This window comes from Antechinus flavipes, chromosome 2 (assembly GCF_016432865.1).
Source record: "Antechinus flavipes isolate AdamAnt ecotype Samford, QLD, Australia chromosome 2, AdamAnt_v2, whole genome shotgun sequence".
Lineage (NCBI taxonomy): Eukaryota > Metazoa > Chordata > Mammalia > Dasyuromorphia > Dasyuridae > Antechinus > Antechinus flavipes.
In genome coordinates this window covers 326350799-326422887 of record NC_067399.1, presented here as the reverse complement: position 1 = coordinate 326422887, position 72089 = coordinate 326350799, and positions in this window count along the sequence as shown.

Sequence of the window (72089 nt, the reverse complement as noted above, 5' to 3'; positions counted from 1 at the left end):
AATTTGTTGTGACTTGTGGTTTTTGACGAAAGTATTTGCATAATTATTTAATAGCTAATAAACCATTATTTTTTAAGGGTTTGCGACATCAAAAACCACAAGTTCTACTAAACTACACATCAATTTCATCAAGAAAAATCAAAATATGAAACCATAAAACTGTCAAACTCGATGCATTTAGTAACTAGTTGGGGAGGAATTACTGATACATAATGAAATAGTATGCTATGCATTAATGTAGTCTATAGTGAAGAACATAAAAATAAAATTCAATTTTTTTTCATTATTCACCTCCATTCTGAGAGAGAATGTATTTCCTATATGGTTATTCTGCCATTTGAATCATGTTCATCAATGAGCATATAGCAACTTTAGGAATTCATTTAGTTAGAGATATATTCAAGCCTATGGAGATTTAATTACTTGCTAATTGCCTGGTGTCCAAGCTAATATAAAGTCATAAATATAAATGCTATAATACTAATCTATCTAAAAAACTATGATGTGGCTTAATCAGGGATCCAGAGATGTCTGCAGGATGATGTCTATATAAATGCACGTATCAAGTCTTTCATCTAATTTGCTAAGTGTGATGTGGATTATCACATGAACAAAATGATTAAAAAAGAAATAAAAGAGAAAATAAAGTCATAAAAAAGGGTAAAATAGCTGAGATTAGTGTTGGCAGATGTTTTTGTTAACTGAATGGGTATTTCTAAGTGAGTAGCATGTAGCAGATTGAATTTGGAATCAGAAGGTTTGAATTCAAATTCTAACTGTTTATGTAGTTTTTTGGCAAATCACTTTATCTTTCTAAGTCTTTATTTCTATAGCTATAAAATGAAAGAACTGGACTAAGTGATATCTGTTGTAATAATAAATGATTTCTATCTTCCTTCCTTCCTTCCTTCATCCCTTTTCTTGTTCTTCCTTTCCTTGCTTCCTTCTTCTTTTCTTTCCTTCCTTCCTCCCTCTTTCCCTGTCTTCCTTCCTTAATTCTTTCTTCCCTCTCTCCTTCCCCACATCATTCCTTATCTTCCTCTCCCTTCCTTCCCTTCTTTCCCCCTCCTTTCCTCTTTTCCTATGTCCCTCCCTCCTCTTCCTTCCTTCCTTTTTTCCTCCTCCCTCTCAGTTCAGCTACTTGATATCTACCTAAAATAGATTTCTCCACTTCCTTTCTTGCATTTGATTTTAAATTCACTACAATCTGGCTTCAAACTTTATTGTTCAACTGAAACTATTCTTTCCAAAGTTAATAATGGTTTTTAAACTCAAAAATGTCATGGCCTCTTCTCAATTCTAATTGTCCTTGACCAGTTTACACTTTTGATACTGTAAATCACTCTCTTCTGCTGAATGCTCTTTTTTCTCCAAGTTTTTAACAGACTACTGTCTCCTATTTCTTTTCTGATCTGTCTGACCATTTCTTTTCAGTCTCCTTTGCTGGATCCTCATTTTTGTCAAACTCACTGTTAGTGTGTTGGAGCTAACTTGAACTAACTCTCAACATCCTGTGATTAAATTTTTCAGTGTGAATATTTACACCAGAAATAGGCAAACACTACAAATGGGTTTATTGTTTTGCTAATTTTCTAGACTTAAAAAAAAATAGTGTTGGGGGAAGTTGTGTAATGGAGATTCAATTTAAAAATGTGCTCTGATTGCAATTGTTTTTGTTTTGTTTTGTTTTGCTTTGTTTTGTTTTGTTTTTGCCAGAGAGCCAGTGGTTAAACACAATCACACCTTTGCCAAAATCCACAGCCCAGGAATATAGGTCAGTAAAGTTCAAGCCATAGCAGGAGATAGTGCCAGATCAAAGATAAGGTATAGGTGCTAGACGAGTTTATCAGAGTTCTGAGATCAGCATGATCTCAGACAACAACTGCATTCAGTCACCAGAAGAGGAGGCAAAAGCCAGATTTTGTAGCAAAGGGATGTGCCTCATCCTAGCCATCTCATAAAGAGCTACATATCTTGTGCATGAATGTTTGTGGCAGTCCTCTTTGTAGTGGTCAGAAACTGGAAACTGAGTAGATGCCCATCAATTGGAGAATGGCTGGATAAATTGTGGTATATGAATATTATGGAATATTATTTTTCAGTAAGAAATGACCAACAGGATGATTTCAGAAAGGCCTGGAGAGACTTACACGAACTGATGCTGAGTGAAATGAGCAGGGCCAGGAGATCGTTATATACTTCAACAACAATACTATATGATGATCAATTCTGATGGACCTGGCCATCCTCAGCAATGAGATGAACCAAATCAGTTCCAATGGAGCAGTAATGAACTGAACCAGCTACACCCAGGGAAAGAACTCTGGGAGATGACTAAGAACTATTACATTGAATTCCCAATCCCTATATTTTCGCCTGCCTGCATTTTGGATTTCCTTCACTGGCTAATTGTACAATATTTCAGAATCCGATTCTTTTTGTACAGCAAAATAACGGTTTGGTCATGTATACTTATTGTATATCTAATTTATACTTTAATATATTTAACATCTACTGGTCATCCTGCCATCTAGGGAAGAGGGTGAGGGGAAGGAGGGGAAAAATTAGAATAAAAGGTTTGGCAATTGTCAATGCTGTAAAATTACCCACACATATAATTTGCAAATAAAAAGCTATTTTAAAAAATTAAAAATTAAAATAAAAGAGCTACATATCTAAACTAGGTCAGGATAGGATAGGATTGGGTTTGCCCATTCCATCCAAGAGTGAAGAGATGCTGTAGACTTATCCTAATAGAAGGTTCCAATCCACAAGCTGAGACTGCCAACATGAGCAAATAGAAAAACAAAACAAAACAAAACAAAAATAAACATAAAGACTAAATACTATGCATAAAGAGAAATTCAAACTATTAACCCAGAAAAAAGAGTAATTCCACAATGTATATGAATAGAACTTTAAAGAAAAGAAGGGTTTGCTACAAGGATTTGAAGAGTGATGAGAAGAAATAAAGCAAGAAAATAAAATTTAAATTAGAATAGAAATCATATTTTTTTGAGGAGGTAAATGGATGCAAGAAATGAAATAGGGAGGAAAAAAAACAAGAAATTGGAAAATCTGTTCCAAGTAGCAGATTCTCTAAGAAATAGAATCAGACAAAGAGACGTAAATAATGTTCCGAGACAACAAGAAATATTAAAACAAAGACAAAAGACTGAAAAAAAATAAAAGAACATATAAAATATCTTCTGTCACAAATTTATCTGGCTTGCTCAGGTCAAGAAGAGATAATTCAGATTCCAAAAAAAAAACTATGATCAAAAAGAAAATTTTATGTTACACTTCAATCATAAAAGAAAGCTGCCCAGAGATGTAACAGGCAAAGGCCAAAATGAAGATAGAAATAATATATTACTCACCTTCTCAAATAATTTCCATATTAGAAACATATAGAAATGTTATAGACAAGATCTGGAAATTCTTGCTTAAATAAAATATATTGCATATGGCAAGAAAGAAAGAGTTTAAGTACTAAGGAACCAAAGTTAGAATAGTGCAGGCCTATGTTGAAAATACAATAAAGAAAAGAAAATTTTGGAATATGTTATACCAAAAAGCAAAAGACAGAGGCTTACATCCAAGAATAGCTTATTCTGTAAAACTGAGTTTAATATTAATGGAGGAATGAATGGAATTTTAATGAAATGCAGTACTTTGAAGTCCTGACTTAAAGACCAGAAATTGTTTAATCTTGGAAATGCAAACACAGGGAATAAAAGAAATTTAGAGAGATAAATATATTTCAACAATTGAAAAGGTACTAATATGATCTCTACTCTTCCACTTATTTTCAAAATCTTCCTGTTTACTGGCTCTTTTTCTGCTGCCTACAAATATGCCCATATTTCTTTCATCTAGGGGAAAAGCTTTTATTTGATCCTTCTCCACTTTCATTCTATATCTCTTCTGCCCTTTGAGGCTAAACCTCTTGAAAAGCACATCCACCACAGATGCCTCCACTTTCTCTCTTTCCATTCTCTTCTGAGCACCATGTAATCAGGCTTCTGATGTTATCATTCCATCAAAATTGCTCTTTCCAAAGTTATTAATAATCTCTTAGAAGCCAAATACAATGGATGTTTCTCTCTTTCTTTCTGTTTGACCTCTCTAGCCTTGGCATTATAGATCAGGGTTTCTTAAATTTGTTTCCCTTTTTGCTCCTTTTTGCCCCAGAAATTTTTACATGACCTCAGATATATAGGTATATAAAATAGGCATAACAAATCAAACATTTACTGATGATAAATCATAATTTCATGATCCCTACATTTAGTTACAAGATCCCATATGGGATCAGAACCCATAGTTGAAAAAGTTTTGCTGTAGATCATTCTTTTCTTGATACTCTCTTTTCTCTAGGTTTTCAGGAACCACTTTCACCTGATTTTCCTTCTACCTGATTGCTTGCTCTTTTTTGCTGGTTCCTCTGACAGATCATGCCTTCTAAACTAGAGGTAAACTTTAGTGTTCTATATTGTTCTTCTCCCTCTATTCTACTTCATTTGGTGATCTTACAGATTTAATTTCATCTCTGTTCTGATGATTGCCAAGTCTACTTATCCTGCCCCGAACTCTTTACAGACCTCCAAACTTGCATTTCAAAATGACTCTCAGACATTTTAAACTGGATGTCCAATAGACATCATAAACTTAACATGTCCCAAACTGAACTCATTATCTTTCCCTCTTTTATACCTTCTCAATTACTGTACTGTAATATATAGAGAGTAACACCATCCTTCCAGTCCTTCAGGACTTGAACTTAGGTGTCATCCTCAGCTACTCACTATGTCTAATCCTCCATATCCAATATTTTACCAATGTTGTTGATTTCCTCTTTGTCACATCTTTCAAATATAGTCCATTCTCTTCTCTATCACTGGCATCATTCTAGTACAGGTCTCATCATCTTATGTCTGAACTATTGTAATAGCTTCCTTGTTGCTCTGCCGCAATTTTCTCCCCACTCACTATATTACATCCTCCATTCAAGTATCAAAATCACTTTTCTAGACTTAAATGAACTGATGCTAAGTGAAATGAGTAGAACCAAGAGAACACTGTATACAGTAACAAGATTATGTGATGACCAAATTGATGGACTTGGATCTTTTCAACAATACGGTAATTCAAGGCAATTCCAATAGACTTGTAATGGAAAGTGCCATCTGAAGAGAGAGAACTATGGAGACTAAATGTGGAACAAAGCATAATGTTTCCACCTTGTTGTTGTTATTGTTTGTTAGCTTAAGTTTTTTTTTTCTTTCTTATGTTTTTCCATTTTCATCTAACTTTTCTTGTACTGCATGATTAGAAGAATTATACTTGTTTAATCTATATTGGATTCTTGCTGTCTTGGGGAGGAGAAAGGGGAGAGAAAGAGAGAAAAATTTGGAACACAGTGTTTTGCAAAGGTAATGTTGAAAATCAATTTTGAATGTATTTGGAAAAATAAAATACTATTAACAATTTAAAAATTACTTTTCTAAAGCACAGGTCCAATCATGTCACACTCCTTACTCAATTAATCCCAGTGGCTTCCTATTGCCTCCAGGATCAAATATAAAATGTGCTACTGGACATTCAAAGCCCTTTATAACCTAGTTCCCATCTGCCTTTCTGGTGTTCTTACATCTTATTTCTCAGTACATATTCTTCAATGAAATGACACATAAAGACATTTCTCCTAGTCATTCCACAATGACCACAAGCAAGGCATCTCAGCTCCAGGCATTTTTCTCTTTCTCATGCCTGGAAAACTATCACTCCTCCATCCACCTATTGACTTTTATGGCCTGCTTTTACTGGAAACATTCCCCAATCCCAATAGAGTGAGCACCTTCTCTCTATTAATTACCTCCTATTTATCCTACATATGGGCAGGTTTGTGGTACAATGGAGAGAGTACCAGGCCTAGAGTCGGGAAGAGTCATCATCTTGAGTTCAAATATAGCCTCAGACATTTAGTAGTTGTGTGATCCTAGGCAAGTCACTTCACCTAGTTTGCTTCAGTTTCAATATCAAATGAGCTTGAGAAGGAAATGGAAAATCACTGTAGTACTTTTGCCAAACAACAACAATAAAATCTCAAATAGGGTCACAAAGAATCACAGATGACTGAAAAAATGACTGAACAACAATAAATTTATCCTATGTATATTTGTTTGCTTATTGTCTCACCCAAGCAGGGATTGACAGGCAAAGATTATCTTTTGCCTCTATTTATATCCCTTGTATTTAGCAAAGTACCTGACACATACCTATACATAACAAATATTTATTGATTGATAAATTGATAAATAGGGATAAAGGATCAGTATTTTTTAGAATTTTACTGTCTTTAATTGTCATTAATGGAAGTAATAAAAGTTCATTCTAATATGACACATTTAAAAAATTATGTAAAGAAAAGATGCTACTGCATGCCTTTGAGATAAATGTAATCCTGATACCTAAACAAGGGGAAAATAAAGTTGAAGGGATGGGGGGAAATAACTATAGTCTATTAAGTCTAATGAATATCAATGTGAAATATAATGAAAAAAATATCAGTAAAGGAGCTACAATAATAATGAAAACCTATGCACTAAGACCAGGTTAAATTTATGCCAGGAATGCAGGGATGGTTCCATAGACCATATTAATAAGAAAAACAATGAAATCATGTGGTTATCATATGGTTAGATACAGAAAAAAAGCCCTTATAAAATACAATCTTAATAAAGCCAGTTGAATAAATCTAACTACTTAAAAGAAAATTAACTGACTTACAGGGAGAATTTGAAAGCAAAACTATCATAATTGAGGGACTCAATTTATTTGTTTCAGATCTGGATAAATTTAACAAAAATATTTTTAAAAAGGAGGCTAAAATGGTTTAATATTATAGAACCCTAGGAATTCCTGAAAAAAGAATAAAGAAGAATATATATTTTTATAGGTCTTCAAGACATCCTTACAAAAATTTACTGTGGCTTGGTACATAAAAATCTCATAAATTGATGCAAAAAAAGTTAAATACATGTTTTATGGACCACAATACAATAAAATTGTAATAAACAAAAAGAATTTGAATAAATTATTTTAAGTTAAATAGATATAGAATAGTTAGGTTCTGAAGTATATGTGTCAAATAAAAATCATAGAAACAATAAATGATTTCATCAAAGTAAATGACAACAATCATACAAAATACCAAAACTTTTGGGAAGCCACCAACAATTTTTAGTAGCAAGAATGAAAGAGGAAATCAGTGAATTGAGCATATAATGGAGAAAAAAAGAAAATTAACAAAGCAGAAAATCCAACCAAATAAAAAAAGAGAAAATCTGATAAACAGTGATAATATAGAAAACAAAGAAATTTATTGAATTAATAAACAAAACTGGCAGCTTATTTTTCCAAAAAACTAATAAAATAGACAATTAGCTAATTTATTAGAAGCAAAATCAAAAGAAAAAACAAATTCATAATATCAACAGAGAAAAGAGAAAATTCATTAATTTATGAATTAATTAAATGAAGATGAAATGATGAGCATTGTTATAAGCTATTTAACCAAATTATAAACTAAAAATACCACCTGATATATAAAAGAGATTAATATTTACAACAATATAAAATACACATATTGACCAAAAAAGAAATAGAAAATTTAAATAATTCTTAATCCTGGTAAAGAAATTGAATCAGCTATAAAAGAACTCTCAAAAGGTAAAAAGAATCAAATATATTTGTGGGTGAATTCTATCAAAAAGGTAAATGGTGATAAAGTACTGAACCAGGGTTATAGCTGCATGAGTAGAAATAAGTGTTCAGATGCAAGTGACACTGAGAATTTAAAAATGGCAAAATTCAACAACTGATTGGACAGCTGAGATGATGGTGAGATGTTAATATTTAGATTATAAAGCTAAAAGACTATAAAAGTGGTGGGGCCTTCAAGAGAAATAGGGAAGTTTAGAAGAAGAAAGGGATTGGGTTATGGAAAGATAATGAGTTCAGTTTTTGACATATTAAATTTAAGACATCTTTAGTAAATTAGTTTGAAATAGTCAATATAAAACTGGTAACATAGGGCTGAAGCTCAGTTAGCGGACTGAGTTATCTGTACAGAGATAATACTTAAAACCTTGGAAGTCAATAAGGTTAATGAAAAAGTTAGAGCAGAAGGGAAGAAGGGAAGAAGGGAACAAAGCCTTTCGAGGAACACCCAGAGTTAGAAAGCATGATGTAGATGATGAATCAGCAAAGGAGATTGAGAAGAAGCAAGCAGATGGATAGAAGAAATAGGAAAGAATAGTATCACAAAAACCCTTAAAGAAGAAGTATCCTTGAAGAAAAGTATCAAATACAAGAGATATGCCTATTAGGTTGAAAACTATAATATTTGATAACTAAGAGATCATTGGTAATTGAAGAGAGCAGTTTTAATTGAGTGATGAAGTCCAAAACTTGAGTGCAGAGTTGAGAAGTGAGGGGAGATGAATTGAAAGCATGTAGAATACTTTTTCAAAGAGTTTGGCTGAAAACATGGTGTTACATATAATTTAAGGGATAATGGAGTCTAGTGCAGTTTTTGAAAGATGTGGGAAACTTGGGTTGTTTGACCAAAATAGGGAGAAAAAACAGTGCATAGTGTGAGGGATGTAGAAGACCCACACCCAAAATGACAACTCAGAGATCACTTAGTAGAAAGCAGAAAAGTTATTTATTAATAAATTCTCATGAGAATGAGCAATTCCACTGCAAGGAGGGAAAGAGAGAAAGCTCGCAGTGGAAGGGTTAAAGATTTAGGAAAGATATACAGTTTGTATAGGTTTGGTTACAAAGGATTACATCATAGGTTGGGGAGCATTGAGAAATAGGGGCCTTCTCCCCTAATTGAATGTTAAACATTGGTACCAAAGGCAGCTTAGAATGGAATGCTTTGCTTCCCTGATTCCCAGAGTCAGTCAGAATTTCAAACTTCAGATTGCATTTAATAATCTAAATATTGATAACATTGAACAAGGATAAATGTCATCATTTCTAGTTAAGTAAATATATCTAGTTTTAAGTAAATATTGGCTTGCACACATTGTACTTATGCAGGTCATAGAGATATAGAAATAATAAAAAATATAGAAAAAGAATTTAAACATTCCTGTAAATTCTTCACTTTATCTCTCCATTCCACACAATAGGGAACTGGTTGAGAGATTGGGGGTTTCAAATGAGATATGAGGTTTTTTGTTTGTTTGTTTTTTCCTAAGGCAATTGGGATTAAGTGATTTGCCCAGGGTCTCACAGCCAGGAAGGCTGAGGTAAGATTTGAACTCAGGTCTTCCTGACCTCAGGGCTGGTGCTCTATCTACTACACCAACTAGCTGCCCTGTGAGAAGAGTTATGGACAACAGAATGTGCTGGAGAAGACAAGAAGGAATGAGATTCAGTGAAAATGTAGAAGGGATAGACTTGATAAAAGTAAAAGCCCCCTCTTTGCTAAAGATGTAGAAGAGATTAGGCATGAAGGAAGAAAGAGTGGGAAAGGTAGCAAGGAATTTTGATATGAAAATAATTAGAGGAAACTCAACTCAGTTTTTTCATCAGCATTGTCAAATGAGGAAAAGAGAAGATGAGGTGATATAGGAAACTCAAGGTAGAAATAAAGGTTTGGGATAACTTCTGTGTAGAGGAGATAAGGGTCTAATTAAGGAAAAATAAATGAACTGCTTTGTTACAGTGAAGGCTCAGTTGAGGTTGCTTATGAATTTTAATGCTACCAGTCAACATAGTCGTAAGAGTTTTTCATTCAGTTGCTTATGATGAGGATTGGAGGAAGTTTATGGTGAGAATATGGGATTGAGATTTGGTAAAAACAGAGTGACAACAGAGCAAGACATTCAGCATTTCAGAGAAAGTACACTGTAGAATTAAAATGACAGAGGGAAGAAAAAAAAAATTAGAGCTGAGTAATGGTCTGAGAAAAAAGTACAAAGGGATAGAGGGACTTGAGATCTTAATGAGCATAAAGAAGCAAGGTGGTAGAAAGTAGACAGGACATTGCCTGAGCTTTCCCTGGCTTCCCTCAGAATCAACATTAGATCAAACCCCTGAATGGATTTTGGAGTGACAGAACCCATAAATATTCTGAATGTAATACTTTTCCAACTTAAGAAATCTTGGGAAAACTTCAGGAAAGGTCTGTGTGAATTGGGCTGTGCTAGACCATTGTAGTGCAGACAGGCCCAGTGCTGAGAATCTAGCAGGAGACTCTTAGCCAAAATACAGCTTCATTTTCTACTCTGTCCTGGTTCAGAAGGCCAGTGGATCAGCATATCACTGTGAGACCTCCAATACAACTACAGGAGACAAATTGTGACCTCCTGAATCAAAACTGGCAGGACTTTGCCGTGTGCACCCAGCATAGTGAGGAAGCCTGCGGTGCCTTCATCTTGCAGAAGAAGCTCAGGACAATCTCCTCTGTACCCTAAGAGCTGGCCTTAACTTTTAAAAATGAGCAAAAAAGCAAAAAGAGCTCTGACCATATGGAGACTGGGAAGATCAGAACACATACCCAGAAGAAGACAGCAAAGACAAAATGCTTTCAGGTGAAGCTTCAAAGAGGGATATGAATGGTATCCAACTCAAAAGACTCTCTTGGAAGTGATCAAAAAAGATCTTTTAACAGAGATAGAAGAAAAATGGTGGGAGGGTGAGAACTATGAAAGTTTAAGAGGGAAAGCCAACAGCTTAGAAAAGAAAGCAGAGAAATTGACTGAAGAAAGCAACTCCTTAAAAATTTAGGGGGGAGATTCTGGGAAGATGGCAGAGTAGGTTGGTAAATTTCAAGCTCTCCTGATTTCTATTTCCCACCTCCCTCCCGCTCAGATTTCATGGACTGGTGAAAAATCAAGAAGACTTGAGGCAAAACAGGGATCCTCTTGGTACAACACAGGAAGAGCTAAAGAAAGACTGCAGGCTGGGGATTAACTTGTCTCAAGTGCAAACAGGTTAGGGCCACAAAAACATTAAGTGGGGACCCTTTGGTCCAGGTAGATGTTGCTAGAACTTCAGCAGGAACCACAGAGACTTTCAATTCCCAGACTGTTTGTGGAGTCAGGAAAAACTGAGGAAACCTTTGCTGATTAGGAATGCCAGGCCCAGATGTATCCTGACTGAGAAGTAACTAGCAACTGGTGAATGCAGAAACAGAGGAGTAGGGATGCTGTTGACTGTGAGCACTGCAGGAGAGTGGAGCTCTTGGTTTGAGGTTTCTGATCAGAGTGGAGAGCTGAAGGAAGTTTGAGATACCATCCCCCCCGCCAAGATTAGAAGTGTTTACACTAATACCTCTTATTAAAAAAAAAGAAAAAGAAAAAGAATCAACAAAGAAGAAAAAATTCCACCATTGAAACATATTATGGGGAAAAAGGAAGACCAGAGTTCATCTTCAGAGCAGGACACTGAAGCAAAAAAAAGTTTCTGCCCCAAAGAGCAATATGAAATGGCTCCCCTCCCAGAAAGAATTTATAGAAGAACTCAAAAAAGAATTTAGAAATCAAATGAGATACATTGAGAACAAATTATAATAATAATAATCGTAATAAAAATTATCCAAGAAAAACAATAAGATTATGAAAAAAAAGTTAGCCAACTAGAAAAGGAAGTACACAGTCTCAAAGATGAAAATAATTCTTTGAAAATTATAATTGGGCAAGAGGAAGCCAGTGAAGCTATGAGAGACCAAGAAATAGCAAAACATTATAAAGGATGAGAATATAGAACAGAATGTGAAATATCTTATAAGATGTTTCATAAAATCTTATTGACAGATCTGGAAAACAGATCAAGAAAAGAATATATAAGAATAATTGGACTAACAGAAAGTTGTGATCAAAAAGAAAACCTTGACACAATAATGCAGGAAATAGTCCAAGAAAATTGTCCTGGAGTGGACAATTCCTATCTGGAGTGATAGAATATGAGAGGAAAGTAGAAATAGCAAAAATTCATCAATCACTACCTCAATGAGATCCTTTGTGGAAAACACACATGAATATTATTGCCAAAATTTGAAAGTCCCAGGTCAAAGAGAAAATTTTGTAAGAAACAAGAAAACAGCTACAATAAAAGACTATAGGTCCTGGAATCATATTTATCAACAGTCAAAAGAACTAGGCCTATGGCCAAATATATCAAATTCAACAAAGTTTTCTATAATTTTGAATGAGAAAAAATGGACATTCAATAAACTTGAAGATTTTCTATCAACCAAACCCAAATGTAATAGAAAATTTAATATATAAGAGCCAATATAAAAGATCAATTTTAAGGAACTTAATATGGACAAACTATTTAAACATGTACAAATTATTTATGATTTTTTTACATGGGAAATCTGTACTATATATTTAAGATTCATATCAATAATAGGGTAGCTCAAAAGAAAGATGGACAGTGTTAAGGTAAAAACAGTAGTCATGTTATAGAAATGAGGTGCAGAGGAAAAATAGAAACAGAGACATTAGAGGGAGGAGGAGGCTCATAATTCTGAAAACATACTCATATCGGGAATGGGTTAAATAGGCAACACTACATTTATGCCATAAAGAGCATAGCATGCTCTAAAGTCTATAAAGAAATAAGTGGGAAGGGATGGGCATATATGGAAGCAAAGGGTGAGGGAAGAAGACAAGGGAGAATCTTTGGGCAGGGGGAGGTTAATAGTAAGACATGTTTTGGAGCAGAATTTAATTAGAGTCAGCAGAGATTGGAAAGTGTGTGTGTGTGTGTGTGTGTGTGTGTGTGCGTGCTCATGTATGTGTTGGTATATATCTACATATGTATACATAAATATATTGTTTTCTTAACTGTAGCTTTGCTTAGGGTTGGTGAGAAAATGAAAAGGGGAAAAAAGAATAAAGTAAATAAGGTATGCAGCAGAGAATCAAAGAATAATTTATAAAGAAGTAAAGAAGGGGCAGCTAGGTGGTATAGTGGATAGAGCACCAGCTCTGAAGTCAGGAGGACCTGAGTTCATATTTAACCTCAGTCACTTAACACTTCCTGGCTGTGTGACCTCAGCAAAAAAAAAGTAAAGAAAAAATGGACATTCATGAATATAATTTCTTCTGCTAATATATATATATACTTTCTTGATCTGGTAATTTGTTGTTATATATTTCGAAGCCTCCCTGATGTGCTGCTGGGCACATGACAATGTTCTCTTTTATTTTTGGTTTATATTTTCTGTTTTTCTTTTTCTCTTACTTTGTTTTTTCAAATAAAATAAAAAATAGAAAAAGAAGTAAAAAATAAATTTGGCAAAATGTAAAAAAGAAACAACTTTAAAAAAATTAGAATTGGTGAGATGGGGGGGGGGGAATCCACTGAATGAAACAACTCCTTTAAAAGTACAATTGGCCAAATGCAAAAGAAGATTTTAAAAAACTAATTGAAGGATGAAGAAGAGGTATGGGGGAGGGAGGAATGAAACATAGGGGTGGGATAGAATGATAGGAGGTTATGGTCATATGAAGAATTTCAGAGGTTTTTAATTAGGGAAGGGAATATGTGGTAATGGGAAATCTAGTGTGGCTAAGGTGGAATGAAAAAAATAAGTCAGGAAATATAAGGGCAAGATTTGGGAAGGAGAGAAAGGTGGGGACTCAGGTGCTGAATTCATGAAAAAGAAGAGAAAATTACCTGGAGTCAACTGCATACCATAGTTACCATAATTTTGATTGTCTGGACTTCAAAGGAAGAAAAAGAGGTAACTCTCCCTTCAGGACTAGCATGTTGGAACTGAGAGAAGAGGCACAGTCAGTGGTGGAGAAGAGAGCTGAAGATACAATGTTGTCATAAGGAAGCCAGGCATGAATTCAAATCTCAGATACTTACTAGCTATATGCCTTGACATTTAAGCACTATCTGCATCAGTTTGCCTAGTGTTTAGGATAGTATGGGTCATAATTAGTTCTATATGAAGTTCATCTATTATTTATTTCTACCATCTATTGATCATTAAAAAATACAAACAAAAGAGGCACAGACTGAAGGAAAAATTCTTCACTATGTAATAGCAATTTCATAAATCACAATAGAAGGTATGAGCAAGGTTGGATTGAGATGTTGATTGAAATAAAATTGAGGGGAATGGGAATGAGATAATAAATCAAAACATTAATATGTTTAATTGGAAAATAATTAGCTATGTTATTTAGAAAAATTCAAACATGGTACTACAGCGTTTAATCCAAGAATTCCAATGAAAAACCTGTTGTGGCAATAAAATAGTAGTCTGGCAGAAGATGGGTTTTAAACCAACATCTCACACATAAATTCCAAATCTTAAATTTGTATGTGACCTTGAAATAAGAAGTCTTATCATAAATATATTAAAGGAAATGGGAAGAGGATAAATCTTAAAATTAAGGAGAGAGGGACAATTCTTAACCAAAGGATAGAGATGATCACAGAAGATTAAATACATAGACAATTTTGAGTATACAAAATTTAAAAGGTTTTGCAAAAACTAAATCAGTGTATCTAGAAATAGAATGGAAATTTTTGTAATAGGTATATGCAGAATAGAGTATATACACAGAGAAAGCTGGGAAGACATGTGAAGTGGGCAGAACTAGAAGAATTTATTCAATCACTATAATATTATGAAGGGAAACAACTTTGAAAACCTTAGGAATTCTAATCTTGTAAAAGCCAACCTCAGCTCCAGAAGACTGATGACAAATCATGTATTTCACTATGTTAAATTTAAAATATACTTAAAAAACAAGCTATGAATAACATATTCATCATTTTTATACATTCCCCTTTTTCTGTTTTTCTTTGTATAAAAAATGTTCGTTTTGTTGTTATTTGTAGCGTTTACAACTTTAAAAACTGAAAATTAAAAAAAAAACAGATGGAATAACTTTTGTGAGAGACACATCAGGTAAATAGTGGGAATAGAATAAAACAAAAGCACAGCATAAGAAGAATTGTCATTCCCATTGAGTCTTTTCAGTCATACCCACACATAATAGGAAAGAGCCCTGCACAGAGGGAGGTCAGTAATACCCTCTCTGACATATTTTGTCTGGAGGGATGAGCACATGGGAACTGGGAGTGCTTAGATTTTTATAGTTATCTTTTGACCATAGCATGGAGTAGCTGTATGACTTTCAAAACAATCACATTTACTGTTTTCTTTGAACAATGAGCTAGGTGACACTTATAAGTCTATGCCTGGTTTGAGCCTAATATTAATGGGGCCATTGTCGTGAGTTTGATGATCAATTTGGTCAATTAATTTAACTCTATTCTATAACCCTGACTGCCAGTTTAACTCTTGCTTCCTCTTGTCCTATTGAGTTGAATGTTGTTTGTTACAAGAGAAGCCCTGTGAGTAAATGAGGAGAACTCAGTTCCACTTATCTCTACCTCTAGAAAAGCAGCTTAAGACACATAGGAGATTAATCATATTATTTTAATTTGGGAGACAGTATCTCATCTTTATCATTGCTGTCATATAGAGTAGGCTAGAGGAAAAATAGTAAAGTGATCTCTCTTGAGCTCTCACTCTCTTTTTCACACCTCCGAGAGAGAGAGAGAGAGAGAGAGAGAGAGAGAGAGAGAGAGAGAGAGAGAGAGAGAAGAGTGGGAGATGAAAAAAAGAGAGGAAGAGAGGGACAGAAAGAGAGACAGAGGAATAGAGGGACAGAGAGAGGAAAAGAGTCTTTCCCTTTTTTAGCTTAGTCCCTCTCCATTTCAGGGCCTTTTATGCTACTCTTTTGTCTTAGAAAAGAATGTGAATTCAGTCATATATACCTTTGGTTAGGTTGAATGTTGCCTCTCGGAGGACATTCTGTTAAAACTTCACCTTTGAATTGTGGAAGAAAAGGCTTTTTTTTTTCCTTACTAAAAGAATGTAAACTATCAGTAGCAGATTAGAGTTTAAGAGAGCCTTACCAATGCCACAGCAACCATATCATAAGTACAACTTCTCAATCTGCAAATCAGGCCAACCCTACCACCATTATTCATAAAGTTCTTTGCTTTATTGTTATTATCCCATAATAGTGATAATAATAATAATTAGCATTTGCATAGTGCTTTAATGTTGGAATTTTTACAAATATTTGCAAAGCACTTTATAAATATTATCTCATTTGAACTCTTAAGAACCTGGAGAGTAGGTGCTATTATTATTCCCACTTTATAGAGGAGGAAACTGAGACACATAGGGATTAAATAACTTGCCCAAAATCACTCAACTAATAAATGTCTGAAGCTAGTATGAACTTCCTGATTCCAAGCTCAACTCTCTATTGTACCACTTAGTTTCTTCATACCATCTTTACTCACATTCTGGCTCAGATGATTTTATATACTAAATCAGTTGCAAATATGGGAATAAATAGGATCTTGATTCCACATTGGATGTTCTAGTCTCTTGGATACGCTCTTGCTTTGTTACAAGGGAATGACAATAATAGCTCCCATAAATATAAGCTAGTTATAATGTACTTCACAAATATTACATCATTCTGTTTTCACAACAACCTGGGAGATAGGTGCCATTATCATCCCCATTCAACAGATGAGGAAACTGAGGCAGAAAAAAGTTAAATGATTTATCCAGATTCATATAGCCATTAAATACCTGAAGGCTAGATTTAAAGTTAAAATTTTCAGACTTCAGAATCAATATTCTATTCACTGAATCTCTTAGCTGTTTGAAATATTGGAATACCTGGGAAAGTTGTCTTCATAGATGGGAACAGTTACTCCTTTCTTCTTCTCCCTCTGTATTGAAGATTGATATACTGAAAGATTGTGTTTTCTAGAAGAAAACTAGAAGAATCTAGAAGATGGGAGGTATATGATAGGAAGCTTGGAGAGTGATGATGACTGTCATAGGCCATTAGATCTGGCTATTCAGAGATCATTGGTAACTTTGGAAGGGAAGTTTCTGTTGAATAATCAGACTAGAAATCAGACTACAAAAATTTGGGGAGTAAGAGAAGATGAAGTGGGCACAGTGAATGTAGAGAGCTTTCTGGGGGAGCTGGCCTATGAAAGAGAGGTGAGCTACTATGGTAGCTTGAGAAGATAATATGGTCTAGTGAAGGCTTTTTATAATGAGAATTGGGCATATTTGAAGGAGCAAAGGAAGGAACTTGTAGATAGAAAGAGATTGATGGAAGAGATTTAGAGGAAAAAAGAGACAGAGGTGATGTTTGAGGTAACAACCTTCTGAAGAAGGTAGAGAATGGGATCTATGGAACATGGAGAGGGATTGATTTTAGTGAGGAAAGGGGCCAACTCTTCATCAGAGTCTGGAGATAAAAGAGAAAAGAATGGAGGATTTTGAGATATAGAGAAGAGTTTTTTCCCTTCCAATACAAGGAAAAACTTTTTTGAAAATTAAAATTATTCCGAAGTGGAATGACTGCCTCAAGATGTAATAATTCCATCCCTGAAGGTCTTCAAAGGGAGGCTAGATGAGTCTTTATTGCTGAATTTGTAGAGGAATTCTTGTTTGGATTTTATTTGGATTAGATCCCTTTAGATGTCTCTTCCAACTCAGAGATTCTTTTAAATTCTCTTTAGAAAGATACAATGGCTTTTATAGTGAAGTACTCTCTCGTGTTTAACTGTAGCCTGGAGGTGACTGTGTTCCAAAAGCTGTACTATTATAGGTCTTAATAAGCTGGAAAAGCCCTGAGTATAGTTCTATTGCTAGACTATTATCTGAGGACAAACCTACATAAGTCTATAAAGGCTTAATGACCACCACACATTGATTTTTTGGGGAGGGGGATCACAATTCATGAAGGATATATGGCATGTGGAGACTATAATCTATATCAGTGGAAGTAAAAGCCTACACTGATGAAACTGTGGATATTTTGAAATATTTAAGAAATTCAAGGTCTAAGAATTTATGCTTAGGATAATAAAGGCATATTTTCTTAATTAAATTTAGACCCAGTCTTCCTTCCTCAAATGCCATGGATTTGAGATCAATGAGGACCTTACTTCAACCTTAATTGATCTCTGTGTGCAAACAACTTATTCTCCTGGCAGAAGGGTTTTCAGGCTTTTTGAAGCCATGGAAACTTTTATTTAAAAACAAATTAATTTACTTGTAAAATTCATTTTAAAATGCTTAGTGGTTGCCTTGGTTGCTAGCAGGTGAAGTGACTCAAATATGTCAAAAGAGAGCCAAATTCAGAGGTTCCCAAAGAGACAGAGAGAGGTAATTTAGGTGAGGATAAAAACATGGGCCAGATGAGAGCATTAATTATCAATAAGCCTCTAAGATTGAATCTACATCTGTATAAACCCCTAGATTGCTTCCTGTGGTTCTGTATCATGAGTTGCATAAACCAAGCAGAGAAGTTTCACCTTATGCAGGTCATTGACTGCTTTTGATATTGTAAAGGAAAAGGGAACATTGTGTTTTTGTTTTTGTTTTTGGTGGTTTTGTTATCATAAGGAGACAGGGAATATCATGTTTTCTTCTATTTGTTATTTTGATACTCATGTCACAACTGAAAGTTTCATAGCTGTCTGTTTCTTGAAGTAGTTCAACTTTTCTCAATATAGTTATCCTACCCCAACTCTAACACACTAGTATTTTGAGAAGTGCTTTTAGGAGGCAGGCTTTGATGGGGAGAATTTAAAATAAGAGATTTAAAATGAGGAGTAAGAGGGAATTTGTATTTTTGGTAAAACAAAGACTATCTTATTGAGAACTGATATCTAAGGTAAAAAAATTATGTAAATGTATGACTTTTCCTAGAGGATAATATTTAGTAAAGTTTGTCCTGGATAAAATCTTAGTTGTAGAGTAAAAAAAAAAAAATAAGGAGGAGTAGGAGGGAGAGAGAAACATAGACAGACAGACACTACCTCTTATGCAACACTCCTACATCAAATCAGGTGTGCTAAAATTGTTGAATTCATTTTAACATCTGTTTTAAAATTTGAGATTTGAATTCTATTCCCCAGAGGAGCAAATCCAGGGCATTAACTCTCAACCCTTGCTGATTCCCTGTTCAATAATTATAATATCAACAAGTAATTCAGCTTTAGTGAAGGTTTTTTCATCAAACTTTTTAGGAGAAACTAGAGGCCTCAAATCCTTCTCAAAGGCAACAAGAGAGAACAAAATGCTGGAGAAACAAAAACCAAAAGCCAACAATTGGATTAAAATCTGAAAGTTTAACAAATATACCAGATTGGAATAAATCCCCATCAATAAAGAAAGACATCCTCTATCTCACCAAAGTTGAGAAACAATCTGGGACAAGAAAGAGAAGCATCAGGAAATGAGAGGCGTAGCTGAAGATAATGATCAGCTTCAGCCCCCAGTAATTGTTTGTGGGCCAAGGAGCACCATATGCACTGTACATTGATTTTGATAGTAAAGGGATTACAAATAATCTCGTGCATTTTGTATATTATTCAAATCCAACAGATGGAAAATTGGCAGGCCCTGTCAAATACAAAATTCAACATTAACTCAAGTGGGTTGATAAAATTATCATAAGCCATTTTTGAATATCCTTCAACCACGAAGCTTAATGATGAAATCACAGGCCACTCAATCCATCCTCCTTTTAAATGGTCAGTACAATATGCTTTAAGCCTGAAGCTTCCTATGTGTAAAAAGTTTGAAGGAGATGAATTCGATTTGCTCAGGATAAGAATCATGTAACTTTGGAGACTCAAAAATAGTAGGAAAAAATTTAACCAGGGACTATGTCATTATCAATTAATCATTTAATGGACATTTATTATTACATGTCAAGCACTATTCCAGATTCTAGAAGACAAAAATATATAAATGAAATAATCCCTGCCTCCAAGGAGTTTACATTTGATTGGGGAAACAACAGATATAAAAGTATATGCTGTAAATCCAAGGTCATTCTATGTGTGAGTCACAATAATACCTAGGGGACATCAAAAGAGACTTTTTAGAGAAAATATTGGACTTTGAAGGAAGCTTGAGATTCTAAAAGGCAGAGGTGTACATTTCAAGTATGGGGGAAGAGTCTATGCAAAGGCATGCAGACTGGAAAGAGAAGGTCCTGGGTGAGCAATAGCAAAGAAGGAAGTTTACTACATCCTAGAGTGGTAGAAGAGAGTAGTATATAAGAGTAGCAAGATAAAGTGAAACCAGTAGTTTTAAAAGGCAAATAGAGGCCTTTGTTTTTAAAAATCTAACAAGCAATAGGGGTTCTCAACTATGGCCCAGGAAGGACCTTTTAATTATTGACAGACTAATTAGTAGAATGATAAGGCTAATAACTACCAGGATTATTCACTCATTACCTCACAACTGGGTTAAGAAAAGGTGACAAAATCAGGATTTTGTTGTCCCAGAAGTGGGGGAAAGATTCAAACTGTTTGGAGTTTGAATATTATTTTTTCTCCACTGCCAACAGCTTGAGACCCCATCAGTTGTATTTTCCCAGTTTGCTAAGGGTTTGCGGCTAGCACCCTAGTTCTGTTTAACCACAACATTAATTAGCTTTTGCAAAAGGATATTTACTTCAAAGATATAATGAGAACAAATATACAAGCATTCCTTTCATCTGCAACACCTTAATGGTATATTGTCTCCTATATGAAATGGTACTGAGCCTAGAGTCAGGAAGACTCTTCCTGAGTTCAAATCTACCCTCAGACACTTACTAGCTGTGTGATCCTAGGCAAGTCACTTAAGTTTATCTCAGTTTCCTCATCTGTAAAATGAGCTGGAGAAGGAAAAAACAACCCACTGCAGTTTTTGAAAAGAAAATCCCAAATGGGAATCACAAAGAGTTGGACATGACCGAAAAACACCAACCTCTTCTATATGATCTTTGTCTTGGAGGTTAGGGGCTAGAGGAGGCTCAATTTAGCCCAGTTTCTAGATAGCACTTGGCAGCATAATTGTTGGGTGGGTCCCTCTACTTGTTGGGGTCACTAAAGTCACTGCCAAGGATCTTTATCCTTGGGGCATCAATGCTTTGTGCAAAGATTGCTAAAACCTAGCCTTAAATGACTCCTACATTCTTCTGAACCTCTAGAAGGAAAGGAAAAAACTAAAGACTGAGACCCAATTTTCAGGGGGCCATAGAATCTATGAAGGGAACCAAAGCCTTCCACCTTGACACATGTTCTCTCAGCATAGTTATGAGTAAAAGAGTCATTAAGATCTTTCAACAGCAACTGAGACAAATAGAGAAAGTAGCTAATGCTTATAGGCCTTACGGAAGTTTATATACTTATTTGTTTTTATTTTTGTCACATTTGAGTCTACTAATTGATTATGAATGGGAAACTTATCAATGGGAGCTTGTGAGCTGCAGTATTAGGGAGATAACCTATTACAAATTTACTCCTAGAGCCTGAAGTAGCAGCTACTCCTCCAGGTATACTTAGGTAAAGAGAAGATGTGTGAAGACCAAGTAAACTCAGGAATGCTAAAAATACTGACCTGGCTGCCAGGTCCTGTAGTCCCCTTATACACCAAAAATTGTGCCCCCTGCCCCCTTTTCAGAGCATTGTGACTTGGGCATATAGCTTCAACTACCTTCACAGTCCCATATCTAGGATGAACTGAGCCTTGACGAAGTCCTAATACAGAAACTTGAGTGGCTCAAGTGGGGTGGGTCCTGTAGAGGCTTCCTTCAGGTGGGGTCTGTAGAGGGGTTGGCTGAGGCAAAAAGGCATTTATTGAACCCAATCATGGATGTTGCAGAACAGTCTTACTAACACTCCTATATATTAATAATTTAGTATTTTTTGTGTCAACCATATTTTTCAGGAACCACACTAAAATTTCCCCTGAGACAATATATCACCACTCTTTACCCACTAGCAGGATATGCTCAACATACTTCTCACCATCCCCTGAATTTGTACCAATAGCTCTATTTTCTCAAATGGACACTATTCTTCTTATCTACTTGTAAAATTTTACTAATCTGCCCATACTTGTATGGAAGTGTGACAAAAGAAATCTATAGTTAAAATTGATGCCATTGTCACAGAAAATCATTAGAGCTGGGGGGAAGGAATGTAGAGAGAGAGACACACAGACACAGAGAAAAAACAGTATTTTATTTTTTTCAAATACATGCAAAGACGTTTTTTCAACATTCACATTGCAAAACTTTGTGTTGCAAATTTTCCTTCATCTCTTCTCACTCCCATCCTTAGAGAGTGAGCAATCTGATATAAGTTAAACATGTGCCATTCTTCTAAACATATTTCCATATCCATCATGCTGTGCAAGAAAAATCAGATAAAAAGGGGAGGGTGGAACATGAGAAAGAAAAAAGAAACAAAGAAACAACAATAACAAAAGGTGAAAATACTTTGGAGAGAGAATACTTATTTAATGATTTCTAGATTTCAGACACCATGCTAAGTGTTAAAGATATTGACACAACCAAGACATCTTTATCTTCAAGGAGTCTATATTCTAATGAATAAGACAGTAATGGAATAAAAAAGCTAGATAACAGTAGATAGAGCTCTGGGCCTGATGTCAGGAAGCCCCAAATTCAAATCTAGTCTCAGATTCCCATTAGCTGTGTAAGCCTGAGCAAGTTGCTTAAACTTTGCCTTGAACTATTTCAATCATTTCAGTATCTTTGCCAAGAAAATTCTCTATGGGATCATGAACAACTGGACATGACTGAACTCCAAGACAACACAAAAGGGGAAATGGGGATAATGGGACTTATAGAAATTTCATCCTCTCTTGTAGATCACTAGCAGGGAAGTAGCTACAAAGTAAATTCTTTGATTTAACTGGCTTTGTAAAAATAAGTCTTCCTTAAGTACTCTATCAGAGAGAGGATCTCTGAATTTCCTTTATTGAACCATTAATTCAACATCCATTGTTTTAAAGATTTAACATGTTCTTTGGACTTTTCCTGCAGTCTTTTGAATTCCTTGATTGTGAAAGTTTTTTCTAACTTCTTACCTCTCTTTCTAAAGGAAATCATGTTGGGTGTGGGGATGGAATGACTAGTTAGAGGGAGCATAATAGGCATAGTAATGATAATGGACAAAGGCTTTCTTATTAGCAGTGACATTTCCATCCCTGTTCTGTAGCACTCATTTTCTTCTCTTGTAGCCCTGATCTCAAAAAAATCCAAACCATAAAACAAAAAAACTTTAAAACTTCTAGAAGGGAAAATCTCTTCTTCTTCTTCTTCTTCTTCTTCTTCTTCTTCTTCTTCTTCTTCTTCTTCTTCTTCTTCTTCTTCTTCTTCTTCTTCTTCTTCTTCTTCTTCTTCTTCTTCTTCTTCTTCTTCTTTTCTCTCTCTCTCTGTCTTTCTGTCTCTCTCTGTCTCTCTGTCTCTGTCTCTGTCTCTCTGTGTGTCTCTCTGTCTCTGTCTCTCTCTCTTTCTGTCTCTCTGTCTTTGTCTCTCTGTCTCTCTCTCTGTCTCTGTGTCTCTCTGTGTGTGTCTCTGTGTATATGTGTGTGTGTCTCTCTGTCTCTGTCTCTCTGTGTGTGTGTCTCTGTCTCTGTCTCTCTTTCTGTCTGTCTATCTTTCTCTGTCTCTGTGTGTATGTGTGTGTGTGTGTGTGTCTGTCTGTCTCTGTCTTTCTTTCTTTCTCTCTTTCTCTCTCTCTCTGTGTCTCTCTCTGTGTGTCTCTGTCTCTCTCTGACAATTGAGCTTAAGTAACTAGGAAGTGTTAAGTGTCTTGTCTTAATCTGAACTCATGTCTTCCTGACTCTAGGCCTGGTGCTCTATCCACTGTGCCATCTATGTGCCCTGAGAATCTACCTTCTTCTGGATGGTCTACAGATCCTTTCATATTACCTTTATCATTTTAACTTGTGTCACTACTTTGCATCCATCATTGGCCCCTGCACTCAGGGTATGGAGTAGATGGACTTTGAAATTACTTTTTGCTTTTAAATTCTAGAATTCATTATGGAATAACACCTTTCTGAAACTTCCCAATATTGTTCTTACAGTCTGGCTTGCCGTAAGTCTTATATATTTATGCAGCAGTGATGTTATTCGGGTGCTTTTTTATGGGCTGGAACACTTTTTTTTCTAGTTTGGTGACCTTATTTCTGGCTACTTTTTAGGCCCCTCTCATTCTTGAGGAATAGTATCAAGCAATGATAGGTTTGTGAACCTATCAATAAATATTTATTAAGCATCCATTATGTTCCAGTCACTATGCTGAGTACTGGGGATACGAAGAGAGGCAAAATAGAGTCTTCCAAACTTAAGGAGTTCATATTTGCATGAAGTAATCAGCAAGCAAATAATTATGTACAAACAAGATATATTCGGATAAATAGGAGATGATCGATAGAAGGAAGACACTAGCATTAAGGGGAATTTTGGGGAAAAGTTTTTAGTAAAAGGTTGGTTGGATTTTAGCTGGAAATTAAAGGAAATGGAGGAAGCCAGAAGGGAGAGATGAAGAGGAGGAAGATTCCAGTTATGGAAGTAGCCAGTGGAAAGCTAGAGTTGGATGATAGAGTGAAAGGAACAGGAAGAATGCTAGTGTCATTGGATTGCAGAGTATGTAATCGGTGAGGGAGGATAAAGTGTAAGTAGAGGACAGACTGGATTGAGAGACCTGCCAGACTATTGCAATAATCCAGGTGTGAGCTGATGATAATCACTAGCATTTAAATAAAGTTTCCAAGTTTGCAAACAACTTTACAAATACTATCTCATTTGATTCTCACAGCGACCTTGGGAGATAGGTACTACTTTACAGATATGGAATACTAAGGTCCAGAGAAATTAGATTACATGTTGAAAATCACACACAACCAGTAAGGGTCTGAGACTAGCTTTAGATTGAGGTTTTCTTGCCTCCCGGTCCAATGCTTTATCCCTGTGCCAACTAGCTTCTTCTAGATATCTAGGTGATGGGGGCCAGAGGAGAAAAGGGATACAAGATACAAAAACTAATATGAAAATACAGTGAAAGTGAGGAGTCAAATGTGATACCTAAATTGTGATCTTGAGTGATTGGGAGAATATGAGATGGTATTCTCAACAACAATAGAAAAAAAGAAAAAAAAAAGGAAGGAAAGGGGGAGGGGGGAATGAGAAAAAAGAAAGAGAGAGAGAGAGAGAGAGAGAGAACAAAAAGAAAAGAGAAAAATGAAAGGAACTTTAAGAGGAGAAGGTCTTGGAAGAAAGATAATGAATTTAGTTTTGCACATGATAAATTTAAAGTATCTATAGAACATCCAGTTTGATATGTCTAATAGATTGGAGGTCAGGAGAGAAGTTAGGGCTGGATAAGTAGATTGACAGTCATTAGCATAGAGAAGATAATTGAATCCAAGAGAGCTGATGAGGTCACTAATTGAAATATTATACAAGAAAAAGATAAGAGGGCCGAGGGCAGAGCCTTTAGGGGCACCCACTTTTAAATTACACAGCCTGGATGAAGCAAACGAGACAGAAGAAAAGTGAGAAAAAAACTGAGAAGGCAGATACTTATCTGCATGCCTGTCATCAGCCCAGCCATTGCTACTGATTCATTTGCCTACAGAAATTCCAGTAAATGTAGTCAGACAGACTTAGGAAATTATAAAAATGCATCAATAACTTTCTTTAACTTAGTCTCCTGGCCACAAATCTTACTCTGGCAAAATAAAATAATTTAAAATCTATTTCTTTTCCTTTCCAGTCTTTCTCAATCGTTCCTCTCAATATTGAATTTTGCAACTGCACACAGTTTACCAATGAATTTAGTTAAGAAATTTATCAAGTTTCCCAGCTTAAGAAAACAAAGCAAACCTTTAGGAAATGAGGATAAACCTCCCAATTCCTGAGGAAAACCATCAAGTTCAGAAACATCCACCTGAAAGGGAAAAAAAAAAAACCAGAGGGGGAAATGAAAAATCAGTAGCTTTGATTTTCAGTCTACAGGCTTCAGCAAAGCAGCTGAACATGCCTCACATGTATGTATATGAGTCATCCACACCCCCATGGAGCCGGAGTCCCTCTGTCCATTCCTTCAGCAATGGCTTTAACATATCTTCTACTTCTGGCCCTTCGGGTTGTTCCTGCTTCTCTTCTTTTCAATAAATGGAGGTGAGATGGCAGGAAGCATAGGGGCAGGGGAATATTGTCAGTCAAAATCAGAGCAAAATTTCGTGGGAGGGTAATGGTGTGGAAGAAAAGACCCTGGGAGATTTCTGACATCTCTAGTGTCATCTCCAGTGATAACACCCTTGGAGCCATGACCAAGATGTACACAGAGAAAGAAGGAGGTGTCCCACAAGTCAGGTACCCTGTGTCACATACTCCCATCAGTGAAGCAGCAACATAATTCTTGCTCCCTCCCTCCCTCTTTGTGTGTGTGTGTGTGTGTGTGTGTGTGTGTGTGTGTGTATCTGTGCCTGTCTCTGTCTTTGTCTTTTTGTGTGTGTGTCTTTTTCTCTTTCTGTCCCTGTCTCTTTGTGTCTGTATCTGCTAGGTGACACAGTGGATAGAGCACTAGCCCTGAAGTCAGGAGGACCTGAGTTCAAATCTGGACTCAGACATTTAACACTTCCTAGTTATGTGACTCTGGGCAAGTCACTTAACCCCAGTTGGTTCAGGGGGAAAAAAAAAAGGTAGATCAGTTCTCTTAAAGAAGTCAGCAAGTCTAACCTGGAACTAGAGAAATTACAACCAAAAAAAGATGCATACTTCATATCAGTAGATTCAATAAAACAAAATGGACAGAAATGAAATGCAAAATGTGTAGACAAAAGAAAACCATGGAACAAAACTAAATTAATTTTAAAATTGGGGGAGGGAATATTTCTCTTTATTTTCCTTTTTTTTAAAAAAAAATCATATTTTATGGCTATTTTGTTTTTATCACTAAGAGGTATAGAAACACAGACAAATGGAGTTCAGGAAGGAGGGGGAACTTTTGGCAAAGATTTGAGAATGGGCTAGAAGATTCCTGAGATCTTTCTAGCTCTAAAAATCGGATCCTGTTATCTTTCATTCTAGTGTCGGGTCCAACATTTTGGGGAGGGAGAGGGGACTCTTTCATCTAGAATACCGAGACAAAGGACTTGCCTAGAGTCAGCATATACGTCAGAAACAGGACTTGAAGTAATAATAATGATAATAACTAACATTTATACAGCTCTTTTGGATTTTCAAAGCACTTGATGAATATTATGACATTTGATCCCTCTAGCAACTCTTCGAGGTGGGTGTTAATATATTTTTACATTTTGCATTTTATAGAGAGAGGTTGTGGCTTGCTACTAAGTGTCTGAGGCAGAATTTGAACTCTGGTCTTCCCTGCCTCCAAAGCCAGCTCTCTATTTACTATACCACATCAGCTCTTAAAATGCAAAAATAATTATGTGAAATGCATTCATGATATTGGGTAAAAGCCTAATGCCTTTCCTTAAGATACAAGATATTTCTCTATGCTTGAGGGAAGTAGCTGAGAAGACAGGGACCTTCCTTTAAAAATAAGGAAAGAGAGAAGGGAACAGACCTTTATTTATAGTGCTTCTATTATGTGGCAGGCACTGTGCTGAGTGCTTTAAAATATTATCATTAGACCTTTTGGTTATCCCAAAGTTTCCTATCTCAACTGACTCACTACTGGAAAAGTAAGGAATACTTTTGAAGAGTTGTGATTTGATTCCCAGATTTCCCAAGTATCCCAGATTTTTGAAGGCATGGCTGAGTTGATAATACTTTTGGGGAAAAAAAAAAAAGAAAAAAACATGTCATATTGACAGACCTCTTCTCAAACCATCCCAGGATATTATTCATCACTTGATGTTTACCAATGACTTTGAAGAGATCATTTTTATAGGTGAGTGGATTTTTGCACCCTAAAGGATCAGTGCCTCATTACCAGTACTGAGAGTCTGAGATGCTTCAGAAACAAAGGGGGGGGGGAATGAGGGGATGGAAGGAAAACACTGTACCATAATTGGTCACTGCTACAAAGCTTTACTCAAGAGACAAGAGAGCACAACCAGAGGTAACAGCTTACACATATATCCGTGAGCTGTGCAATAGATGGAAAAGGGTCCCAGATGGATTGGGCAGGGGCTTAGTTCCAGGATTATGATGAGACAGTGGGTAATTATTGAGTGGCAGTGTCTCAGCCCTGATTAGTATCTGAAAGCTTGTTCCTTTCCTTCAGAGTAAAACATTGATAAAGATAAACCATACTGCTCCAAGTCCTTCATGCAGTACAAAACAATACATTTCAATCTAACAGGATCAGGTCTCCCCCTTTGATCACAATCTGTTACCTAGATGCCTTTGAAAATTAATCAACCCTGCTTGTTTAGCTCTAGTCAGTTTGTACTGCTAAATTAATAAGTGTTCTAGGAGCAACAAAATACATAATTAAATTCTATGGTTTAATCTCCACATAATAATTTTGACCTTCATCTGAGCCTTTGGTTCTAGCCAGCCATAGAAGAGCAGGCACAAACTTCTCACAGAAGCATTGAATAACAGTCTGCCCTTCTTGATTCTTCATGGGATCCAGAAATAATAGCTCCTAAAAATCAGAAAAATCCTAAAAATTCCATGAGAAAAACTAAATTATGCCTAGACTTCAAAACTTAAGAAACTGAAACTTGATCATTTAGGACATATAACTGCTCTAAAACCAGAAAGATTTGTAAAGATATGGATTCGCAAAGTTCCTTGGTGAAAATGTGATTCCTAAGTGCAATATAGATACTAGCAGTAAACTGAATAATAAACCTAAATTAATCAGCATGCATGGAAGCCCTGGCTTTGGGTTGCCCAGGTTAGTTTGATGTGAAATATTTGTTTTGATGGTCATCTTGTTGCATTTTATCCTTCATATTTTATCACAAAGCCAGTTTTCTTTCCTCTACAGAAACTATTATTTTCTCCTGCCAGCCTTCAAATGAGAATAATTTTAATTGGGTAATTAGTGATGGCAACAGCATTTTTCTTTTGTTGATCAAAGTGGTCTGATATTCCTTTACAAGATATTTTATATTTTCTAAAGCACCATTTATGTTTTAGCACAATTTAGAAAATTGCTTTTAGAAAAATATTAGCCTTCCAGGCTCAAAGTTTTTGGTTTCTTGTAGAGTAACAGGTCTTGCTAAATAGGAAAGTCACCAGCACTTAAAATATATTTTTTTTATGTAAAGTCTACCTTCTTAAAGTTTTGAGCTATGTCAGAAATCTACTATAGTTGTCTTTAAGCTCTGGTGTTAATTACTTAGGCTTTTAGCCTTCTCTTCATTTATGAAATAAGAAGATTGGACAAGGATCTCTAAGAATTTCTGTAAAATTCAACAATTCTAGTTAACATCTAGTATGTAAAGTGGTTAGAGCACTACATCTGGAATCTGGAAGGCTTGAATTCAAATCTAATCTTAAACAATTACTACTTATGTTACTATAAACAAGTCATTTAGATCCTCTCAACTTTAATTCCTCATCTATAAATTAGAGATAATATGAGCCCTTTTCTCTTGTTGTAGAGATGAGATAATACTTATAAAGCACTTTGTAAACTTTAAAGTATTATATAAATTTTAGTATTGTTATTGTCAAAGTTAGGTCAGGAATTTATACACATATCTGGATGATTCAAAATAAAGAGTTATGCTTCTTTCAGTGATCTGAATATTTTAGAAATGTTTTAAAAATATTTTGTTTTTATTTTTTATTTTTTGAGGAGAAGAGCTGCTCCTGCTTTTCTTCTTTCCAATAAATGGAAATGAGATAGGAGGAGGTATAGGAATAGGGGAAAATTGTCTATCAAAATCAGAGCAAAATTTCCTGGGAGGGTAATGGTGTGAAGGAGAAGACCCCTGGGAGATAAACAAGATTTATTGGTAAGGGAGAGGGAGCCTGGGGTTACTTCTTCATCCAAGGGACTGTAGCTCTAAGATCATGAAAATTTAGTCATAGGGGATGGTCTAACTTCAAAAGTAAGGAGTCATTCTCTATATATAGTTCTCTCTAAAAATAATTCTCTCATTTTCTTTAATTCCATTCCTCACTCCTCTCACCCCCAAAAAGGACATTTTAATCTCTTTTAGACCATGTAAAAAGAAAGATTAGATTTAAGACAATGATTTCTTTTCATCATCATGAAAGAAATGCTTAACATATAACTTTTTCATAACTAGATATTGATAAAGATTTAAAATATTAAACAGTAACATATACTTCCTTGAGAACGGAATGTTCCCTGAATAGCCTAGATAGAATAATTCTTTCTCTTTCCTTTCATCTCTCTTCTCCTTTTCTCTCCTCTCCTCCTTATTTTTTCTTATTCCTTCTCAGCTCAGGTTCTGAGATAATTCAAGATATGTCCACATTAATTATTAAAAATTTAACATCTTTCTTAACAATTAAACAATTAGTTCTGAGTCCGTAATCTAGTTTATTAAATATTATTTATTGATTAAACCAGACAAATTTCTTTTTGTAATAATTTTTGGTTTTCTCTCTTCACATATTGTGTACACACACATACATACACCTACCAATTTATTAGGCTTGAGCCAATGTCAAGGTTATTATCTATGCTATTTGTTAATAGTATAATGAGAATTTCAAAATTTTGCTTCATTATCTAAATAAATCATTTATCATCTACTATAAATATTTAAACTAAGTCTATAGATGGAATATGAATGAGAAATTAGACAATTATTCATATAAATGTTATGGGAAGAGGGGAGATAATCAGATAGTATTATGATCTGCTCTGACTTAAGCACATCCCTATTCTGGAAAGCATGCCTAGAACTAGGTTCTATCCAGTGACATATTTACCCTGATTCTTTCTCATGGTTCCTCTGAGAAATGCCATCAAAATTCAAATAATAATAAACAATGTATATAAATACATTATGTAATATGTATATAATATAATATAAATAATTAATATAAAGAGAGAAATAAATATTTACAATACATCAGGTGTGAGAAAGATCACAAAGTTACTTTTAATAATCAGTACACAATTGATGGCTTTTCCTTAATTCTGGAAACTCTCAAGGTGTTTCTAATTTTTAATTTTTCTTTACAAAGTAAGAATTAAGTATAGTTCTCAGCCATAAAAATTTTTCTTAATTTTTTTCTTTGCCCTCTAAAGCCACCATAGTTAACCATCTCTTTAGAATGACAGTTAAACTCTGTCTTTTCATAGATTTCTCATATTACTCTGATTTAATTGCCTCAGTGAAAGTCCCAGTATCTACAGTCACTGTTGAAAATATTATTGAAGATGACATTATGCTCCTGTTTTGCTTTTCTTGGGACAGTGATATTTAAAATATGACATGAAACATTTTATGGAATTGATAAATACCCACTTCACTGTCACTTCAGTTCTGCCCTCTCTCAAGCAACTCCCTCATGATCCATGTCTTCTAGGAAGTCAGATCCTAGTTTGGATACATCAGCCTGTTGGATGGCATCTTTAAGAAGCATTTTGTTAGCTTCAGGGAGCATTTCCTGCTGTTAGTCATCCAGATCTCTCAAGTACATGAGGTAGCCACAAAGAATAGGGCTCTTCATTTTCAGATTATTATTCAGGTTACCGTGCTTAGATAAAGAAGCACATTGAACAGTTTGAGACCTTGAGACCCACACAGGTTCTTCCAGCTGATCACCTGTGCTTGTTGCTTTTTGTGAGCAGCCACCATTACCTAAAACCTTTCCCCTATCTCTCCCCAGGGAAAATCCAAGAGATAGTTGTCTGAATCCCAAACCACATATTGTTAAGAGAGGAACAAGAGGGCTACAGTAGGAATTAATCTGTCTCTTTAAAATCCATTAAATTGGGGTTTCTTGATGCTCAGTGGTCAATCTTCAAAGTCTTTCTCTCCTATGATCTAGGGATGGGAATGAGTGATATTATGAGCACAAACCAGAAGACTGATTTCAGATGGCATTTTTTCTTTCTTTTTTTTTTTTTTTAAATAAAATGATCTTATCTTTAATTGGTCAATGTGGGGCAAAAGTGACAATTATGAAAACAGATTGAGGGCGTAGGAGAGGAGTTGGAGAGGATGGGGAAAACCTGTTTTACATTCCTTTCACTAGTTCATTTTTAAAAAAAAAATTATAGCTTTTTATTGACAGAACATATCAGATGGCAATTTTTCAAAGGAACAATGAGAAAGAATTAGGGCAAATATATCACTGGATAGAACCCAATTTAGGCATGCTCCCTAGAATGGGGATGTGCTTAAACCAGAACGAATCATGATGCTCTCTGCTTATCTCCTCTCTTCCCATTAACTTTATTTGCATACTTGCCAAATTTCTCATTCATTTTCCACCTTTAGACTTAGCTTAAATATATAGTAGATGATAAATAATTTATTTAGATAATGAAACAAAATTTTGAGATTCTCATTCAACTCTTTAAGTAGGAAAATGATAGGGGGAAAATAACCTATTTCTGAAAAGTATGAAATCTTTCTTAAGAAACTGAAAACTGAAAAGAAATGATATTTTTAATAAAAGGGTTTTTTTAATCACAAAAAACTCAGAAATTGCCAATAACATAGGTAAAATGACATTTCAACAAAATGTTACAGTATAGATAATTTCTGGAAAAAAGAAAGGAAAACACTAAAATGTTCTCATCTGAGATTAATTATAAAATTATTTACTAACACGCTGAAATATATCTCATAAATTGTTAATGGATATTTGAATGTATATTAAATGAATGTGTATGCATTTGTGCTATAAATATCCAACTAAAAATCTCTGGTTCAGAGAAGCATTTTGCTAAATCTTTGGTTTTTCGTTGCAGAAAATGTTAAACATTCAAGGCAATAAAAATGAGCTTATTCTTACATATGAAATGAATCATGACTAATCATAAAAACAACCCACAAAACATATCCTGTGGGTTTTTGCTAGAACCTTTACCAAGAGGCATCTTCAATATCAGTTTGTATTTGGAATTCCCTAGGGAAATTATATTAAAGTGCCTGCATGTCACTTAAGTGAATACCAAATGAATTAATTATAACCAATGCAATTACAAGGAATATCTAATGAAGCCATAATGACCAGACTCTTGTGGTTAATTTCAAAGCACAGTAAGAGGTAAATGTGGTGCAAGGTCCCCAAAGGAAATAGCAAGCTTTGTGTACTCACCTTGGAGACTGTGTTTTTAAAATGTAGCCTGTGAAATAAAGGATTTAGAGACTGTATACTTCACTAAGGGATATCTTCCCAAGATATATGGCAAGGTCGCTTGTTTTGTTTGGTTTGGTTTGGGGTTTTTTCTCTCGTGGCACAGTAGGCTTTGCTGTAAGGAATCATGGAACATTGAATGTTTATGTTGGCAACAAAGAAGGATCCCAGGCCAGCTGGGCTCCCGGGAGACATTATCTGGGCCCTGAGATTCTTCCACCTCTCTTTCCCCTCCTCCAACCCTGCACCCTCATTTCTTTACTTCTTCGGGGGTGGCTTTGTGCCTCCATAATACCCCGTAGATAAAGGGCAATATTGTGACCTTGATGCTAAGATAAGAAATGAAAGCAACAAACTACATCTGGAATGGAAGATTGGTTATTTCATGACATATTTAATGAAATTAACAGCACACAACACATGGTACAATTTTTGAGAACCAAAAGACTACATTCCAACCCAGCAGTAGCTTAAGAAATACTGGAAGGAGCAGTGGAAATTTAACTAGTCAATCATTTGATTCCAGTTGGTCAGTTCTAAAGCCTTGAAACTAAAAGCTTTGGTAATCAAAAATAAGTTCACTGTTGCTACTGCTATTTATCTGTTGGAATCCTATTCTATTTACAAAATTAATATTAGACTAGGAAAGAAATATAGGTTGTCAACAATTCATTCACGTAAAATATAAATCTGACTGGTATTTGCCAAATGAACTGGACCCTGATAAAAGAGACCTATCTAATTTTAAAGTAAATTAAAAAAAAAAAAGATTTTAAGGTAAATGCTGGATAGGAATATTTGAGTCTCTGTGACAGCAGAAAAACTTACTGGATAGACTCTGCTTTAAGCAAATTAACCAGTGTGGATGTCATTGCCTTCCTCCCTGAAGCAATACAACTTTCTGATAGGAGGGGATTAAAAGAAGGTCAAGGAGTAATGAATAGGTAATAATAGTGAGTCTGTCACATGGAAATCCTAGAGGATCAAGTTCTAATACCACCACCACCCTTTTCCTCTATGAATGTATTTATTCACATTTGTGGATGTGAATTATCTAATACCTGTCAAAATAATACCACTTTGGGATCCAAAATATACAGAGGACTAAGAATTCACTACCAGGGGTATTTTGATATAGGTTTATCTCTAATACCTCCAGGTACCATTTTTTTTTTCAGGTTTTTAGAAATTCCCATTTTTCACATCTCAAAGAGAGTGTCGGGTTATGTTCCAGCTGTCCATCCCCAATTGGCTCCCTTAAGAAAAAAAAAATGTCAAAAAGCATTCAAAAAGAAAGCACGTTCCAAAGGTCACCATATAAGCTGATTTCAGTGTACTCTCTGTGTTCATTTGAAAATTCATTAGATGTAAGGAAGGACTAGCAAATCCTAGATAGAGCTCAGTTTTGTTTCAGATTTAGTGTCTGTTGGCTAGCTTGATTTTAATAACTCTAGAAAATAACTGGACCTGATTTTAGAGATATATTTTTAATAATAGCTAGCATTTATATAGTGATTTTAGGTTTGCAAAATGTTGTACAAATATTATCTTATTTGATCCTCACAACAACTTTGGGAGGTAGGTGCCATTATTATTCCATTTTACAGATGAGGAAACAAAGGCAGACAGAAGTTAACTGATTTGCCCAGGGTAACATAATGCAAGTGAGACAAGATTCCTACTCAGGTCTTTCTGGAATCAAATCTGATGTTGTATTCACTGTAGCAATAAGCTACTCAGTGAATTTTGAAGATCATGTTAAAATGTTTATGTTTTTATACTTCTTTTTCCTCAACAATCAAAAGTTGGAAAAAATACGAAAAACAAAGTTCTAAGTTGCTATATTAAAAAATAGAATTAAAACCCCACATTTAATAATGCTTCTGAAATCAATCAAGAAAGTTAATCCAGTTGTCATTTCTTCTAAGTATCAACATTACAAATAGAGGGCATTCCATCAGCAAGAATGAGAAAATGCTGGTAGGCAAGATTCTTAAATTCCTTCAGCACAAATGCACTAGATTGTAAGGTCCCTCAAACAGTCCTCTGAGCTTAGAAGGCTGTTAATAAATCTTTGATGAATTAATTACTTAAGCTTATTTTGTATAGTTTTATATACTTCCCTACCACTATGCACTTTCTTTTTTTTTTTCACTATGCACTTTCAATAAATATATGTTAAATGAAAGAACGACAAGTGGTACAACCAAGATCATATGCTGAACTCTAAAGACTAAATTTGCTGTTGTTGTTCAGTTATATCTTTGAGACCTCATTTAGGGTTTACTTTGCAAAATTGCTGGAATAGTTTGTCATTTCCATCCCCCTCATTTTGCTGATGAGGAAACTGAAGCAAATAGAATTAAGTGACTTGCCCACAGTTATACAAGTAGTGTCTGGTTCTGGATTTGAACCCAGGTCTTCTTTAGTTACCCTAGCCACTAAAATTAAAAGCAGAACCCAACCAAATTTTGTGTGTAATAGCAAAGGAGATGAAGATTTATTAGTATACTTTTGATCTAAAGAAAAAAATAAGCACACTTAGCACCTACCAAATGCCAAGTACTATGCTAAACACTTTACAAATATTATTTCATCTAATTCTTACAACAACTCTGGAAGGTAGACCCTATTATTATCCTATTATTATATTGAGGTATATAGATGTTAAATTGCCCAGTCACACATCTAGTAAGAATCTAGAGCTTGATTTGAACTCAGATTTTCCCAACTCCAGGTGCAACACTTTAATCCACTAAATCATTCAGCTTCCTCCAGCAGAATAATTTGAAAAGATGAAGATTTAATTTGTGTCATTTTCTTTATTTGGCATATATTTATTTCAGTATATAAAGAAATCCATTGTCTCCTTGTGGACTGATTTAATACTCATATATGTTGAAAATAAATGTATAATATGGTCAATATATTAAATATGTGCAAATACATGTACATATATATGACTTTAACATACTAAACCTTTTTTTTTAAAAATTGACATTTCCCCCACTTAGATATAAAACAATTTTTAACATGTTTTTAAAATTTTGAGTTCCAAATTCTCTCTCTACCTACCCATCCTTACCCCACTCTTTGAAAAAACACATGTGAAGTTATATAAAACATTTTCATAAAAATCAGTTGTAAAAGAAAACACATATCCCCCCAAAAAAGAAACCCTCAAGAAAGATAAAGTTTAAAAAAAAGTATGCTTCAATCTTTATTCAGATACAATCAGTTCTTTCTCTGAAGATGGATAGCATTTTTCATCATAAGTTCTTCAGAGTTATCTTGGATCATTGTATTGCTGAAAATAGCAAAATCATATTTTTATTTTATATTATCACTGTTACTTTGTACATAGTACATTTCACTTAGAGTGCTTAACCTTTAAAGTATCAGAAAATAAGCATAACCTCATATCTAGATGAGAAAGAATATGCCTTGGTATTATTTAAATTTGCCTTTGCATATTAGCACATGGGCAAAGGTCAGAAAATATTGATCATTCCACTGATTGTGTTACTATGAAAAAAGCTGCTTGACTTTTTTCAGTCTCCATTTTGCCCATCCATTAATTGGGATGATCCACAACCTCTAGAGCATGGGAGAATTCTGCCTTTTCTTTTACATAGTAACAACACATATGCTTAATCCACAAAATCTGAATGTCTTGTCATAGCCACCCTGAGTTCTCAAAAAGCATCTAGACCATGACAGACCAAAAGGAAAGGCTGAACAGTATTTTTACAGCTAAGAAGGTTATCCCTTAAAGTGACATGTAAATGAAACTCTAACCCTGAGATAACCAGGGGAACCAGACAAATACTCTGAGAGGGAACGACATTATCAGTTTGTTAAGTTGGGAGTTTGGCTGACCCAGACTCCCCCTACGGTCCTATTTTCCCAATGGGTGAAATTTTTTTTCACCGTTGTTGTGAGGTGATAATGTGTTAGAAATATGAAATTCAGATCATTTGTATTTGGCTGCCTATTGCCATTCTGAGGGTTGTGAGGGGCATCATTTTAAATTTAATTTACAGGGTGTACTATCTATCTATTGGGAACAGGAGGAAGCAGGCCTTGTCCGAGTATTTATCAGACACATGCCACCCATCTGCTAGAGCTAGGTTGAGGAGGATTTGCTGTTAATCCTTCAGACCCATCTGCAGGGGGTTCAAAATGCTGACCAGGAAGCTAGACAAGATGAGGTTTATTTAATTAAAAAAAAAAAAAAAACTGCTGCAGAGGTTACTGAAAATCATTCTGAAGAAGGAAGAGTTTGTTTTTGATCATGTCACTGCTATGGGAGAGAGGTGAGATAAAGGGAAATAGGGTCTCTGGATTTCAGGGAACATTTTATACATATATGTTTAAGCGAGTATTGTCAGGAAAGATCTAACTCTGGTAGATCATCGACTGGGTTTGTCACCAATATTGACTTGAATATTCAACACTAAGTTCTTAAGAGTACACAAAAAGGTCACAAGGTAGAACTTTGTTAAGGTCAACCATCTTGTTTGAAAACTTGAATACCTGGCTCAAAGTAAGTTTTCAAACAACTAAATGACTGATATTTATACTAACCTGTTATTGAGAAGGAAAGAGCTTCTGGGAAAATATATTACTAATATTTTAGTCCACTAAATTTCCTGGAAGATTTCTGTAACTGAGGTTTTTTTGTCATTTCCCTAATTGAAAAATCACGTCTGTTCAATTCAATAAACTCTGAAATTTGTTGAGTCTTTTTTTAGCTGTGCTCAATTCTTTGTGAACACATTTAGAGTTTTCTTTGCAAAAATACTGTAGGGAGTTGCCATTTTCCTCTCCAGCTCATTTTATAGATGAGAAATTAAGGTAAATGAGTTAGTTAAATGATTTGTCCAGGATCACACAATTAGTCTGAGGCTGGATTTGAACTCACAAAGAAGTATCTTCCTGACACCAGGCTTGACACTCTATCCACCGTATTATCTACCTGCCCCAAACACTCATTAAGCACTTACTAAGTTCCAGGCACTAATGCAAATAGTGCTCAAAACAACGGCACATTTCTTTTTTATTTTGAAAACATTGTTAGCTTAGTTGTTTTCTACATGGCTGCCATTTGGGAGATATAGAGGAAATCTTGCTTCTTCCCTAGCATTTGGATATTTCATTATAATACAAAAAACATACAAAAAGCCATTTTCATAGAGTAAATTATATTAGATATTTTATTTATTTCCTCTCTGTTTAGGGCTTTTTGAAATGACATCCCAATTACTAACCAAATTCAATCATGGATCATATTCTTCTTTTTTTTTTTTTTCTGGGATCCATCAGACAATCTTGATTCATTCTTGATCAGATTCATCCCTGATGAATCCTGGACTATCAAACAATCATAGAATTTGAAAACAGGAAGGCACCTCAGCCTCCATCCAATTTAACTCATACAGAAAAGAGATCCCCACATAGCCAACGTAGTCATCTTAGTTATATCTGAAGACCTTACTGGAGGATGGAACCCATCACTCCTCAATGAAGAGAATTTCACTTTTGAACAATTTTTTATGAAGTTTTTTTTTTTTTTTTTTTTTTTTTTTTTTTGCCCCATCTCAGTCCAAATTTGACTATTTGAAACTTTTTGTGCCTTTCTTCAATCCTGCCCTCTGGTGACAAACAGAATAAATTTTATCCCTTCTCTACAAGACAGTCTTCAAATACTGGAAGACAGCTGTCATGTCCCTCTGAGATCTCTTTTCTCTTGGCAAAACATTCTCTATTCCTTCCACTGATCCTCCTGTGATATGAGCTCACATGTCACTCACCACCTTGGTTTCTCCTCTCTGGATATTCCCTAGTTTTTCAACATCTGTTTTACTGTGGAGCTTGGAATTGAACAAAACAGTCCAAATGAGGATTGAGAAGGGCAGAATACAATGAATGACACTTCCACTGTTTTGTTTCACAAAACTATGAATCCCTTAATTTAGCCCAAAATTGCATTAGCTTTAGTGACAACTATATTACATTCTTATTCATCACTGAACTTGTGGCCCCACCAAAACTGTCAGATATTTTTCAGATAAAATGCTAATTAACTTTGACATGCATTTAATGCTTGCAAAATATATGTACTTGGGGTAGCTAACGATAGAGTATTAGGTCTGGAATAAAAAGTCCTGAGTTCAAATTCATTCTCAAATACTTGCTAAATGTTTGACTCTCAAGTCATTTAACCTTTTTGTACCTCCCCCATTTTTCATCTGTAAAATGTGGATAATAATATTATCTACCTATCAGAGTTGTTATAAAGATCAAATTAGATATTTGTAAAGCAGTGACAAAGTATCTGGCATATAATAAACCCTATATAAATGTTAGATAGTATTATTATTAAGTCTTTTATTTGAACCTAAGAATAAATATTTATTGCTATTGAATTTCACCTTTATTAAATTCAGTCCAGTGTTCTAGCCTAACGGTATCTTTATTTAAAAAAAAAAAACAATTCTAATTATGTTATCTGACATGTTATCTATCCCTCTAGAATTGGGTCATCTAAAAAATTTAATGAGTATGTTTTTTTAATGCCTTCATCTAAGCCATTGATAGAAATGTTAAATAACATAGAATTAGAGCTGTCTTCCTGAGAGAACTGATTGTTGTCCTTCATACTCAAAGAGGACCATGTATCTGACTGTGGCTGTTCAGAACAATGTGGGTACAGAAGGCTCTTCCACAGGTTGTGCACAAACACTCCATATGAACATTTGGAGTGGAGATGTTTCTAAACCATACTGTAGTAGAGATGCTGGAATGTGACCATTTCAATAGTGATAACAATTAATTTTTGCCCAGTTAAAGGATGTATTTCATCCATAGAAATAACTTGAATTCAACAAGGAGATTTAGGTGCTCTCTTACTTTTTGGAGGCATCAACTCTCTAGTTGTTTTTTCACTGTCCAATTGAAGCATCACTTTCTGAAGAGGATTCTGGGAAGATGATGGAGTAGGTTGGCAAATTTCAAGGTTTCTCGATTTCCTCCCAGAAATAGAACAAATTTGTGTTTCAGGACAAACTGATGAAAAATCAAGAAGACTTGATCAGAACAGGGGTCCTCCTGATATAACCCAAGAAGAACTGAAGAAAGACCAGAGAAGATCTGAAGAAAGACATAGGTGGCCTGAGATTAAACAGTGTGAAGTGCAAACACCTCCATAGAAACACCAAGTGGGAATGCCTAGGGCTAGCTGGGTATGGCTGGAGCATCAGCAGAAACCATAGAAACTTTTACCTCCAGAGGGTTTGTCCAGTCAGTCTAAGTCTGGGAAGATTGAGGGAACTTCAGCTGATTAGGAACACCAGGCCCATCTTTGCTACAGAGCCTCCACTCTGGTTGAGAAAGAACCAGCACAACTGGTAAGTGCAGAAGCTGTGGGTCAGGGACACTGATGGCACTTGCAGGAGGGGGGGAGTCTTAGAATTCTTGTTCAGAGGAAAAAGATGAAGTAAAGCCAGAGGCACCATCCCCCCACCACAGGATTAGAGGAGCTTACACTAATACTAATACCTCTTGTTTAAAAAAAAAAATTGAATTGACAAGGAAGAAAGAACCCCACCATAGAAACTATGGAAAAAGGGAAAACCAGGGTTTATCTTCAGAGAATACTGAAGTAAAAAAAACTTCTACCTCAAACAGTAATGTGAAATGAGTCCCTGCTTAGAGATAATTTATAGAAGAACTCAAAAAAGAATTTAAAAATCAAATGAAAGACATTGAAAAAAAACTAAAAAACAAAACCAAAAACCCAGGATTATGAAAAAAAAAAGTTAACCAACTAGAAAAGGAGATACAGAGTTTCAAAGACAAAAATAACTCTTTGAAAATTAGAATTGGGCAAAGGGAAACCATTGAATTATGAGAGACCTAGAAATGACAAAACAGATTGTAAAGAATGAAAAAATACAACAGAATGTGAAACATAAGAAAAAATGACAGATATGGAGATCAAATCAAGAAAAGAAAATATAAGAGTAATTGGACTGCCAGGAAGTTGTGACCAGAAAGAGAACCTTGACACAATAATGCAGGAAATAATCCAAGAAAATTGTTCCTGAGTGATAGAACATGAGGGGAAAGTAGAAATATATGTATATTAAAAATAATCTACTACTTACCACCTCAAAGAAATCCTTTGTGGAAAAAACATAGAAACATTATTGCCAAATTTTGAAACCCCCAGATCAATGAGATTTTGCAAGAAACAAGAAAAAACAATTCAAATATGCTGGAACTCTAATTGTAATTAGAATTGTACGGCATTTATCAGCAGCCACAATAAAATGTCCTGGAATCATACATATCAACAATCAAAAGAAGTAGACCTGTGGCCAAAAATATCATATCCAACAAAATGATCTATAATATTGAATTTAAAAATGTACATTAAATGAACTTGCAAATTTTCAGCACTTTTTATCAACCAAACCCAAATTTAATAGAAAATGTAACATAAAAGAGCCAATATCAAAGATCAATCTCAAAGAACTCAACATGGACAAATTATTTTTTTTAATATGAGATATGTAAAGTACATATTTAAGACTGACATCAATAATAGGATAATTCAAAAGAAAGACTTGGGAATAGTTAAGGTAAAAATAGTAATTATGTCATATAAATGAGAGACAGAAGAATAATAGTGACAAAGGCATTAGAGGGGGTTGGAGTGTTCATAGTTCTGAAATCTTAGTCACATTGGAAATGGGTTAAATTGGCAACATATATACTATGAAGAATATAGCACACTCCAAAATCTATAAAGAAATAAGTGGGGAGAAATAGGAGTTCGGGGAAGCAAAGGGGGAGAGAAGAAGACAAGGGAGGGATCCATAGGTGGGGGCAGGTTAAGTAACAGCAAGGCAAGTTAGGAGCAGAATTAAAGCAAAGTGTCAGCAGGTATAAGAATGATATGTGTATGTATACATCTGCACACACACATATATATATACACAACTATATCCATTCTTAACTATAGCCTTTTTGGAGATGATGGGAGGGATGAAAGGGAAGGAAAAAGAATAAAACAAAAAAGGTGCAGAGCAGAGAGCAAAATAATAATTTACAAGAAAGTAAAGTTGAACACTCATGAATATAATTTCTTCTGCAAATATATACACCTTTTTGAATTGACATTTGTTGTTATATATTTTGAAAGCTCCTTGATGTTCTGCTGGACACATGACAATGTTCTTTTTTGTTTTGTTTTATTTTGTTTTGTGTTCCTTTTATGTTTTTCTTTTTTTCTTATTCTGTTTCTTTAAATAAAATAAATTTGGAAAAAAAGAATTCTTAGAAGATATTAAAAGGCTGGTGAATGCAACAAAGAAATTAAGAAATATGAACAAAGAGTATATAAAACAATTGCAAACTATTGACAATTACATGGAATTATTTTTTAAAAAGAAATATCACTTTCGTTGACAGAATAAGGAAAAGTAAAAATTGAGTAACTCTGTGTTTCCTTTGTTATCATTCTCCAAACCTTTCCAAATATTTCTTCTTAGATCCTCATTTTCCTCCCCAAATACTTTCCAAAACCCATTTTTATTTCCCTTAGCTTTTCTCCCTGGTAAATTCAGTTTATTCTAAGCTTCAGTACTCCTGAAGTTAATTTTGCAATTACACTCATATTCGTCATCTGTGATGTAGCCTTGCTTCTATGTTCTATAAGTAGCTAGCAGATATTACTGTGGAGAGACCAGAAATAATAATATTAGCTACCTATCAGAATTGTTATGAGCATCAAATTAGATATTTATGAAGCAGTGACACAGTATCTGGCACATAATAGGCTGGTACTTCTTCCTTTCTATTCACTCCTTTCTGGAAATGGGGATAACAGTATCTTCCCAGGCCACAATTATTTCTTCGGGGGCATCTCTTTTTTGATCAGTGGTCTCTCCTGTCAGCTGCCTTCATTTTCTTCAGAGGCTAGAAGTGTAATTAGCCATAACTTGTTACAATGACCTGTTTGCATTTTGTCTGAGTGCAATCTACTGGACCTCAAATCCACATGGCTTTTTTTCTTCTTCTACTTTTAATGGAATTTATGTTAGATAATATTATCAATAAATAACAGCTAAGAGCTCCCAGTTAGCTCTAGTCCTAACATTTGGACAGGAGTTTAGATATCAGTTCTATTTACATTGTGTATATTTCCAGCTAACCTCTGGCTTTCTCCATTCTTCTTTGGTATGGATGAAATATCTAAACATATTAATAGAAATCAAGATAAAGTAAATAAATTAGATAAAAAGAAAAAATAATCTAATAGATAGCAATCCTTCTTATTTTGGGGGGAAAGCTGGGGAAAGAATAGACTTTTTAATGCCTCCTATAATCCTTGAAGAGGTGTTTACAAATAGAAGCTTCAAACTGAAATCTTCGTTGCAAGACAACTTCAAGAACTCCATATTCCATACTGATCTCCTTGCTCTGTCAAATCTTAGTCTGTTTATCTTTTTCTCTCTTTGTCTCTCATTCTCCTTTTGCCCCTCCCCTTCTTCTTCCTCTTTCTTCTCTTTTTGTTTCTATTTCTCCAATTTCCCATCATTTCCTTTCCTCTTTTCCTCCCTCAATTCCTTGCTCAATATTATTTTGATGAATAAAATTACTATTGGTTTAATCTCAAGTAACTATTTACTTGGATTCTCTTCTAAGAAAAAAAAAGTCAAACAACTTGAATATTCACAGTTGTGGAAAATTTGATATTAAGCTCTAGTTGTTGATGCTTTCTCCCTCTAGAAATTATTTTGCATAATATCTATATCTACCTATCTCTTTCTCTCTATCTTTAGATAGAGAGATAGAGATATACGCTTTGTATTTTAAAAGGCAATATGTCTTAGAGAGATGCCTTTGGGATGAGTAACACCTGGTTTAAGTCCTATCTCTGATGCATACTAAGTGTTTGACAGTGGGCAAATCACTTAATCTTTCAGTGCCCCCCAGGAGTCAGTTATTGATCTACATTAGCAGAGATAATTCTTTTATAAGGAATTCCCTACACCAATGAAATCACAGGTACGGATCAAAGAAAAAAATACTTTTATATTTACTTCTCTGTTCACTTGTTGTTTTACCCCATAGAGGGGCAGGAGGGCAGGAAATGGGTTGGTTTTTTTCCTTAATTTTTTGTCTTAAAATCCTCCAGAACCTTACATAGTACTCTACACATAATACATAATCAGTAAATGTTAGTTCAATTGTGTTAAATAAGGTTTATATACATTTACGGAAAAAATCTGACCAACAATTATTCTTAGCTTAAAATGTCTATCTTTTTTAATGTACAATCTGCCTCCCAATGGACAGATGATATAAGATTATATATTCTATATAGATAACAGAAGAAAAGCAATATGAGTTTGAATGACCTTTTTTTAAAAATAGAAATCAGTCCTAAGAAAAGCTATTGTGAAGTGACAAAGTTATTTTGGGATGTAAAGAGATACCTGATGAGTTATAGTTCTCTCATGCAGGATACTGTCCATTTCAGCTCTCAATACCTACACCCTCTGTTTGGTTTCTATTGGAAACTGGATAACTATGATATGCTTTCTTATCTACACATTGGGTTCCTGGGGCTGTTTTAAAAAATATCCTTATAAAATGTTATCATATTGAATATTTTTCTGATATAATTTCAAGTTGATAAAAGATGAACTACATGTTATACCTTATGTTTAATTTAAAGAGTGATAGGGTAGACCTCCTGCTAATTGTCTAATTAAATATAAAATTATAGAATTATAAAATCTTTACTATCTTTCTGCCCAAAACAAGAAATCCCAAAGGTGTAGTTCCCTATCTTCAGAGTTTTACAATGAGTCGTTTTTAACCTTCTCTTTGATAAAGATCTTTTATTTCATTCAATGTCATGTTCTTCTGGTGTAGGAACTCTCATCAAAAATGTAGAACAGCAACATGTTTTTAAACTTACAATCTGATATAATATAATACCTGAGACAAGGGAGTTTGAGTAATTTTACTCTTATTTGAAAATTAGTTCTCTGGGCTCCAGGTCTGGCACTAGATCCACCTCACCACTTAGATGCTCATTGATTTACAACTATGGGACAGCTAAATGGTAGAGTAACAGGCCTGGAGTCAGGGCAACTTGAGTTCAAATCTGAACTCATGAGCTTAACACTTATTAGCTGTGTGAACCTGGACAAGTCACTTAACTCCAATTTGCCTCACCAAAAAAAAAAAAAAAAAAAAAAATCACAAATAGCCAAATGTTTCCTATTAAATTGAAGTCTTTTTTTAACCATATCCCAGTTTTCAAATGGTTTATGAATTTTCATTTTCTTAATTCTATCCTATGTGTATGCTTTCTAGGTGTAAAACATGTAAATTAGAGTAGATAGCCATCATGCTTTGACTCCAAAAGCTCCAATATGGCACCATGATCCCCTTGTGCTCTTGAAATTAGGTTTCTTTATGCTCACATTTCCTTAATTTTTCATAAATAAAATATTTTTCTCTTTCTTTCTAGTATTAAACTGTTCCCAAACAAGTGATGCATCATTCCTCATTTTTCACAAGTTCTAAGTCCCACAATATATACCACATAGGTTTTCTCTCCAAAATTCCATCTGACAGCAATTTTTTTTTAACTAAGGCAATTTGGGGATAAGTTACTTGTCGTCATAAAGCTAGGAAATGTTAAGTGTCTGAGACCATATTTGAACCCAGGTCTTCCTGACTTCAGGGCTGGCGCTCTATTCACTATACTTTCTAGTGAAAGCTATTTTTCTATACATTTTTTATCATTATTAAAACAAATTTTTTTTTACTGCTAGCATTGGGTATCAAAATGTTTATTCATAAAAGTCATGGAAATTACATTTCCTTACTAGCCAAAGAATAAGTAATTTATTAAGCTCGCTATGTACCAGACTCTATGCTAAGAACTTAATAAATATTCATAATAATAATATTATTATTATTAATTATTATTATAATAAATATCCATAAAAGTTGCAATAACTCAAGACAAAGCATGTTGCAAAAGTAACAGGACAATAGATTGGCACTATATTGGATTGGACAGGAAGGGGAGAAGGTTTTTAAAAAATTGGAATTTCAAGGGTGGCACTTAGTTTGCAAACCTGGATGACTGGAGAGATTGTTATGCCTTCTTCAGTAATAGGAAAGAGCAGAAGCAGGGAAGATTTGGAAGAGAAAGATAATGAGTTCATTTTTGGACATGTTGTATTTAGCATGTCTATGGAACATCCAATTCAAGATGTCCAATAGACAATTAGAGATGAAAGACTAGAAGTCAGGAGATAAGTAAAGGCTGGATATGTCAATTCGATAATCATCCATATGAAGTTAATTGAATTCTGGGTATTTCTGAGATTACCAAGAAAAATGGTATAAAGGGGAAAAAAAGAATATAGAACAGAGCTCTGGGGATGCCCACAGATAGTTGTCATGACCTGAATTAAGATCCAGCAAAAAAAAAAAAAAAATGAAAAGAGGTGACCAGATAGGTAGGAAGAAAACTAGGAAGGGATTTACATTATATTGTTCTAAAAGAGAAGATGGAACATGTACAAAAATAGGTGAATACAAATATATATGCAAAGTAATTTTGAAGGAGTGTGAGGGAACAATAATTTTTTCACCTTTTAAAAAATTATTTTTTGAATATAAACTGCTTGCATTTTTGTTTTTCTTCCCGGGTTATTTATACCTTCTGAATTCAATTCTCCCTGTGCAACAAGAAAACTGTTCGGTTCTGCACACATATATTGTATCCAGGATATACTGTAACCTATTCAACATGTAAAGGACTGCTTGCCATCTGGGGGAAAGGGTGGAGGGAGGGAGGGGAAAAATCGGAACAGAAATGAATGCAAGGGATAATGCTGTAAAAAATTACCCTGGCATGCGTTCTATCAATAAAAAGTTATTTTAAAAAAATTATTTTTTATTTGTAAAATTTTCATTTTATTATTTATTTATTTTTATTTTATTTTGTTTTAAAATTTTATTTTATTTTCAATTACAAAGTTTCTTCTTTTCTTCATCCTCTCATCCATCCATTGTGAAGGCAGGAAATAGAAAGCTCTTATAAATGTGAAGTCATGGAAATTATATTTCCTTACTAGCCAAAGAATAAGTAATTTATTGAGCACTTGCTATGTACCAGATATGCTAAGAACTTAATAAAAATTATTTCATTTGGTTCTCATAGCAACCTTAGGAAGTAAGTGTTATTATTATCTTCATTTTAAAGTTGAAGAAATGGAAGTAATCAGAGACTAAGTGATTTTGTCCTAAATCATATACACTAGAAAGTATTTCCCTGACTCTAGACTCCAGCTCTCTAATTCTGTACCATCAATTGTCTGAGAATACAAGCACGACAGGGTAGGGTAGAAGAGGGGGAATATACACAAGAATGGTCTTCTCTTGTAGCAAATGCAACCTGAGATAAGTTTTGAAGGGAGCTAGAGTCTAGGAAGCAGAGAGGAGAAGATAGTTGGAAGATAGTTATTAGAGAGGAAAAGATACTGAATTGTCCACTCAAACAATATTTTTATGTCTTTTGTGAACAGATAATGGAAGACATTGTCCACTATGTTATTCAATGCCCCTTTTACAAAGATTCTTTCAATAAATTATTTCTGAAGAGGAAGTGTAGCATAATGCTAAGAATTCTAGAGTCAAAAGAGAAGATTTCCATTTAAGTTCCAGTTCTTTCACTTACTAGCCATTTGATCTTAGGTATTTGCTGCCACCTTCACTGGAACTTATGGGTCATCAAGCTGAGTAGAGAGAAGTAGCTGGCACAGAACTCAGAAATTTATCAGGGAAACTTGGGTGGCTCAGAGAGGAGGGAAGCCTAATGCTCAAGGCTATCAAATTTACTAAAACCTGCACTTTGATCTTGTTCTACATATTTGCCTATTGTTATTTTACATCTGGGCCAGGATTTAACTTAAGCCCTTCTCCAGAATAGCTATTGCTTTGCAAACAGATTCTTCTGGTCAAGTGTGCCAGATTCTTCTCTATTCCTAAGAACTTTTATTGCTAATAGGCAATTCTGATCCCTAGCTCAGTATTGATGAGGGTCTTTCACCAAATTCCCAATCTTTATTGAACATGCACCTGGGCTGAACCCATCTTCAAGACCATCACGATAGATATTTGTGTTATTTAACCTGCCCAAGCCTTAGTTTCATCCATTTCCATTTCATGGGAATGTTATGAATAATTTATAAAATGCTATAAAAATGTATTTTGTTGATTCTGGTTTCAGCAATTGGGGAAGAACATAGGGTCTTCAAGAACTTCAAAATTAATAGGGTTGAGTGAGTCGAGAGACACAGAGACAAAGAAAGGGCAATATGAATACTATATTGGTACCACACAATAAGATTTCCTCTTGAATTTATTGGGGCAATCTTATTGTATCCACTAATGTGACAGGAATCCTCTAGAGAAAAAAAAAAGTAAAATTTTAAAATGTAGACCATTTTCTATGATATAATCTATTTTATTAGTTAAATATTTACTTATATGTTTATATATGTGGAAGGAGGTATAACTTACCATATCTGTTAGTACAAATGGAGGCAAATATGAGTTAATAATGATATAGAATGTCCAGAGCAATGGTGCTTAGTAATGTCATTAGAGCCATACAGAATTCTCTTAATTAAGGGAATAGCGTTTAACCTAAAAAAACAAAAGTGATGAAAATATTTTACAAGACACTATTGATAATGTAAAATAATAAAATATAGAAAACCTTATCTATTTCCTTCAAATTATCTAAGGATTAACAAATCCCTTAAAAAAAAAAAAAAACAGCAGGGCAGGAGTTTCAAAAAGTGATTGCTGAGACCTGTCAATTTTACTTTTATAAAGGTATATGTCCTTGTCCTTCTTCTGACTCTACTAACACCCAAGTATACGGCCTGATTACCTCATACCTATATTCCTGCAATAACCTGATAGTTGGGTTCCATACCTCAACTCTTTCCCCATTGTAATCCATTCTCCTCTCAGCTCTCAGAATGATATTCCTAATGCTCAGGACTGTCCATTTTAGCCCTCTATTCAATAAACTTGAATGGCTCCTTCTTAACTCCAGGATCAACTCCATTTGGCAAAAAAATATAACAGGTCTCAGCAATAAACTGTAAATTGGGGGAAGGGAGAAGTCACAGAGTCAGGAAGACCTCAGTTTAAATCCAGCCTCAGACACTTTACTAGTTGTGTGACCCTGAACAAGTAATTTAACTCTGTTTGCCTCAGTTTCCTCATCATTACATGAGGAGAGAAGGAAATGCAAACTATTCCAGTATCTTTGTCAGGAAAACTTCAAATGGGGTCACAAAGAATTGGACACAATTAAAAAATGACTGAAACACAACAACATTAAGATATAAAATCCTCACAAATAAGTGCAAAAAAGCAGGAAAATCAAACATACTCCTCTCAGAGCATAATGCAGTTTAAAAAACAATTCAATAAATGACTTTGGAAGCATAGATTCAAAATTAATTAGAAAGTAAATAACCTACTCATAAAGAATAAATAGGTCAAATAAAATCATAGAAACAATCAATAGTTTCATGAAAGTTAATGTGAATAATGAAACAATGAGATGTAGCTAAAGCAGTATTTAAGGGAAATTTTGTCCGTCTAAACCTTCTCATTAACAAAAGAGAGAAAAATCAGATCAACAAATTGGGTGTACAACTAAAAAAAAAAAGAGAGAGAGAGAGAGAAACAGCAAATTTAAAATCACCAATTAAACACCAAAACAGAAATTCTGAAAATCAAAGGAGAGATTAAACAAGTGAAAGTTAAGTTAAAAACAAAAATTTTCAAACTAATAAATAAAACTAGGAAATGGTTTTATTTTTAATTGCAAAATAGATGACAATGGCTAATTTGATTTTTAGAAAAAGAAACAAAAAAATCATATTACCAGTATCAAAAATGCAAAAAGATTGAATGTAAAGCTAGTGAAGATAAAATTAAAATAATTATTAGGACTTATTTTACTTAATTCATAAGTCAATGAAATTGACAATCTAAATAAAATGGATGAATATTTATTAAAACAGAAATTTCCCAGATTAATTGAACAGGAATTAGAAAACTACATAACTCTATCTTTAGTAAATGAAATTGAATAAGCCATATATAAACTCCCTCCACTCTCAAAATCCCCAGGACCTTGTGGGTTTATAAATTAATTGTACCCAACATTTACAGAACAAGTAATTCCAATAATATGTGAGTTGTTTGGGGAAAATAGGTAAAGTAGAAGTCTACTCAAATTTCTTCTATGTATGACACAAATGTGGTTTTGATACTTAAATCAGGAAGAGCAAAAATAGAGAAAGAAAACACTATACCAATTTTCCTTATGAATATTGATGCAAAAATTTTAAATGGCAATAGGGAACTTAGGAAAAAAAGAAGAATTTGGGGTAGGAGGTTGAAATAATGAGTGCAGTTTGGGGCACTCTAAATTTAAGCTATCTGTATAGGTCATTCAGTTAACAGAGAGATTAGAAATGGGTGAATAGATTTGATTGGGGAAAAGAAATGGCAAGATACTCTTTGCTAAGAAAATCTTTGTCAAGAAAACCTCAAATTGGGTCATGAAGAGTCAGACATGACTAAACAAGAAGTACATTTTGAGAATCATCAGCATAAAAATAATGATTGAATTCATGAGAGCTAATGTTGTTATCATCTAGGTGTCAAACTCACTGCCAACTGTTTGAGGAATGACCTGAAGCAGTGGAACCCCAGCCAAACTAAAAAGTAATTGGGAAATGTTTAACAAAATTAACAAAGATACAATACGATATGGATAGTGTTAATTTGTGATTTTCTAACTCAATATGCTTATTTCTATTTGAGTTTGATACTACTAGTATAAGATATGATCAGAAGAAAAGAAGTGTTTTCTGATATGATTCTAGACTATCTGGTTAAACATATGTTAAGTACATTGGATGGTGAAATTATTATTTGATATGCTTGGAACAAGTATTGACAAATAAACTATAGCATGAGACCTGAAAATGTTTTTAAGTCTTAAACAAGAGGACAAAGTTTTGTGGAACACTTTGGTGATCAGAAAATATTAGGAGGACTTTTTGAAGGTGATATTCTCAAATGATGACAAAATTGTAAAATGTACAAAAAAGACAAATTTGGCTAACAATCCATCTGATACAACATAAGCTGCTATGCTGACGGAGAAATCCTAGTTAATTGAAACTCAGCTTGACAAGTTAGCAAAAAAGATGTGGCTTTAACACCACTCTCCACCCTCTCAATGCTGTGACTACAATTGAAGGGGACTCCAATTCAGATGTAATATTGTTACTTCCAGAGGTTGAAATAGGTTCAATTCAAATAATGAAGGAGTATTAAATCTCAAAACGACTCCATTTTGCCTTTGTTGTATAAAGAGAACAAAATGCATTTTTAGGTAACTGTAATAGGTAGCCTAAGTCCACAAAGAACTTAGAGAGTTATTTTAACTTGATAATAATCAACAAAATAGAAACTTAGAGACTCAGGGTATCAGAATTAAAAAGGCAGTGATTAGATTTGCATATAATGTTCCAGGTCAAAAAAGAAAGGTAATTACTTCCTTAGCCAAATAGAATTTCTGTAATGGCATCCATATATTGTATGCAATTATTTTTTGTTCTGTCTCATTCCACTTATTGTTATTGAAATGTTGTGGGGTTGTTGTATTATTTTTTACTGTTTATGAAAGGGTTTTTTGTGTGTATATATATATACATGTATATGTATCTTCATTATATGATGATTACATATGCATATGTGATAATGTGTATTCTTGCTAATAGAGCTGAAAATTGTAAATCAGACAAATAGGGACTGTGGGAAGATTTCATAAAACCTGTCGGTCAGAACTAACAGAAAGGCAGTTTTTTTGAGTTCCACATTACAAAGTAGAGATAAGTCACTAAACACATAAGGCCTTAATGAGAAACATTAGAACCTATGAAAAAAGACTGATGGAAGTGGAAGAGTAAGTGATGGAATCAGAAGAAGCTGGGAACAGGAGAAACAAAAAGTGATAAGAGATATTACTACAGAAGGCAGAATATAAACGCTAACAAACTGAGCAAAGCCAACAGGTTGACTTTGATGTTGTGATAGATGATTGAAAGAGGGCTACTGGAATTAAAGCAGAATTTTCTGATTTTTAGAAGCATGTTCTGGGTATATTGCTTGCTAATGATCTAAGAGGAAGGAAAGCCCTCAGAGGTGCCTCTGTTGTCTTAAACTGCCCTCTATAACTTATAAGAGAAAGAAATAAAGGAAAAGAAAAGCTTTGCATCTACTTTGCTATGAGCTATCTAGATTTTGCTAAAAGAACATAACACTTTTTCAGCATTCTTCCAAGCACTATTTCAGTGCTTAAAAGTAGAAGAAAAATGGGTTTACTTAGTATGAGGATCAGAAGGGAGCAAAGAACAAAGAAGCAGTTTTGCCCAGCACATAATTCATGGTACATACTGTTTGCTAAAGAGATCAAGGAGAGAAAAGCCAGTCATCCAGTGATGTGATTTACCTGGGCACATGGATTTCCCTACTTATGCAACTCTCATGTATGGTTTCATAAGACTGTCTCTCCCACAGACACTATGTACTTTGGCTGGAAAATATGAGGCAAGGTTATAGTTAGACTAATTTTTTTTATTATCACTCCTTATGTTACCTTCTAATACTACAATTATTTTTGTATTTGCTTTATCATTTAGTAAATATTTTATGTTTAAGAGTCAATAGTGTCATCATGGCTCATTTTATGTGAGTGGGAAGGATACTGATGGGGGCTCCTCAGATGTTAAAGTAGTAAAGTAGGAGTATATCCTCACAAGTAGATTATTTCTAGGATCTTAAAATTTTTTTTTGGTTTGGTTTGTTATTTAGTAGCTATTTGGTCATGGTTGTGGTCTCGAAAACCTCTAGATCTACCAGTTTCAGTATAGATTGGATTAATAAGTCCTGTTGAAAAAGAGAAAGGGGATACAGGTATCATATCTTGTCTGCATATATACACAAGTTCTGTCTATATGACCAAGGACTGCACTGTAAAGACAGCATTTTAATTGGGCTTTGAAGATCAAGTTGTGTTTTAGAAGAAGATTGTATAAGGTCACACCAGACATAGAATATTTCATTAAGACAGATATAAGAAAGCATAAAAGGTATTTGGTTGTCAATAAATAGTCTTGTTATATATGGTTGTTATATATGATAGCATGGAATAAAACGAATATTTTAAAAATTTAATTTCATTTTTTCAATAAACAAAAGTCAATTTCTCTCCATATACATGTATACACATACATACATGTGCATTGTCTCTCTGTGTGTGTGTGTGTGTGTGTGTGTGTGTGTGTGTGTGTGTAGTCATTATAATCAAGAGGCGTTTGGAAAGATTTTTTGTAAAAAATAGATCTTCCTTTGAGACTTTGAAGGAAGTCATCGAAGCCAAAAGGCAGAGAAGAGAAGGGAAAACATTGCAGGAATGAGGGATAGCAAGAGAAAATGTACAGAGTTAAGAATTGGAGAGTTTTATTTGTGGAACAGCAAGGAGGCCAGTGGACCTGGATCAAAGAATATGCAGTGAGGAGTAGGGATAAGAAGATTGGAAAGGTAGGACAGTTATGGGTTATGAAGGGCTTGAACAGCAGAGTTCTTTGTATTGGATCCTAAAGGGGACTGAGAGCTGCTGGAATTTATTTAAAGGGAAATTGGGTTGGATGATATTGTTGAATTTGCACTTTAGGAAAAGACATTTCAGTGGCTGAATGGAGCTTCGATTAGCGTGGGGAAAGACTTGAGACAGGCAGATCTACCAGTGGGTTTTTGCAGTAGTCCAGGCATGAGGTGATGGGCGCCTGAATCATGCAGTAATGTCAGAGTAGAGAAGGGGTATATTAGAGAAATAAGACTAAAATCCTGAAGATACTGAAGAAAGAAGATATATGCAAAAATATTTGTAATTATTCAATTTGTAATAAAAGGAATTAGAAACTAAAGGGATATTAATGTAATGAAATATATTCTATTAAAAATGACAAAAAAGGATGATTTCAGAGTAACTTAGGAATGATGCACTATAAAATCTGCAAAACCAGGAGAACAAATTGTACAATTATAATGTACAATAAAATGTCTTTATAAAGGCAACTTTGAAAGATTTAAGAACTCTAATGAATACAATGACCTTCAATGATTCCAAAGACATCAAGATGAAGCATAACATCCTCTTTCTGACAAAGAGGTGGTGGACTTGGGGTATAGAATAAGACATATTTGGGACATTTCCAATGCAAAAATTTATTTGCTTGACTATGCATATTTATCACAAGAATTTTCTTTTCCTTTTTTTTTTTCTTTTCCAATGGGATTGAGAAGTGGGAAAATGTCATGCACATTTATGGTGAAGCAGTTCAGTAAAGGATAGAGAAACATATGACTTCCTTGTCCTATACTCATGGGGATGCAGGAGTGGTGTTCTGAATTAGAAATGGGATGTACTCTCAAGTCAAAGGAATAAAAATGTTGGGTACCAGAGTTTGCCTGCTATGTTATTTGCTATGTTATTGTTGGTGGGGATAGGGGGTTTGGAAAAAAGGACCGGTAGCTAAGGAGATGTCTCTAAAAATTAACCAGGAAAACCTATTCAGGATGAGGAGTTGCTTACAGGCAAGCTTTCAAGGGAATTTTATTTAAAACTAGTTTTATTTAGAACAATAGCTGCTTTGACTTGCTCTTCTCTCACTTTCTTCTTAACCCTTTAGTACAATTTCTGACAGTTTTGATTTGCACAGTTTAATAACTTTTGTGGTAAAGTTCCAATTTACTTTTCATCATGGCTGGACCAAGTAATGTACCTTTTTTTCTTAGGTCCTTTAATATTGTGATTTTCCTTTTTTCAACTTTACCATTATGATGGATATGAAGTTAAACCTCAAAGTGACTTTAATCTGCATATTTCTAATAATTGATGACTTTACACATTTTTTCCATATGGCTACTGATAACTTGAGTTTTTTTCTTGGAAAACTGCATGTTTATATTCTTAATTACATTAATCAATTGGGGAATATCTCTTGTAATTCTTATAATTTGAATCAGTGCTTCTATGTGTTGAAAATGTATCACTTGACAAAGAAATTTAAAGCAGAGGTTTTTTTTTTCATTTGCCTGCATCCCTTATTATTTTAGTTGCTTTGGTTTTGTTGTGCAAATATATATTTTAATGTTATGTAATAATAATTGTATATTTTATGTTTCATGATGCTCTCTTTACCTAAATTTTAAAAGCTAGTTTCGGGCTATGGAGTAGCTTGAAGATCACGAAAAGGACTTTGGATGTGATTTGCTGGACAACAGAAGGTCACCAAAACTACTACAACCACTATTACAGCTAGCTAACTAGCTAACATTTATGTAATGCTTTAAGGTTTCCAAAGCACTTTACATATGTTAACTAATTTGATCACCATTATGAGGTAGTTGTTGTTATGCCCATTTTATAGATGATGAAATCAAGGCTCAGAAAAGTTTAAGTGACTTGACCAGCATTACACAACTTCTGAAGTGAGATCTGAAGTCACAATACTTGATCCATTGTGCCGCCTAGCTAGCTAAGGTTTTTGTAAATTGGTGATTGAAGACTGCTTCATTTCATTACCCTTCAACATGTAGATTAAAGGATATTGGGACTGAAAAGAGAGGGATCATTTAGGAGTCTATTTGGAATAGGTTAGGTGAAAGATACTAATAGGTTGAGTTAGAGTAGTTGCAGTGAATTACCTTTCTGTGATTCCTTTTGTCAGACTGTGAGCAATGTTTCTCCTCTTTCCCTGTTCCCACCCGTTCAATCCTAGTCTCCCTGGAAGCTCAGAGACAAATTAGACCAAATAGTCACTTTTTTTTTCTTGAATTTTTACTGATCTTTTTATCCTGCTATATAGACTTCCTTCTGTACCTTCCCAGTTCTTTCTATCAACCTGACTTTTTATCTCCTGGAGAGCATTGCTTCATACCAAGTCTTCTATTCCCACCCTCCAGTGATTAAGTCATTGACTGTATTCTACACTGGGTTTTGATTTGGAGCAGGTAGACCCAATATCAATTTTCAGCAGAATATTAACCAAACACACAGAGAAGCAGCTCATGTGACTCCATTCTCTCCTTCAATAAAATTAATCGAGCTAGCTATTTACTTTTGCCATGACTATAGTGTTTTCCCACCTTCCACTCCAAACAAGGAAATGGCACTAAATTCACTTAGTACAAATTTATATTATTGTCTGAAGCATTTTAAACAATACTTAATTTAATTTCCTTGTTTGGAATGTGATGCTGGAGACTGGGACTACTGTGTAATGTAAAAATATGATTCATGTATAAACCAGGAGCATAGTCTGTATTCTCATGTGACTTATAAGTCTTCTGTTTACATAAAATTGCAATTCAGAACTGCCAACACAGCTAGATGAGTTTTCTGCTATATCACAAATGGAAAATCAGTCCTTTTCTAGTCTGATACAAGTTCTAGTTAAGTCTTACCTCTAATCAGAAATCTGCTTCATTAGCAAAGCATTGGCTGAATAGGTTTAATTTCCTTGTTCATTGTACCTAAGAATCAGAAAGCCAGTGCCCTACTCTTCCTGTCTGCACATTTGCAGTATTTTGTGGATTTAAGATGAGTTCTCTCACATTGCTCTAGCATTCTCAGGGGAGGTTTTGTGTGTCAGATTTATTTGAAGGTAAGGCATCTTTCAATTTACCCTTCTCACTTGGCACTTGAACTCAGTACAGGAATTTGTATGTGGGGGTCCTGTATGGATGGATGGATGAATGGATGGGAGCAGAGCGGTATATTCATTTCAACATGGATGTTACTGCTTTTTCCTCATTGTCCTCCCAAATGTTGAGTAACTCCAGTTCAGTAAATCCTTTTCAGGATAATATGTTATCTAAATGATGGTTTTTATCATTAAACTTGTTGTTTAGTCATTTTAAATTAGTATCTGATTCTTAGTGATGTCATTTGGGAGGAATTTCTTGGCAAAAGATACTAGTTTGCATTTTCTTTTTTTTTTTTACTCAGTTAATAGTATTTTTTCTCCAATTACTGGCAAAGGTAGTTTTCAACATTCTTTTTTCTTAACCAAAAAAAAAAAAAAAAGATTACAAACCAGAAAGGGACTTGTTAACAATTAATCAAACTTATTTCATATCTATGAAACTACAGTAGAGGCCTATCAAACAATCGAGGGTAAACATGTTTTTTTTTTTTTTAATACATTTTTATTTTCCCAGTTACATGTAAAACAAATTTTTATATTTGTTTTTAAAACTTTGAGTTCCAAATTCTTTCTCTTCCTCCCCATCTCCACCCCCTTTTAAAAAGGCTCATGTGAAGTTATGCAAAACATTTCCATAAAAGTTAACAGCATTCATTTTTGTAAGATTTTGAGTTCCAATTTTTTCCTCCTTTCTTCCTAAGACAGCAAGCAATCTGATATAGTTATAGATGTACAATCATGTTAAACATATTTCCACATTAATCATGTTGTGAAAGAGAAATCAGAACAAAAGGGAACAAAAAGTAAAAATAATATGCTTCAAACTGCATTCAGGCTCCTTAGTTCTTTCTCTGGATGTAAATGGCATTTTCCATCACAAGTATATTGGAATACATTTGGATCACTCTATTGCTGAGAACTAAGTTTATCATTGTTGATTATCATACAATGTTGCTTTTACTGTGCATGATGTTCTGGGTCTGCTCATCATCAGTTCATGTAAGTCTTTCCAGATTTTTCTGAAATCCATCTGCTCATCAGTTCTTACAGAACAATATTATTCTATTATATTCATATAACATAACTTGTTCAGTCATTCTCCAGGATGGGCATTCCCTCAATTTCCAATTCCTTGTGATCTGCCATTTTCTTCTCTAATTCATTTATAGATGAGGAACTGATGTAAACAAGGTAAAATGACTTGACCAGGGTCACACAGATAGCAAATGTCTAAAGCCAGGGATGAACTTAGGAAGATGTGGTTAATCAGTAATCCTCATTGGATGTATTCAATGAAAACCTCTATAATCAATAATTTGCCTTTGTTATAGAAGGATTCTAGTTTGGGAAAGTTGGACAAGATAGCCTTTGAGGTCCCTTCCAAATGAGATTCTGCCAGAACAGATGATTTTTACAGATTTTTCTATAAGGAAGAATTTACAAAACTCTTCTATTTAAGAGAGAAGGAAATTTTAAACATTGTATATTATATATATTATATGTTGGGTATATTTTCATATGTGATAGTACACTTAATAGCTGTTGATTGCTACTAAATAACTGTCAAAGAACCTTAAGAAGGGAAAATAAGTGACACAGTGGACAGAGAACTGATCCTGAAGTCAGGAAGACTCAACTTACTGAGTTCAAATCCATCCTCAGATTCTTATTACCAGCAAATCATTTAAACTCAGTTTGTCTAAGCTTCCTCATATGTAAAGCATATGAGGTTGTAAAATATATATATATATATATTTTTTTAAGTTTTTTTATTTAATAATTACATTATATTGACACTCATTTCTGTTCCGATTTTTTTCCCCTCCCTCCCTCCACCCCCTCCCCTAGATGGCAAGCAGTCCTTTATATGTTGGATATGTTGCAGTATATCCTAGATACAATATATGTTTGCAGAACCGAACAGTTCTCTTGTTGCGTAGGGAGAATTGGATTCAGAAGGTATAAATAATCCGGGAAGAAAAACAAAAATGCAGATAGTTCACATTCGTTTCCCAGTGTTCTTTCTTTGGGTGTAGCTGCTTTTGTCCGTCATTTATCAATTGAAACTCAGGTCTCTTTGTCAAAGAAATCCACTTCCATCAAAATATGTCCTCATACAATATCGTTGTCGAAGTGTATAATGATCTCCTGGTTCTGCTCATTTCACTTAGCATCAGTTCATGTAAGTCTCTCCAAGCCTCTCTGTATTCATCCTGCTGGTCATTTCTTACAGAACAATAATATTCCATAACATTCATATACCACAATTTACCCAGCCATTCTCCAATTGATGGGCATCCATTCATTTTCCAGTTTCTAGCCACTACAAACAGGGCTGCTACAAACATTTTGGCACATACAGGTCCCTTTCCTTCTTTAGTATTTCTTTGGGATATAAGCCCAATAGAAACACTGCTGGATCAAAGGATATGCACATTTTGATAATTTTTTGGGCATAATTCCAGATTGCTCTCCAGAATGGTTGGATTCGTTCACAACTCCACCAACAATGCATTAGTGTCCCAGTTTTCCCGCATCCCCTCCAACATTCATCATTATTTTTTCCTGTCATCTTAGCCAATCTGACAGGTGTGTAGTGGTATCTCAGAGTTGTCTTAATTTGCATTTCTCTGATCAATAATGATTTGGAACACTCTTTCATATGAGTGGTAATAGTTTCAATCTCATCCTCTGAAAATTGTCTGTTCATATCCTTTGACCATTTATCAATTGGAGAATGGCTTGATTTCTTATAAATTTGAGTCAGTTCTCTATATATTTTGGAAATGAGGCCTTTATCAGAACCTTTAACTGTGAAAATGTTTTCCCAGTTTGTTGCTTCCCTTCTAATCTTGTTTGCATTAGTTTTATTTGTACAAAGGCTTTTTAATTTGATGTAATCGAAATTTTCTATTCTGTGATCAGTAATGGTCTCTAGTTCATCTTTGGTCACAAATTTCTTTCTCCTCCACAAGTCTGAGAGATAAACTATTCTATGTTCCTCTAATTTATTTATAGTCTCGTTCTTTATGCCTAGGTCATAGACCCATTTTGATCTTATCTTGGTATATGGTGTTAAGTGTGGGTCCATGCCTAATTTCTGCCATACTAATTTCCAATTATCCCAGCAGTTTTTATCAAATATTGAATTCTTTTCCCAGAAGTTAGGGGCTTTGGGTTTGTCAAACACTAGATTGCTATAATTGACTATTCTGTCTTGTGAGCCTAGCCTTTTCCACTGATCCACTAATCTATTTCTTAGCCAATACCAAATGGTTTTGGTGACTGCTGCTTTATAATATAATTTTAGATCAGGTACAGCTAGGCCACCTTCATTTGATTTTTTTTTCATTAGTTCCCTTGAGATTCTCGACTTTTTATTGTTCCATATGAATTTTGTTGTTATTTTTTCTAGATCAATAAAATATTTTCTTGGAAGTCTGATTGGTATAGCACTAAATAAATAGATTAGTTTAGGGAGTATTGTCATCTTTATTATGTTCGCTCGGCCAATCCAAGAGCACTTAATATTTTTCCAATTATTTAAGTCTGACTTTATTTGTGTGGATGTAAAATATATTTTAAAAAATGTAAAGCAACCTCAAGGCTGCTGTAAAGGGTAAATGAGATAATAATTGGTTTTTTTTTTAAATAGCTTTTTATTTACAAGATACATGCCAGGGTAATTTTTCAGCATTGACAATTGTACAACCTTTTGTTCCAATTTTTCCCCTCTTTCCCCCCACCTTTCCCCTAGATGGCAGTTAGACCAATACATATTAAATAAGTTAAAGTATATGTTAAATACAATATATGAATACATATCCATACCATTATTTTGTTGCACGAGAAGAATCAGACTTTGAAATAATGTACAATTAAACTGTGAAGGAAATTAAAAATGCAGGGGGACAAAAAGAGAGGGATTGGGAATTCTATGTAGTGGTTTGAACTCATTTCCCAGAGTTCTTTCACTGGGTGTAGCTGGTTCTTTTCATTATTGAACAAATGGAGCTGATTTGGTTCATCTCATTGTTGAAGAGGGCCACATCCATGAGAATTGATCATCATATAGTATTGTTTGTTGAAGTATATAACGATCTTCTGGTCTTGCTCATTTCATTCAGCATCAGTTCATGTAAGTCTCTCCAGGCCTTTCTGCCATCATCCTGCTGGTCATTTTTTACAGAACAATAATCTTCTATAACATTTATATACCACAGTTTATTCAGCCATTCTCCAGTTGATGGGGATCCACTCAGTTTCCAGTTTCTGGCCACTACAAAAAGGGCTGCTACAAACATTCGTGTACATACAGGTCCCTTTCCCTTCTTTAAGATCTCTTTGGGATTTAAGTCCAGTAATATCACTGCTGGATCAAGGGTATGCACAGCTTGATAACTTTTTGAGCATAGTTCCAAATCGCTCTCCACAATGGCTGGATGTATTCACAATTCCACCAACAATGTATCAGTGTCCCAGTTTTTCCATATCCGCTCCAACATTCATCATTACCTTTTCCTGTCATCCTGAGCCAATCTGACAGGTGTGTAGTGGTAATGAAATAATAATTGTAAAGCATTTAGGACAGTGTCTGACACATAGTCAGCACTATATACTTTTATAAGCATGTAATTTTTTTTCTCTGGGCTTCAGTTGTTTTAGTCTGTAAAAGGAATGGGAAAGTTGTTTAACTAAATAGCTCAATGTGCAGTCCTAAATCTGGAGTTAGATAGACCTGAGTTCTAATTGTGCCTCAGATACATACTAGCTATGTGACCCTCAGCAAATCATTTAAGCACTCTTGGACTCAATCTTCTTATCTATAAAAGAGGAACAATAAATCTGTAAAAAGAGGATCAAATAAAATCACGTTTAAAATCCTTTGTTAACCTTAAAGCACTGCATAAATGCAAGTTATAATTTTTATTGTTTTTATTATCTTTAAAATTCTTGTCAGTTCTAGGATTCAGAGTCCATGAAAAAAATTGACTTGCTACTCCAAAAAGTTTCATGCATTATTTTTAATTAACTGCTATGAATCCATGTTATTTGTTGTTGTTGTTTTTGCTGAGGCAAAAAGTTAAGTGACTTGCCCAGGATCACACAGCTAGGAAGCGTTAACTGTCTGAGATCAGATTTAAACTCAGGTCCTCCTGACTTCAGGGTTGGTGCTCTATCCACTGCACCACCTAGCTGTCCCAACTCCATATTATTTTAAGATGACAAAAAATATTGTGAAAATTGCAACAACAAGCAATCTCATACACAAATCTAAATTAGGAGTCGATGCTGCTGTTTTTCATATATTCCAGAAATGAGTAATGGGTTGATCAAACAGCATGCCCTGGATCACCTCCTTTCTGCCCTCTAAGTTTCTGATTATAATCATTTGATGATGGTCACACATTTGGTTAAAAAAAAAATCAGGAAAATACAGGATAGAAGAGAACTAGGTAGAATGTAGTTAATATGAAAAAGGAATATTATGCATGCTAATTATGAGTTAACAACATACTATGGCAATAGTTTTGTTGTTGTTGTTCAATCATTATTAGTTACGTCCTGCTATTCCTGACTTCACTTGGGGTTTTCTTAGCAAAGATACTAGAAAAATTTGTTCGCCATTTCCTAATCCAGCTCATTTCACAGATGAGGAAACTGAGGCAAACCTTGTCCAGGATCAGAATGAATTGATCAGACATTGACAAGGAGGGTGAAGAGGATGGTGAGGAGATTAAATGAGCATCTGGAAATTTCTACCCATAAAAAAAGACTTAAGGAGGACATTACAGTTGACTTTTAATATTTGAAAAATCATCGCATAAAAAAGAAATCAAATGTCTACATAATGGGGGAATTCAGATCTAGGGCTAATGAGTAAAAATTAGGAAGAAGGAAGACAGTTCTTACAAGAGGAAGACTGATACAGGAGAATAAGAAAAAATTCCTTAAAATTTCTTTAAGCTTTATTAAAGAAAAGATAAAGCTCAAAGACAGAACAGCTGGTTGGGATAAAGGAGATCATAAAAACTGGCAACAAAGACAACTGTTTAATTCTTATTTTGTTTCTGTTTTCGTTAGCCAAGGTGTGATAATAAGCCAGTCTAGACTCAATTCATCAAGTGCTTCAGGTTTGAGACTGGATTAAAATGAGTACTCATAGACCATTTAACAATTAACTAGAAGTATGGAAAGGATACTTAACAAAGCTGCAGAACTTTTTTAGGTAGATATACTCCCCATCATCTCCATATGGAAATATGTATAGTTAGAAAGGTAACCATTGGCTATCTGTCAGATCTGTGAGGCTATATATACTCTTAAGTGAATCCTTTCATGAACTAGGTGATTAGAAAACTTCATCAATGACTCAAATAACTTCCTGAACAAATTTCATATTGAGGACGGTTTTCCAGCCCTTAAAGGAAAAATTAGTCTAGGTAGAAAGACCTTAAAGAAAGTAGCCCAGACTGGGTATCTTAAGCAGCTGAGAAAAATCAAGCCAAACCTCCATGGCATATGTTGCTCTTATCATATCACAAGAAATGCCCTTTGCTTAGAAGTGACAGAAAAAACTGACCAACAAGGAGTTGATTCCCAAGATATGTAAGGACACATTAAGAATTTTTCATTACCCTTGATGAAATCAAGTCCTCAAACCTAGATGAACTATATTTTGGGGGTACTGAAAGAGCTAGCAGATATTATTTCTATATCACTTTTGGTGATATCTGTAAGTTTATGGAAAACAAAAAAGGTACAATGGAATTTAAAAAAGCAAATGTCCTGATTTTCTAAAAAAGAAAGACAGAAAGAGAAAGAAAGAAAAAAAAAAAGAGAGAGAGAGAGAGTGAGAGAGAAAGAAAGAAAGAGAGAGAGAGAGTGAGAGAGAAAGAAAGAAAGAAAGAGAGAGAGAGAGAGAGAGAGTGAGAGAGAAAGAAAGAAAGAAAGAAAGAAAGAAAGAAAGAAAGAAAGAAAGAAAGAAAGAAAGAAAGAAAGAAAGAAAGAAGAAAGGAAGAAAGGAAGGAAGGAAGGAAGGAAGGAAGGAAGGAAGGAAGGAAGGAAGGAAGAAGAAAGAAAGAAAGAAAGAAAGAAAGAAAGAAAGAAAGAAAGAAAGAAAGAAAGAAAGAAAGAAAGAAAGAAGAAAGAAAGAAAGAAAGAAAGAAGAAAGAAAGAAGAAAGAAAGAAAGAAAGAAAGAAAGAAAGAAGGAAGGAAGGAAAGAAGGAAGGAAAGAAGAAAGGAAGAAAGGAAGGAAAGAAAGAAGGAAGGAAGAAAGGAAGGAAGGAAAGAAGGAAGGAAGAAAGGAAGGAACAAAGAAAGAAGGAAGGAAGGAAAGAAGGAAAAAGAATAGGCAAACTATAGATCAATCAACTTGACTTTGATTTCTGGGAAAATTCTTGACTGATTTGTTAAATTGATGGCTAGAGTACACCCATACAGGAAAGTAATGATTTCAAAGAGCCAATATAGATTCATTAAGGACAAGCCATGCCAGACTAATTTTTATTTCCTTTTTTGAAAGGTAAATGAAGGAAATACTATAAACTATCTTAACACCTGTGTATCAGCTTCTCTCAGAAAGACTACAGACACTGCTACTGTATCTCTAAGAGCTAAATGGAATATTTGGGGGGAAACAATTTATCAGACAGTTTAAAGTCACAGTTGTAACTGTCTTCTATGAAGTGTTTTGTCTTATAGCTCAGAGTGTTTTTTTATCTTTGATATAAAAAGATCTATGGTATAAACAATGAAGAAGACAGAGAGGAAGAGAAAAGGTAAGGAGAAACTTTTTTGTGTGAGAACTATCTATTATTATATGAAGAAATATTATAAAGACAATTTAATGATGAGTCTGCAAATTGTTCAGAGGGATGGCTTGAGAGAAAATGAAAAAATGATTTCATTGTCATAACTAGAGAAGAATTTGGATATTATAGAGAGAAAGAACATGGAAAGGGTTTCTTTTTTTTTTTTTTTTTGAAGATACTGTCTTAATCTTTATTCTGCAATATAAATCCTCTGCAAATAATTAAAAAGAATTCTTGTTAAAGAATGTTATTTGTTATTTATGATTTTACTAAATGGTAGGGAACTATATGTTCACAAGTGAAGAGAAGTCATCTACAACTTTAATTGAAATCTGAAGGAAAAGTGAATAAACATTTATAGTGTTCACTATTTCATTTGATACAACCAACAGTAGGTGCTGTTATCTTCATTTTACAGTTGAAGAAACTACAATTAAGTAATTTGCCGGAGGTCACATAAATTGTATATATCTTGAGGCTAGATTTGAACTCAAGTCTTTCTAACTCCAGATCCAGAATTCTATCCATTGTGCCACCTAGATGTCTTTTAGATTTGAAGTGACTTTCTGTGACCATTTCTATAGTTTAAATATTGTATATCACTATTTATGTCTTTTTTTCTTCCTTATTTTATTGTTTAAAAACTTCTGGTAATATTAATTTTTTTTTAGCCTTAGGAGATTAAGAGATATAATATAGTAATATGAGTGATTACTATTGGAAAAAGAAACTTCTCTGATTTATTAAATAAATCTAAATTTGGGGGGGATTTGTTTTGTCTTTCTTTGTATCTCAGGTGTTTTAACACAGTTGGGCTGACGTGTAGTAAACACTTATTATTGATTGATTGATTAATAAACATCTGATGAACTGGTGAGAGCTCTGATCTTAGTTGATTAACTGAAAGATATGTTGAAATTTTATTAATGGGTAGATACAAACATACTTCTATGTATATACATCTCAAGCTTGGGATGACAAGGTTAACTATAACAATGAGTGTCAAGTAGAAGACTAATAAATTGATTCCAGAATCATGTAATCTTGTAATCAGTAAGAGAATTGGTCTCCAATTCTTACTAGTTTCCCTAGATTTTAACAAAGCATTTGGAAAAATATCTCCTATTATTTTACTTTAAAAAAATTTTGAACATAGCTCCCAAAATGAACATTATCATACACACAGCAGAACACAAAAAAAAGTATATTATGAATCTCTTCTGCATATCACTTGCTTTAAAAAAAAAGGCATATTCTTTCAAAATTGTACTTGTCTGTATTTCTCTCTGAAATTTCTTCTATTTTATTTTGTGTATTTTGAAAAAAAGTTTCAATAATCTTCATTTCTGTATCACTTACTAAGTTCTTTGTTCCCACCCATCCACCCAACTGCCCCCTCTCCAATTAAAAAGAGAGAGGGGGAAAAAACCCCAACAACAACACATTATGACATATATGAAATATCAAGGCATCTAAGTCCACACAGAAGCCACATCCAACATTTCATACCTCTTTCTGTACATTGAGTTCTTCATCTCTTTTTTTGTCAGAAAGTGGGTAATGTATTTTATCTTTGGAGATATGATTAGTGGTTGTTTTGAAAAGAATAACTGTTTTCCAAAGTTGTTTTTCTTTACAACATTATTTTACTTGTATATATCATTTATACTTCATCAGTTCAGATGATTCTAATTCTCTAAAGTTGTTTCTTTAATATCTTGTGGCACAATAACATTCTATTACATATACATATTTGTTTATATGCAAATATAATTTGTTTCCCCCATTAATAGGTATCCTTTTAATTTCGTGGTTTTTTTGCATTTTAAGTCACTTTTATTTTCTTTTACTGTTCTTATGGAAAATGGAGAGATATAAACTAGAAAGTGATAGTTATGGGAACTTTGAACTGACTGAATGATTGGACTCAAAGAGTAATCATTAATGGTTGAATGTTAGTAGGAGATCAATAGTGGAATTCCCCAGAAATCTTTACCTGCTTTGGATTTACAGATGATCCAAAGGTAGGAGGGAAGCTAACAGGGGATGACAGTCACATCCAAAAAGTTCATATTACAAGAGCATTGGATTGAATCTGAGGACATGAAATACAATAGGGAAAGCTTTACATATAAGTTAAAAAAAATCATCTTTACCAAATTCAAGAGGAAGGTGTCAAGTTTATCTTTAAATATCTGGGAATTGTAGAAGGCTCTTCAAGCTCAATGTGAGTCAACAAAGAGATGTAGCAACCAAAAATGCTAATGCTATTTGGACTGAGTTTAAGAGAGGGATAGCTTCCAGGAATAAAAGGATGTGATATTTTCTTTGTACTCTGCCCTGGTCAAAAGCCATCTGTAGTATTCTGTTCAGTTGTAGATACCACAGTTTAAAGAGAACATTGATAAGTTAGAGGGTATCTTGAAACTTGGAACTAAGAAGGTGAAGGTCTTTAAGTCCATGTCAAATTAAGTTAAGTTGAAAGAAACTGAGGCTTAATGGAAGGAAAAATCGTCTAATAATTAGAACGGTCTGAAAGTGGGATGTTGTTGTTTAGTTACATTCAGTGCAAGCCATGTCTGACTCTTATTGACTCCATCTGGGGTTTTCTTGGCAGAGACACTGGAGTGGTTTGCCATTTCCTTCTTCAGCTCATTTTACAGATGAAGACACTGAGGCAAGCAGGGTTAAGTGACTTATCCAGGATTACACATCTAGTCAGTGTCTGAGACCAGATTTGAAATCAGGAAAAGGAGTATTCCTGACTTGAGACTGTGCCACCTGACTGCCCTGAAAGTGGGATAAACTGCCCTAGGTGGTAGTGGCTGTCCCCTCTGTGGAAGTCTTAAAACAAAAGTTAGATAAAGATTTATTCAGTATTTTATATTTTATTTTAGTGATGGGCTGGATTTGATAGGTACTAAGGTCCCTTCCATCTCTGAAATTCAATGATTCTGTGAATTACGACTATCTCAAAATGGAATGGGTTTCCTTATAAAGTAGTTAATTCCTTGTCACATTTTTCATTCAAAGACTATATGACCAATTGTCAGGGATTTTGTAGCCTCAACTCATGTTTTAGGAGGAAGTTTGGACTGGATCACTTGTGAAATCTTTCCAATTCTGCAAATCTCTGATTCCATGATTTTCAGGCAAGAGCTGTTTCAGGCAGGTTTATGACTGATGGCAGCTCTGATTCAGAATGCAAAGGTAGCTGGTAGCTGGTGGCTAATTATATGCTTGATAAATTTGTTGTTAAGACAATGCAGCATGTGTCCTCCCCCCATCTGCAAATTGCCAGGTTACTGGAGAGTTTCCTATGTGAACAGCAATTATGCTTAATTTGGTCCTGAGATTTCCCCATTTGTCATTATGTCACAAAGTTTACTATTAAAACCTGCTCATGTTGATTGTGAATGAGGCTAAATTTCTGATGGCTCCCACATGTAATAAAGCCATTCATAAAAACCAGCAGTGTTTAGACTTCCTTACAGACCATAGAACTTTGATGGCTATTTACATCCTTAAAAAAAGTTTGCTTTCTCTAGGTATTAGTTTGCTCAACACACTAATTGACTAGAAAATAATAAATACTAATAAGCATTAAAGGTCACAGAGCTAGAAAGAACTTTTGAGTTTCTTAGGCCAATTCAATTGTTTTTACAGATGAGGACACTGAGGAAGTAAAAAAAGGAAAGTGACATGCCCAATGACATGTTAATGGCAGGGCTAGGACAAACCCAAGTCTCCTAAATTTTAGTTTAATGTTCTTTCCAATTTACCAAAAAGCTTCAAGCTATCACACAAAGAACAGATGGAAACTGATGGAGAAAGAGCAATAGCAGCTAAGAACCAGCTCAGAGAAGGATAGCAGCTCTATAACTTATTTTTCATTTTGAGACATATCTTTTGTTATTTCTCCAAGAAAGAATAATAATAATGTATTGTTTATCCTTCATTTTCAAAGAGGACCAATGACATCATGGGATGATTTAAGAGAGGCAAAATTGCGCAAAGTTAGGAGCCTCACTCTTTCTTCCAGAATCATCTCAGTCCAGTGACAAAAAAAAAAAAAAAAAAAAAAAAAAAAAAGCCAGGATGACTGGTGATGAGCAGGGCTGCTGTGAGTGACCTTAGCATCTTTGGTATCTGACTAAGCTCTAAGAATTCCACAGCACCTGCTTCAGCTGCCTTTGTGGCCACTGGAACAATTTGTTGTTTGCCCATTCTCCCAGGGAAGTCTTCATATGTTTCTGGTAGACATCCCCTTTCTTCATCAACATTTGAGTCTCATCTCTTACTCTCAGCTCATCTGTGGAGAGGTTTATGCTGACATGGCTGCTGTTTATTCTGTAGCTTTTTTTTTAAATAACTTTTTATTGATAGAACACATGCCAGGGTAATTTTTTACAGCATTATCCCTTGCATTCACTTCTGTTCCGATTTTCCCCCTCCCTCCCTCCACTCCCTCCCCCAGATGGCAAGCAGTCCTTTACATGTTGAATAGGTTACAGAATATCCTAGATACAACATATGTGTGAAGAACCGAATAGTTTTCTTGTTGCACAGGGAGAATTGAATTCAGAGGGTATAAATAACCCGGGAAGAAAAACAAATATTCTGTAGCTTCTTGAAATGACAGGGGAGAGTTGGGTGATAAGTGCGCACCAAAGGTGGATAAGAAACTCTGAAAAGGGCTCAGCAAACCCTCACACTGAGGTGCTAGTTCTCTAAACATAACATGCACCACAAACAATAATAATAATAACAGCATGGTGAGAGTTTTGTGTTTTTATGAAAAGGGAAAGCAACACAGGTAGCTAGGTGGGACAGTGATTAGAGAACTGGAAGTTCTGAGTTCAAATCTAGCCTCAGACACTGTATGATACAGGACAGGTCATTTTGCCTTGTCTTTCATAATTGTAAAAAGGGGATAATAATGGCACCTATCTCCCAAGATTGTTGTGAGGCTCCAATGGGAGAATATTTGAGCGATAAAGAGAGACAGAAAGAGCAAGAAAGAGATAAAGACAGAGACAGAAAAAAAAAGAGAGACAGAGACAAAATAGACAGAAAAAAGACAGAGACAGAGAGTCAGAAAAAAAAGAGAGAGAGAGAGAGAGAGACAGTAAAATGGTGGCCAATTCAGAAATCAAATGGGGATCTGCAGTTTGGTTCTGAGGAATGGGAAAAGGGAAGTGGAAGGGAAGTGAGTGAAAGAGAATAAGAGTGATAGATAACAGGATTGCCTTTCTTTTATCTAGCATTTAGCTACTAGGATATGATGTTGTTCTGTTACTTTTCAATCATGTCCAACATTTCATAACAAGAATTTGGGTTTTCTTGGCAGAGATACTGGACTGGTTTGCCATTTCCTTTTCCAGCTCATTTTACAGATGAGGAAACTGAAGGAAACTTAATGGCTGATTGATTTTATAAGTTAATGAACAAGAAGAAAGATTATTATACTGGGTAGGATATAAAGGGAACTGAGATACAGTTGTTTGCTGAGCATCAACTTGGTTGCAGAGAAGTAAGATGCTAATAAACAGGTCATTTCAATGTGTGCCATAATTCTCTTTGAGAAAGGATGACTTCTTGTTGTCACTCAATCATTTTTCAGTCATGTCCATCTCTTTCTGACCTCATTTGTGGTTTTCTTGGTAAAGATACTGGAGTGGTTTGCCATTTTCTTCTCCAATAATGAATTAAAATTCTGAATGAATCTAAATTCCAATAATGAATCTAAAATTATTAGATCTTCATGAAGGTCAATGATCCAGTCTAACGTTCCAGAGCTGTCACAACTAACTGAATTCATTGCCTTTTATTCCTCATCTGTAGCTATTTGGAAAGGTTGGAAAGTGAATTTGTAAGAATCATAGAGAATTTTTTTGGCAGAAAAAATCTGTGTAGTACTGAGTCATATCTTTTTGACATTCCCAGCAGGTCCCAAAACCCATTAGTACTTTGAGAAATGGGGCAGAGTGCCGGAGAAGTAAGAGCTTCAGTTTTCAAAGTCCTTTGGTGGCTCTTAAGTGGGAGTCCCCTTTTGGGAAGTTAGACTGATTAGACTCTCACTCAGGCATCAATTAGTATTTTGCTCTTCCAGAGCATTCCCAATGCATACCCAGTCTGAAAAAAAAATTAATTCTCTTCCTCATTTAGATCTAAGAAACAACTTGCTCACCCTAGCAAAAATTTTCCTGCTGATCATGCTTTCTAGAAAAAAGGGTGTTGTGAGTCCTGTAAGCAAAACCAAAAAGTGGCTGTGAGCTGTGATTAAATAAAGGCAATCTTCCTATCTATGCTTCTGACTTAATAGTCTCATTAGTAACCAGATTAATTAAAAAAAAAACTCAGAATAATGTCATCTACCTGGGAATCACAGGAAACTAATTCAGATAACAGAAGTCACCAGTTCTCTGAACAGATTAACTAGATATCCCTGGGAGGCTTTTGCAGAGAATTCTAAGGAATGCCCTAGGTCTAGTAAATAAAAACAAATGGAAAGTTTGAATGCCACTCTTTCCTCCACTCCCCCCCATTTGAGCATAACAATGGCAGAAACTTTTTAAGGTTTGGAATGCAAATGTATCTCTGATAGTACTTATCTACCTTAACTTTTTGTCTTTCAGTCCTGTCTGACTCTACGATATCCCATTTGGAGTTTTCTTGGCAAAGATACTGGAGTTGTTTGCCATTTCCTTCTCCAGCTCATTTTACAGATGTAGAAACTGAGGCAAACAGGATGAAGTGATTTACTCAAGGTCACACAGCTAATAAGTGTCTGAGACCAGATTTGAACTCAGGAAAATGAGTCTTCCTGACTCCAGGAATCGCCCTCAATCCACTGTAGCACCTAGCAGTCTTTTTAAGTTATTGATCAGGATAAGCAGCTATGCATTATGCAGTGGAATAAATACTAGCTTGGAGATAGCTGAGTTTAAATCTCACTTCAGGCAGTATAGTAGTTATATAATCCCTAAACAAGTTATTTTACCTGAAGGAATCTCTTTCCTCCTCTGAAATAGTAATATTTACACTAGCTGCCTTGCTATATGGTACAGCTAGATGACTAGGTAGATAGAGGGCCATCCCTGGAATCTGGAAGATCAGAGTTAAATACTTAAAGGCTGTGTGATCTTGGGCAAGT